Raw genomic sequence first — 72,089 nt, forward strand, 5'->3', positions numbered from 1 at the left:
ACAGATACTCCCAATACAAAACCAAACACACACAAATACCTTCTCCTCCAACAGAACTCCCACTCAAACTCCCCTGTTTACAGCTCTGTTTGCTAGGTCCTGTGCCACTGCAGCTCTCTGTGCCGCTGCCTGACTGGCTGCTACCTTTATAGGACCCCTAGTCAGTGAAGCCGCGCCCCCTAATCAGGGCTCAGCTTCTCTCCCAGCACAAAGCCCCTGCACATACAGACACTACCAATACAAAACCGAACACACACAAATACCTTCTCCTCCAACAGAACTCCCACTCAAACTCCCCTGTTTACAGCTCTGTTTGCTAGCTCCTGTGCCGCTGCTGCTGTCTGTGCCGCTGCCTGACCGGCTCCTACCTTTATAGGACCCCTAGTCAGTGAAGCCCCGCCCCCTGATCAGGGCTCAGGTTCTCTCCAAGCACAAAGCCCCGCCAAACCCCTACACATACATATACTACCAATACAAAACCAAACACACACAAATACCTTCTCCTCCAACAGAACTCCCACTCAAACTCCCCTGTTTACAGCTCTGTTTGCTAGCTCCTTTGCCGCTGCAGCTGTCTGTGCCGCTGCCTGACTGGCTACTACCTTTACAGGACCCCTAGTCAGTGAAGCACCGTCCCCTAATCAGGGCTCAGCTTCTCTCCCAGCACAAAGCCCCTCCAAGCCTCTACACATACAGATACTACCAATACAAAACCAAACACACACAAATACCTTCTCCTCCAACAGAACTCCCACTCAAACTCCCCTGTTTACAGCTCTGTTTGCTAGTTCCTGTGCCGCTGCAGCTGTCTGTGCCGCTGCCTGACTGGCTGCTACGTTTATAGGACCCCTAGTCAGGGAAGCCCCGCCCCCTAATCAGGGCTCTGCTTCTCTCCCAGCACAAAGCCCCTGCACATACAGATACTGACAATACAAAACCAAACGCACACAAATACCTTCTCCTCCAACAGAACTCCCAGTCCAACTCCCCTGCTTAAAGCTCTGTTTCCTAGCTCCTGTGCCGCTGCAGCTGTCTGTGCCGCTGCCTGACTGGCTGCTACCTTTATAGGACGCCTAGTCAGTGGAGCCCCGCCCCCTAATCTGGGCTCAGCTTCTCTCCCAGCACAAAGCCCCTTCAAACCTCTACACATACAGATACTACCAATACAAAAACACACAAAAATACCTTCTCCTCCAACAGAACTCCCACTCAAACTCCCCTGTTTACAGCTCTGTTTGCTAGCTCCTGTGCCACTGCAGCTGTCTGTTCTGCTGCCTGACTGGCTGCTACCTTTATAGGACCCCTAGTCAGTGAAGCCCCGCCCCCTAATCAGGGCTCAGCTTCTCTCCCAGCACAAAGCCCGTACACATACAGATACTACCAATACAAAACCAAACACACACAAATACCTTCTCCTCCAACAGAACTCCCACTCAAACTCCCCTATTTACAGCTCTGTTTGCTAGCTCCTGTGCCGCTGCCTGACTGGCTGCTACCTTTATAGGACCCCTAGTCAATGAAGCCCCGCCCCCTGATCAGGGCTCAGCTTCTCTCCCAGAACAAAGCCCCTCCAAGCCTCTACACATACAGATACTACCAATACAAAAAAACACACAAATACCTTCTCCTCCAAAAGAACTCCCACTCAAAGTCCCCTGCTTACAGCTCTGTTTTCTAGCTCCTGTGCCGCTGCCTGACTGGCTCCTACCTTTATAGGACCCCTAGTCAATGAAGCCCCGCCCCCTGATCAGGGCTCAGCTTCTCTCCCAGCACAGAGACCCTACACATACAGATACTACCAATACAAAACCAAACATACACAAATACCTTCTCCTCCAACAGAACTCCCACTCAAACTCCCCTGTTTACAGGTCTGTTTGCTAGCTCCTGTGCCGCAGTCTGTCTGGCTGCTACCTTTATAGGACTCCTAGTCAGTGAAGCCCCGCCCCCTAATCAGGGCTCAGCCTCTCTCCCAGCACAAAGCCCCTCCAAGCCTCTACACACACAGATAATACCAATACAAAAACACACACAAATACCTTCTCCTCCAACAGAACTCCCACTCAAAGTCCCCTGTTTACAGGTCTGCTTGCTAGCTCCTGTGCCGCTGCCTGACTGGCTCCTAACTTTATAGGACCCCTAGTCAGTGAAGCCCCGCCCCCAATCAGGGCTCAGCTTCTCTCCCAGCACAAAGCCCGTTCACATACAGATACTACCAATACAAAACCGAACACACACAAATACCTTCTCCTCCAACAGAACTCCCACTCAAACTGCCCTGTTTACAGGTCTGTTTGCTAGCTCCTGTGCCGCTGCCTGAGTGGCTGCTACCTTTATAGGACCCTAGTCAGTGAAGCCCCGCCCCCAATCAGGGCTCAGCTTCTCTCCCAGGACAAAGCCCCTTCAAACCTCTATACATACAGGTACTACCAATACAAAAACACACACAAATACCTTCTCCTCCAACAGAACTCCCACTCAAACTCCCCTGTTTACAGGTCTGTTTCCTAGCTCCTGTGCCGCTGCAGCTGTCTGTGCCGCTGCCTGACTGGCTGCTACCTTTATACGACGCCTAGTCAGTGGAGCCCCGCCCCCTAATCTGGGCTCAGCTTCTCTCCCAGCACAAAGCCCCTTCAAACCTCTACACATACAGATACTACCAATACAAAAACACACAAAAATACCTTCTCCTCCAACAGAACTCCCACTCCAACTCCCCTGTTTACAGCTCTGTTTGCTAGCTCCTGTGCCACTGCCTGACTGGCTGCTACCTTTATAGGACCCCTAGTCAGTGAAGCCCCGCCCCCTAATCAGGGCTCAGTTTCTCTCCCAGCACAAAGCCCCTCCAAGCTCTACACATACATATACTACCAATACAAAACCAAACACACACAAATACCATCTCCTCCAACAGAACTCCCACTCCAACTCCCCTGCTTACAGCTCTGTTTGCTAGCTCCTGTGCCCTTGTCTGACTGGCTGCTACCTTTATAGGACCCCTAGTCGTGAAGCCCCGCCCCCTAATCAGGGCTCAGCTTCTCTCCCAGCACAAAGCCCGTACACATACAGACACTACCAATACAAAACCGAGCACACACAAATACCTTTTCCTCCAACAGAACTCCCACTCAAACTCCCCTGTTTACAGCTCTGTTTGCTAGCTCCTGTGCCGCTGCCTGACTGGCTCCTACCTTTATAGGACCCCTAGTCAGTGAAGCCCCGCCCCCTGATCAGGGCTCAGCTTCTCTTCCAGCACAAAGCCCCTCCAAGCCTCTACACATACAGATACTACCCATACAAAAACACACACAAATACCTTCTCCTCCAACAGAACTCCCACTCAAACTCCCCTGTTCACAGCTCTGTTTGCTAGCTCCTGTGCCGCTGCAGCTGTCTGCCGCTGCCTGACTGGCTGCTACCTTTATAGGACCCCTAGTCAGTGAAGCCCCGCCCCCTAATCAGGGCTCAGCTTCTCTCCCAGCACAACGCCCCTTCAAACGTCTACACATACAGATACTACCAATACAAAAACACACACAAATACCTTCTCCTCCAACAGAACTCCCACTCAAACTCCCCTGTTTACAGCTCTGTTTGCTAGCTCCTGTGCCACTGCAGCTGTCTGTTCCGCTGCCTGACTGGCTGCTACCTTTATAGGACCCCTAGTCAGGTAAGCCCCGCCCCCTAATCAGGGCTCAGCTTCTCTCCATGCCCAAAGCCCCTTCAAACCTCTACACATACAGATACTACCAATACAAAAAAACACACAAATACCTTCTCCTCCAACAGAACTCCCACTCAAACTCCCCTGCTTACAGCTCTGCTTGCTAGCTCCTGTGCCGCTGCGTGACTGGCTCCTACCTTTATAGGACCCCTAGTCAGGGAAGCCCCGCCCCCTGATCAGGGCTCAGCTTCTATCCCAGCACAAAGCCCGTTCACATACAGATACTACCAATACAAAACCGAACACACACAAATACCTTCTCCTCCAACAGAACTCCCACTCAAACTCCCCTGCTTACAGCTCTGTTTGCTAGCTCCTGTGCCGCAGTCTGACTGGCTGCTACCTTTATAGGAAGACTAGTCAGTGAAGCCCCGCCCCCTAATCAGGGCTCAGCTTCTCTCCCAGCACAAAGCCCCTTCAAACCTCTACACATACAGATACTACCAATACAAAAACACACACAAATACCATCTCCTCCAACAGAACTCCCACTGAAACTCCCCTGTTTACAGCTCTGTTTGCTAGCTCCTGTGCCGCTGCAGCTGTCTGTGCCGATGACTGACTGGCTGCTACCTTTATAGGACACCTAGTCAGTGAAGCCCCGCCCCATTATCAGGGCTCAGCTTCTCTCCCAGCACAAAGCCCCTCCAAGCCTCTACACATACAGACACTACCAATACAAAAAAAAACACACAAATACCTTCTCCTCCAACAGAACTCCCACTCAAACTCCCCTGTTCACAGCTCTGTTTGCTAGCTCCTGTGCCGCTGCAGCTGTCTGCCGCTGCCTGACTGGCTGCTACCTTTATAGGACCCCAAGTCAGTGAAGCCCCGCCCCCTAATCAGGGCTCACCTTCTCTCCCAGCACAAAGCCCCTTCAAACGTCTACACATACAGATACTACCAATACAAAAACACACACAAATACCTTCTCCTCCAACAGAACTCCCACTCAAACTCCCCTGTTTACAGCTCTGTTTGCTAGCTCCTGTGCCACTGCCCGACTGGCTGCTACCTTTATAGGACCCCTAGTCAGGGAAGCCCCGCCCCCTAATCAGGGCTCAGCTTCTCTCCCAGCACAAGGCCCCTGCACATACAGATACTGACAATACAAAACCAAACACACACAAATACCTTCTCCTCCAACAGAACTCCCACTCAAACTCCCCTGTTAAGAGCTCTGTTTGCTAGCTCCTGTGCCGCTGCCTGAGTGGCTGCTACCTTTATAGGACCCCTAGTCAGTGAAGCCCCGCCCCCAATCAGGGCTCAGCTTCTCTCCCAGGACAAAGCCCCTGCACATACAGATACTGACAATACAAAACCAAACGCACACAAATACCTTCTCCTCCAACAGAACTCCCACTCCAACTCCCCTGTTTACAGCTCTGTTTGCTAGCTCCTGTGCCGCTGCAGCTGTCTGTGCCGCTGCCTGACTGGCTGCTACCTTTATACGACGCCTAGTCAGTGGAGCCCCGCCCCCTAATCTGGGCTCAGCTTCTCTCCCAGCACAAAGCCCCTTCAAACCTCTACACATACAGATACTACCAATACAAAAACACACAAAAATACCTTCTCCTCCAACACAACTCCCACTCAAACTCCCCTGTTTACAGCTCTGTTTGCTAGCTCCTGTGCCACTGCAGCTGTCTGTTCTGCTGCCTGACTGGCTGCTACCTTTATAGGACCCCTAGTCAGTGAAGCCCCGCCCCCTAATCAGGGCTCAGCTTCTCTCCAAGCACAAAGCCCCGCCAAACCCCTACACATACATATACTACCAATACAAAACCAAACACACACAAATACCATCTCCTCCAACAGAACTCCCACTCCAACTCCCCTGTTTACAGCTCTGTTTGCTAGCTCCTGTGCCGCTGCCTGACTGGCTGCTACCTTTATAGGACCCCTAGTCAGTGAAGCCCCGCCCCCTAATCAGGGCTCAGTTTCTCTCCCAGCACAAAGCCCCTCCAAGCTCTACACATACATATACTACCAATACAAAACCAAACACACACAAATACCATCTCCTCCAACAGAACTCCCACTCCAACTCCCCTGCTTACAGCTCTGTTTGCTAGCTCCTGTGCCCTTGTCTGACTGGCTGCTACCTTTATAGGACCCCTAGTCGTGAAGCCCCGCCCCCTAATCAGGGCTCAGCTTCTCTCCCAGCACAAAGCCCGTACACATACAGACACTACCAATACAAAACCGAGCACACACAAATACCTTTTCCTCCAACAGAACTCCCACTCAAACTCCCCTGTTTACAGCTCTGTTTGCTAGCTCCTGTGCCGCTGCCTGACTGGCTCCTACCTTTATAGGACCCCTAGTCAGTGAAGCCCCGCCCCCTGACCAGGGCTCAGCTTCTCTTCCAGCACAAAGCCCCTCCAAGCCTCTACACATACAGATACTACCCATACAAAAACACACACAAATACCTTCTCCTCCAACAGAACTCCCACTCAAACTCCCCTGTTCACAGCTCTGTTTGCTAGCTCCTGTGCCGCTGCAGCTGTCTGCCGCTGCCTGACTGGCTGCTACCTTTATAGGACCCCTAGTCAGTGAAGCCCCGCCCCCTAATCAGGGCTCAGCTTCTCTCCCAGCACAACGCCCCTTCAAACGTCTACACATACAGATACTACCAATACAAAAACACACACAAATACCTTCTCCTCCAACAGAACTCCCACTCAAACTCCCCTGTTTACAGCTCTGTTTGCTAGCTCCTGTGCCACTGCAGCTGTCTGTTCCGCTGCCTGACTGGCTGCTACCTTTATAGGACCCCTAGTCAGGTAAGCCCCGCCCCCTAATCAGGGCTCAGCTTCTCTCCATGCCCAAAGCCCCTTCAAACCTCTACACATACAGATACTACCAATACAAAAACACACACAAATACCTTCTCCTCCAACAGAACTCCGACTCAAACACCCCTGTTTACAGCTCTGTTTGCTAGCTCCTGTGCCGCTGCCTGACTGGCTGCTACCTTTATAGGACCCCGAGTCAGTGAAGCCCCGCCTCCTAATCAGGGCTCAGCTTCTCTCCAAGCACAAAGCCCCGCCAAACCCCTACACATACATATACTACCAATACAAAAAAACACACACAAATACCTTCTCCTCCAACAGAACTCCCACTCAAACTCCCCTGCTTACAGCTCTGTTTGCTAGCTCCTGTGCCGCAGTCTGACTGGCTGCTACCTTTATAGGAAGACTAGTCAGTGAAGCCCCGCCCCCTAATCAGGGCTCAGCTTCTCTCCCAGCACAAAGCCCCTTCAAACCTCTACACATACAGATACTACCAATACAAAAACACACACAAATACCATCTCCTCCAACAGAACTCCCACTGAAACTCCCCTGTTTACAGCTCTGTTTGCTAGCTCCTGTGCCGCTGCAGCTGTCTGTGCCGATGACTGACTGGCTGCTACCTTTATAGGACACCTAGTCAGTGAAGCCCCGCCCCATTATCAGGGCTCAGCTTCTCTCCCAGCACAAAGCCCCTCCAAGCCTCTACACATACAGACACTACCAATACAAAAAAAAACACACAAATACCTTCTCCTCCAACAGAACTCCCACTCAAACTCCCCTGTTCACAGCTCTGTTTGCTAGCTCCTGTGCCGCTGCAGCTGTCTGCCGCTGCCTGACTGGCTGCTACCTTTATAGGACCCCAAGTCAGTGAAGGCCCGCCCCCTAATCAGGGCTCACCTTCTCTCCCAGCACAAAGCCCCTTCAAACGTCTACACATACAGATACTACCAATACAAAAACACACACAAATACCTTCTCCTCCAACAGAACTCCCACTCAAACTCCCCTGTTTACAGCTCTGTTTGCTAGCTCCTGTGCCGCTGCCCGACTGGCTGCTACCTTTATAGGACCCCTAGTCAGGGAAGCCCCGCCCCCTAATCAGGGCTCAGCTTCTCTCCCAGCACAAGGCCCCTGCACATACAGATACTGACAATACAAAACCAAACACACACAAATACCTTCTCCTCCAACAGAACTCCCACTCAAACTCCCCTGTTTACAGCTCTGTTTCCTAGCTCCTGTGCCGCTGCCTGACTTTCTGCTACCTTTATAGGACCCCTAGTCAGTGAAGCCCCGCCCCCTAATCAGGGCTCAGCTTCTCTCCCAGCACAAAGCCCCTACACATACAGATACTACCAATACAAAACCAAACACACACAAATACCTTCTCCTCCAACAGAACTCCCACTCAAACTCCCCTGTTAAGAGCTCTGTTTGCTAGCTCCTGTGCCGCTGCCTGAGTGGCTGCTACCTTTATAGGACCCCTAGTCAGTGAAGCCCCGCCCCCAATCAGGGCTCAGCTTCTCTCCCAGGACAAAGCCCCTTCAAACCTCTACACATACATATACTACCAATACAAAAACACACACAAATACCATCTCCTCCAACAGAACTCCCACTCCAACTCCCCTGCTTAAAGCTCTGTTTCCTAGCTCCTGTGCCGCTGCAGCTGTCTGTGCCGCTGCCTGACTGGCTGCTACCTTTATAGGACGCCTAGTCAGTGGAGCCCCGCCCCCTAATCTGGGCTCAGCTTCTCTCCCAGCACAAAGCCCCTTCAAACCTCTACACATACAGATACTACCAACACACAAAAATACCTTCTCCTCCAACAGAACTCCCACTCAAACTCCCCTGTTTACAGCTCTGTTTGCTAGCTCCTGTGCCACTGCAGCTGTCTGTTCTGCTGCCTGACTGGCTGCTACCTTTATAGGACCCCTAGTCAGTGAAGCCCCGCCCCCTAATCAGGGCTCAGCTTCTCTCCAAGCACAAAGCCCCGCCAAACCCCTACACATACATATACTACCAATACAAAACCAAACACACACAAATACCATCTCCTCCAACAGAACTCCCACTCCAACTCCCCTGTTTACAGCTCTGTTTGCTAGCTCCTGTGCCGCTGCCTGACTGGCTGCTACCTTTATAGGACCCCTAGTCAGTGAAGCCCCGCCCCCTAATCAGGGCTCAGCTTCTCTCCCAGCACAAAGCCCCTACACATACAGATACTACCAATACAAAACCAAACACACACAAATACCTTCTCCTCCAACAGAACTCCCACTAAAACTCCCCTGTTTACAGCTCTGTTTGCTAGCTCCTGTGCCACTGCAGCTGTCTGTTCCGCTGCCTGACTGGCTGCTACCTTTATAGGACCCCTAGTCAGTGAAGCCCCGCCCCCTGATCAGGGCTCAGCTTCTCTCCCAGCACAAAGCCCCTCCAAGCCTCTACACATACAGATACTACCAATACAAAAAAACACACAAATACCTTCTCCTCCAAAAGAACTCCCACTCAAAGTCCCCTGCTTACAGCTCTGTTTTCTAGCTCCTGTGCCGCTGCCTGACTGGCTCCTACCTTTATAGGACCCCTAGTCAATGAAGCCCCGCCCCCTGATCAGGGCTCAGCTTCTCTCCCAGCACAGAGACCCTACACATACAGATACTACCAATACAAAACCAAACATACACAAATACCTTCTCCTCCAACAGAACTCCCACTCAAACTCCCCTGTTTACAGGTCTGTTTGCTAGCTCCTGTGCCGCAGTCTGACTGGCTGCTACCTTTATAGGACTCCTAGTCAGTGAAGCCCCGCCCCCTAATCAGGGCTCAGCCTCTCTCCCAGCACAAAGCCCCTCCAAGCCTCTACACATACAGATAATACCAATACAAAAACACACACAAATACCTTCTCCTCCAACAGAACTCCCACTCAAAGTCCCCTGTTTACAGGTCTGCTTGCTAGCTCCTGTGCCGCTGCCTGACTGGCTCCTACCTTTATAGGACCCCTAGTCAGTGAAGCCCCGCCCCCAATCAGGGCTCAGCTTCTCTCCCAGCACAAAGCCCGTTCACATACAGATACTACCAATACAAAACCGAACACACACAAATACCTTCTCCTCCAACAGAACTCCCACTCAAACTGCCCTGTTTACAGGTCTGTTTGCTAGCTCCTGTGCCGCTGCCTGAGTGGCTGCTACCTTTATAGGACCCCTAGTCAGTGAAGCCCCGCCCCCAATCAGGGCTCAGCTTCTCTCCCAGGACAAAGCCCCTTCAAACCTCTACACATACAGGTACTACCAATACAAAAACACACACAAATACCTTCTCCTCCAACAGAACTCCCACTCAAACTCCCCTGTTTACAGCTCTGTTTGCTAGCTCCTTTGCCGCTGCAGCTGTCTGTGCCGCTGCCTGACTGGCTGCTACCTTTACAGGACCCCTAGTCAGTGAAGCACCGTCCCCTAATCAGGGCTCAGCTTCTCTCCCAGCACAAAGCCCCTCCAAGCCTCTACACATACAGATACTACCAATACAAAACCAAACACACACAAATACCTTCTCCTCCAACAGAACTCCCACTCAAACTCCCCTGTTTACAGCTCTGTTTCCTAGCTCCTGTGCCGCTGCCTGACTGGCTGCTACCTTTATAGGACCCCTAGTCAGTGAAGCCCCGCCCCCTAATCAGGGTTCAGCTTCTCTCCAAGCACAAATCCCCGCCAAACCCCTACACATACATATCCTACCAATACAAAACCAAACACACACAAATACCATCTCCTCCAACAGAACTCCCACTCAAACTCCCCTGTTTACAGCTCTGTTTCCTAGCTCCTGTGCCACTGCCTGACTGGCTGCTACCTTTATAGGACCCCTAGTCAGGGAAGCCCCGCCCCCTAATCAGGGCTCTGCTTCTCTCCCAGCACAAAGCCCCTGCACATACAGATACTGACAATACAAAACCAAACGCACAAAAATACCTTCTCCTCCAACAGAACTCCCACTCAAACTCCCCTGTTTACAGCTCTGTTTGCTAGCTCCTGTGCCACTGCAGCTGTCTGTTCTGCTGCCTGACTGGCTGCTACCTTTATAGGACCCCTAGTCAGTGAAGCCCCGCCCCCTAATCAGGGCTCAGCTTCTCTCCCAGCACAAAGCCCCTCCAAGCTCTACACATACAGATACTACCAATACAAAACCAAACACACACAAATACCTTCTCCTCCAACAGAACTCCCACTCAAACTCCCCTGCTTACAGCTCTCTTTGCTAGCTCCTGTGCCCTTGTCTGACTGGCTGCTACCTTTATAGGACCCCTAGTCGTGAAGCCCCGCCCCCTAATCAGGGCTCAGCTTCTCTCCCAGCACAAAGCCCGTACACATACAGACACTACCAATACAAAACCGAGCACACACAAATACCTTTTCCTCCAACAGAACTCCCACTCAAACTCCCCTGTTTACAGCTCTGTTTGCTAGCTCCTGTGCCGCTGCCTGACTGGCTCCTACCTTTATAGGACCCCTAGTCAGTGAAGCCCCGCCCCCTGATCAGGGCTCAGCTTCTCTTCCAGCACAAAGCCCCTCCAAGCCTCTACACATACAGATACTACCAATACAAAAATACACACAAATACCTTCTCCTCCAACAGAACTCCCACTCAAACTCCCCTGTTTAGAGCTCTGTTTGCTAGCTCCTGTGCCGCTGCAGCTGTCTGTGCCGCTGCCTGACTGGCTGCTACCTTTATAGGACCCCTAGTCAGTGAAGCCCCGCCCCCTAATCAGGGCTCAGCTTCTCTCCCAGCACAAAGCCCCTTCAAACCTTTACACATACAGGTACTACCAATACAAAAACACACACAAATACCTTCTCCTCCAACAGAACTCACACTCAAACTCCCCTGCTTACACCTCTGTTTGCTAGCTCCTGTGCCGCTGTCTGACTGGCTGCTACCTTTATAGGACCCCTAGTCAGTGAAGCCCCGCCCCCTAATCAGGGCTCAGCTTCTCTCCCAGCACAAAGCCCCTGCATATACAGATACTACCAATACAAAACCAAACACACACAAATACCTTCTCCTCCAACAGAACTCCCACTCCAACTCCCCTGTTTCCAGCTCTGTTTGCTAGCTCCTGTGCCGCTGCAGCTGTCTGAGCCGCTGCCTGACTGGCTGCTACCTTTATAGGACCCCTAGTCAGTGAAGCCCCGCCCCCTAATCAGGGCTCAGCTTCTCTCCCAGCACAAAGCCCCTCCAAGCCTCTACACATACAGATACTACCAATACAAAAAAACAAACACCTTCTCCTCCAACAGAACTCCCACTCAAACTCCCCTGCTTACAGCTCTGTTTACTAGCTCCTGTGCCGCTGTCTGACTGGCTGCTACCTTTATAGGACCCCTAGTCAGTGAAGCCCCGCCACCTAATCAGGGCTCAGCTTCTCTCCCAGCACAAAGCCCCTACACATACAGATACTACCAATGCAAAACCAAACACACACAAATACCTTCTCCTCCAACAGAACTCCCACTCAAACTCCCCTGTTTAAAGCTCTGTTTGCTACCTCCTGTGCCGCTGCCTGACTGGCTGCTACTTTTATAGGACCCCTAGTCAGTGAAGCCCCGCCCCCTAATCAGGTCTCAGCTTCTCTTCCAGCACAAAGCCCCTCCAAGCCTCTACACATACAGATACTACCAATACAAAAACACACACAAATACCTTCTCCTCCAACAGAACTCCCACTCAAACTCCCCTGTTCACAGCTCTGTTTGCTAGCACCTGTGCCGCTGTCTGACTGGCTGCTACCTTTATAGGACCCCGAGTCAGTGAAGCCCCGCCCCCTAATCAGGGCTCAGCTTCTCTCCCAGCACAAAGCCCCTCCAAGCCTCTACACATACAGATACTACCAATACAAAACCAAACACACACAAATACCTTCTCCTCCAACAGAACTCCAACTCAAACTCCCCTGTTTACAGCTCTGTTTGCTAGCTCCTGTGCCGCTGCCTGATTGGCTGCTACCTTTATAGGACCCCTAGTCAGGGAAGCCCCGCCCCCTAATCAGGGCTCAGCTTCTCTCCCAGCACAAAGCCCCTGCACATACAGATACTGACAATACAAAACCAAACACAAACAAATACCTCCTCCTCCAACAGAACTCCCTCTCCAACTCCCCTGTTTACAGCTCTGTTTGCTAGCTCCTGTGCCGCTGCAGCTGTCTGAGACGCTGCCTGACTGGCTGCTACCTTTATAGGAACCCTAGTCAGTCAAGCCCCGCCCCCTAATCAGGGCTCAGCTTCTCTCCCAGCACAAAGCCCCTACAAGCCTCCACACATACATATAGTACCAATACAAAACCAAACACACACAAATACCATCTTCTCCAACAGAACTCCCACTCAAACTCCCCTGTTCACAGCTCTGTTTGCTAGCTCCTGTGCCGCTGCCTGACTGGCTGCTACATTTATAGGACCCCTAGTCAGTGAAGCCCCGCCCCCTAATCAGGGCTCAGCTTCTCTCCCAGCACAAAGCCCCTCCACATACAGATACTACCAATACAAAACCAAACACACACAAATACCTTCTCCTCCAACAGAACTCCCACACAAACTCCCCTGTTTACAGCTCTGTTTGCTAGCTCCTGTGCCGCTTCAGCTGTCTGTGCCGTTGCCTGACTGGCTGCTACCTTTATAGGACCCCTAGTCAGTGAAGCCCCGCCCCCTAATCAGGGCTCAGCTTCTCTCCCAGCACAAAGCCCCTCCACATACAGATACTACAAATACAAAACCAAACACACACAAATACCTTCTCCTCCAACAGATCTCCCACACAAACTCCCCTGTTTACAGCTCTGTTTGCTAGCTCCTGTGCCGCTGTCTGACTGGCTGGTACCTTTATAGGACCCCTAGTCAGTGAAGCCCCGCCCCCTAATCAGGGCTCAGCTTCTCTCCCAGCACAAAGCCCCTTCAAGCCTCTACACATACATATACTACCAATACAAAACCAAACACACACAAATACCATCTCCTCCAACAGAACTCCCACTCCAACTCCCCTGTTTACAGCTCTGTTTGCTAGCTCCTGTGCCGCTGCCTGACTGGCTGCTACCTTTATAGGACCCCTAGTCAGTGAAGCCCCGCCCCCTAATCAGGGCTCAGCTTCTCTCCCAGCACAAAGCCCCTCCAAGCTCTACACATACAGATACTACCAATACAAAACCAAACACACACAAATACCTTTTCCTCCAACAGAACTCCCACTCAAACTCCCCTGCTTACAGCTCTCTTTGCTAGCTCCTGTGCCCTTGTCTGACTGGCTCCTACCTTTATAGGACCCCTAGTCGTGAAGCCCCGCCCCCTAATCAGGGCTCAGCTTCTCTCCCAGCACAAAGCCCGTACACATACAGACACTACCAATACAAAACCGAGCACACACAAATACCTTTTCCTCCAACAGAACTCCCACTCAAACTCCCCTGTTTACAGCTCTGTTTGCTAGCTCCTGTGCCGCTGCCTGACTGGCTCCTACCTTTATAGGACCCCTAGTCAGTGAAGCCCCGCCCCCTGATCAGGGCTCAGCTTCTCTTCCAGCACAAAGCCCCTCCAAGCCTCTACACACACAGATACTACCAATACAAAAATACACACAAATACCTTCTCCTCCAACAGAACTCCCACTCAAACTCCCCTGTTTAGAGCTCTGTTTGCTAGCTCCTGTGCCGCTGCAGCTGTCTGTGCCGCTGCCTGACTGGCTGCTACCTTTATAGGACCCCTAGTCAGTGAAGCCCCGCCCCCTCATCAGGGCTCAGCTTCTCTCCCAGCACAAAGCCCCTTCAAACCTTTACACATACAGGTACTACCAATACAAAAACACACACAAATACCTTCTCCTCCAACAGAACTCCCACTCAAACTCCCCTGTTTACAGCTCTGTTTGCTAGCTCCTTTCCCGCTGCATCTGTCTGTGCCGCTGCCTGACTGGCTGCTACATTTAGAGGACCCCTAGTCAGTGAAGCCCCGCCCCCTAATCAGGGCTCAGCTTCTCTCCCAGCACAAAGCCCCTTCAAACCTTTACACATACAGGTACTACCAATACAAAAATACACACAAATACCTTCTCCTCCAACAGAACTCCCACTCAAACTCCCCTGCTTACAGCTCTGTTTGCTAGCTCCTGTGCCGCTGCCTGACTGGCTGCTACCTTTATAGGACCCCTAGTCAGTGAAGCCCCGCCCCCTAGTCAGGGCTCAGCTTCTCTCCCAGCACCTAGCCCCTCCAAGCCTCTACACATACAGATACTACCAATACAAAAACACACACAAATACCTTCTCCTCCAACAGAACTCCCACTCAAACTCCCCTGCTTACAGCTCTGTTTGCTAGCTCCTGTGCCGCTGTCTGACTGGCTGCTACCTTTATAGGACCCCTAGTCAGTGAAGCCCCGCCCCCTAATCAGGGCTCAGCTTCTCTTCCAGCACAAAGCCCCTCCAAGCCTCTACACATACAGATACTACAAATACAATACCAAACACACACAAATACCTTCTCCTCCAACAGAACTCCAACTCAAACTCCCCTGTTTACAGCTCTGTTTGCTAGCTCCTGTGCCGCTGCCTGATTGGCTGCTACCTTTATAGGACCCCTAGTCAGGGAAGCCCCGCCCCCTAATCAGGGCTCAGCTTCTCTCCCAGCACAAAGCCCCTGCACATACAGATACTGACAATACAAAACCAAACACAAAAAAATACCTCCTCCTCCAACAGAACTCCCTCTCCAACTCCCCTGTTTACAGCTCTGTTTGCTAGCTCCTGTGCCGCTGCAGCTGTCTGAGACGCTGCCTGACTGGCTGCTACGTTTATAGGAACCCTAGTCAGTCAAGCCCCGCCCCCTAATCAGGGCTCAGCTTCTCTCCCAGCACAAAGCCCCTACAAGCCTCCACACATACATATAGTACCAATACAAAACCAAACACACACAAATACCATCTTCTCCAACAGAACTCCCACACAAACTCCCCTGTTTACAGCTCTGTTTGCTAGCTCCTGTGCCGCTGTCTGACTGGCTGCTACCTTTATAGGACCCCTAGTCAGTGAAGCCCCGCCCCCTAATCAGGGCTCAGCTTCTCTCCCAGCACAAAGCCCCTTCAAGCCTCTACACATACGTATACTACCAATACAAAACCAAACAAAAATACCTTCTCCTCCAACAGAACTCCCACTCAAACCCCCCTGTTCACAGCTCTGTTTGCTAGCTCCTGTGCCGCTGCCAGACTGGCTGCTACCTTTATGGGACCCCTAGTCAGTGAAGACCCGCCCCCTAATCAGGGCTCAGCTTCTCTCCCAGCACAAAGCCCATCCACATACAGATACTACAAATACAAAACCAAACACACACAAATACCTTCTCCTCCAACAGAACTCCCACACAAACTCCCCTGTTTACAGCTCTGTTTGCTAGCTCCTGTGCCGCTGCCTGACTGGCTGCTACCTTTATAGGACCCCTAGTCAGGGAAGCACCGCCCCCTAATCAGGGCTCAGCTTCTCTCCCAGCACGAAGCCCCTGCACATACAGATACTGACAATACAAAAACAAACACACACAAATACCTTCTCCTCCAACAGAACTCCCACACAAACTCCCCTGTTTACAGCTCTGTTTGCTAGCTCCTGTGCCGCTGCAGCTGTCTGAGCCGCTGCCTGACTGGCTGGTACCTTTATAGGACCCCTAGTCAGTGAAGCCCCGCCCCCTAATCAGGGCTCAGCTTCTCTCCCACCACAAAGCCCCTTCAAGCCTCTACACATACGTATACTACCAATACAAAACCAAACACAAATACCTTCTCCTCCAACAGAACTCCCACTCCAACTCCCCTGTTTACAGCTCTGTTTGCTAGCTCCTGTGCCGCTGCAGCTGTCTGTGCTGCTGCCTGACTGGCTGCTCCCTTTATTGGACCCCTAGTCAGTCAAGCCCCGCCCCCTAATCAGGGCTCTGCTTCTCTCCCAGCACCTAGCCCCTCCAAGCCTCTACACATACAGAAACTACCAATACAAAACCAAACACACAAATACCTTCTCCTCCAACAGAACTCCCACTCCAACTCCCCTGTTTACAGCTCTGTTTGATAGCTCCTGTGCCGCTTCAGCTGTCTGTGCCGCTGCCTGACTGGCTGCTACCTTTATAAGACCCCTAGTCAGTGAAGCCCCGCCCCCTAATCAGGGCTCAGCTTCTCTCCAAGCACAAAGCCCCGCCATACCCCTACACATACAGATACTACCAATACAAAACCAAACACACACAAATACCATCTCCTCCAACAGAACTCCCACTCAAACTCCCCTGTTTACAGCTCTGTTTGCTAGCTCCTGTGCCGCTGCAGCTGTCTGTGCCGATGCCTGACTGGCTGCGACCTTTATAGGACACCTAGTCAGTGAAGTCCCGCCCCCTGATCAGGGCTCAGCTTCTCTCCCAGCACAAAGCCCCTTCACATACAGATACTACCAATACAAAACCAAACACACACAAATACCTTCTCCTCCAACAGAACTCCCACTCAAACTCCCCTGTTTACAGCTCTGTTTGCTAGCTCCTGTGCCGCTGCCTGACTGGCTGCTACCTTTATAGAACCCCTAGTCAGGGAAGCCCCGCCCCCTAAAAAGGGCTCAGCTTCTCTCCCAGCACAAAGCCCCGCCAAACCCCTACACATACAGGTACTACCAATTAAAAAACCAAACACACACAAATACCTTCTCCTCCAACAGAACTCCCACTCAAACTCCCCTGTTCACAGCTCTGTTTGCTAGCTCCGGTGCCGCTGCCTGACTGGCTGCTATCTTTATAGGACACCTAGTCAGTGAAGCCCCGCCCCCTAATCAGGGCTCAGCTTCTCTCCCAGCACAAAGCCCCTCCAAGCCTCTACACATACAGATACTACCAATACAAAACCAAACACACACAAATACCTTCTCGTCCAACAGAACTCCCACTCCAACTCCCCTTTTTACAGCTCTGTTTGCTAGCTCCTGTGCCGCTTCAGCTGTCTGTGCCGCTGCCTGACTGGCTGCTCCCTTTATTGGACCCCTAGTCAGTCAAGCCCCGCCCCCTAATCAGGGCTCTGCTTCTCTCCCAGCACCTAGCCCCTCCAAGCCTCTACACATACAGAAACTACCAATACAAAACCAAACACACACAAATACCTTCTCCTCCAACAGAATTCCCACTCAAACTCCCCTGTTCACAGCTCTGTTTGCAAGCTCCTGTGCCGCTTCAGCTGTCTGTGCCGCTGCCTGACTGGCTGCTACCTTTATAGGACCCCTAGTCAGTCAAGCCCCGCCCCCTAATCAGGGCTCAGCTTCTCTCCCAGCACAAAGCCCCTCCACATACAGATACTACAAATACAAAACCAAACACACACAAATACCTTCTCCTCCAACAGAACTCCCACACAAACTCCCCTGTTTACAGCTCTGTTTGCTAGCTCCTGTGCCACTGCAGCTGTCTGCCGCTGCCTGACTGGCTGCTACCTTTATAGGACCCCTAGTCAGTGAAGCCCCGCCCCCTAATCAGGGCTCAGCTTCTCTCCCAGCACAAAGCCCCTCCAAGCCTCTACACATACGTATACTACCAATACAAAAAAACACACAAATACCTTCTCCTCCAACAGAACTCCCACTCAAACTCCCCTGCTTACAGCTCTGTTTGCTAGCTCCTGTGCCGCTGCCTGACTGGCTCCTACCTTTATAGGACCCCTAGTCAGTGAAGCCCCGCCCCCTGATCAGGGCTCAGCTTCTCTCCCAGCACAAAGCCCCTCCAAGCCTCTACACATAAAGATACTACCAATACAAAACCAAACACACACAAATACCTTCTCCTCCAACAGAACTCCCACTCCAACTCCCCTGTTTACAGCTCTGTTTGATAGCTCCTGTGCCGCTTCAGCTGTCTGTGCCGCTGCCTGACTGGCTGCTACCTTTATAAGACCCCTAGTCAGTGAAGCCCCGCCCCCTAATCAGGGCTCAGCTTCTCTCCAAGCACAAAGCCCCGCCATACCCCTACACATACAGATACTACCAATACAAAACCAAACACACACAAATACCATCTCCTCCAACAGAACTCCCACTCAAACTCCCCTGTTTACAGCTCTGTTTGCTAGCTCCTGTGCCGCTGCAGCTGTCTGAGCCGCTGCCTGACTGGCTGCTACCTTTATAGGACCCCTAGTCAGTGAAGCCCCGCCCCCTAATCAGGGCTCAGCTTCTCTCCCAGCACAAAGCCCCTGCACATACAGATACTACCAATACAAAACCAAACACACACAAATACCTTCTCCTCCAACAGAACTCCCACTCCAACTCCCCTGTTTACAGCTCTGTTTGCTAGCTCCTGTGCCGCTGCCTGACTGGCTGCTACCTTTATAGGACCCCTAGTCAGTGAAGCCCCGGCTCCTAATCAGGGCTCAGCTTCTCTCCCAGCACAAAGCCCCTGCACATACAGATACTGACAATACAAAACCAAACACACACAAATACCTTCTCCTCCAACAGAACTCCCACTCCAACTCCCCTGTTTCCAGCTCTGTTTGCTAGCTCCTGTGCCGCTGCAGCTGTCTGAGCCGCTGCCTGACTGGCTGCTACCTTTATAGGACCCCTAGTCAGTGAAGCCCCGCCCCCTAATCAGGGCTCAGCTTCTCTCCCAGCACAAAGCCCCTTCAAACCTCTACACATACAGGTACTACCAATACAAAAACACACACAAATACCTTCTCCTCCAACAGAACTCCCACTCAAACTCCCCTGTTTACAGCTCTGTTTGCCAGCTCCTGTGCCGCTGCCTGACTGGCTGCTACCTTTATAGGACCCCTAGTCAGGGAAGCCCCGCCCCCTAAAAAGGGCTCAGCTTCTCTCCCAGCACAAAGCCCCGCCAAACCCCTACACATACAGGTACTACCAATTAAAAAACCAAACACACACAAATACCTTCTCCTCCAACAGAACTCCCACTCAAACTCCCCTGTTCACAGCTCTGTTTGCTAGCTCCGGTGCCGCTGCCTGACTGGCTGCTATCTTTATAGGACACCTAGTCAGTGAAGCCCCGCCCCCTAATCAGGGCTCAGCTTCTCTCCCAGCACAAAGCCCCTCCAAGCCTCTACACATACAGATACTACCAATACAAAACCAAACACACACAAATACCTTCTCGTCCAACAGAACTCCCACTCCAACTCCCCTTTTTACAGCTCTGTTTGCTAGCTCCTGTGCCGCTTCAGCTGTCTGTGCCGCTGCCTGACTGGCTGCTACCTTTATAGGACCCCTAGTCAGTGAAGCCCCGCCCCCTAATCAGGGCTCAGCTTCTCTCGAAGCACAAAGCCCCGCCAAACCCCTACACATACAGATACTACCAATACAAAACCAAACACACACAAATACCATCTCCTTCAACAGAACTCCCACTCCAACTCCCCTGTTTACAGCTCTGTTTGCTAGCTCCTGTGCCGCTGCCTGACTGGCTGCTACCTTTATGGGACCCCTAGTCAGTGAAGACCCGCCCCCTAATCAGGCCTCAGCTTCTCTCCCAGCACAAAGCCCCTGCACATACAGATACTACCAATACAAAACCAAACACACACAAATACCTTCTCCTCCAACAGAACTCCCACTCCAACTCCCCTGTTTACAGCTCTGTTTCCTAGCTCCTGTGCCGCTGCCTGACTGGCTGCTACCTTTATAGGACCCCTAGTCAGTGAAGCCCCGCCCCCTAATCAGGGCTCAGCTTCTCTCCCAGCACAAAGCCCCTTCAAACCTCTACACATACAGGTACTACCAATACAAAAACACACACAAATACCTTCTCCTCCAACAGAACTCCCACTCAAACTCCCCTGTTTACAGCTCTGTTTGCTAGCTCCTGTGCCGCTGCCTGACTGGCTGCTACCTTTATAGGACCCCTAGTCAGGGAAGCACCGCCCCCTAATCAGGGCTCAGCTTCTCTCCCAGCACAAAGCCCCTGCACATACAGATACTGACAATACAAAAACAAACACACACAAATACCTTCTCCTCCAACAGAACTCCCACTCAAACTCCCCTGTTTACAGCTCTGTTTGCTAGCTCCTGTGCCGCTGCCTGACTGGCTGCTACCTTTATAGGACCCCTAGTCAATGAAGCACCGCCCCCTAATCAGGGCTCAGCTTCTCTCCCAGCACAAAGCCCCGCCAAACCCCTACACATACAGATACTACCAATACAAAACCAAACACACACAAATACCATCTCCTTCAACAGAACTCCCACTCAAACTCCCCTGTTTACAGCTCTGTTTGCTAGCTCCTGTGCCACTGCCTGACTGGCTGCTACCTTCATAGGACCCCTAGTCAGTGAAGCCCCGCCACCTAATCAGGGCTCAGCTTCTCTCCCAGCACGAAGCCCCTACACATACAGATACTACCAATACAAAACCAAGCACACACAAATACCTTCTCCTCCAACAGAACTCCCACTCCAACTCCCCTGTTTACAGCTCTGTTTGCTAGCTCCTGTGCCTCTGCAGCTGTCTGAGCCGCTGCGTGACTGGCTGCTACCTTTATAGGACCCCTAGTCAGTGAAGCCCCGCCCCCTAATCAGGGCTCAGCTTCTCTCCCAGCACGAAGCCCCTACACATACAGATACTACCAATACAAAACCAAACACACACAAATACCATCTCCTTCAACAGAACTCCCACTCAAACTCCCCTTTTTACAGCTCTGTTTGCTAGCTCCTGTGCCGCTGCCTGACTGGCTGCTACCTTTATAGGACCCCTAGTCAGGGAAGCACTGCCCCCTAATCAGGGCTCAGCTTCTCTCCCAGCACAAAGCCCCTGCACATACAGATACTGACAATACAAAAACAAACACACACAAATACCTTCTCCTCCAACAGAACTCCCACTCCAACTCCTCTGTTTACAGCTCTGTTTGCTAGCTCCTGTGCCGCTTCAGCTGTCTGTGCCGCTGCCTGACTGGCTGCTCCCTTTATTGGACCCCTAGTCAGTCAAGCCCCGCCCCCTAATCAGGGCTCAGCTTCTCTCCCATCACCTAGCCCCTCCAAGCCTCTACACATACAGAAACTACCAATACAAAACCAAACACACACAAATACCTTCTCCTCCAACAGAATTCCCACACAAACTCCCCTGTTCACAGCTCTGTTTGCTAGCTCCTGTGCCGCTGCCTGACTGGCTGCTACCTTTATAGGACCCCTAGTCAGGGAAGCCCCGCCCCCTAATCAGGGCTCAGCTTCTCTCCCAGCACAAAGCCCCTACACATACAGATACTACCAATACAAAACCAAACACACACAAATACCTTCTCCTCCAACAGAACTCCCACTCAAACTCCCCTGTTTACAGCTCTGTTTGCTAGCTCCTGTGCCGCTTCAGCTGTCTGTGCCGCTGCCTGACTGGCTGCTACCTTTATAGGACCCCTAGTCAGTCAAGCCCCGCCCCCTAATCAGGGCTCAGCTTCTCTCCCAGCACAAAGCCCCTCCAAGCCTCTACACATACAGATACTACAAATACAAAACCAAACACACACGAATACCTTCTCCTCCAACAGAACTCCCACACAAACTCCCCTGTTTACAGCTCTGTTTGCTAGCTCCTGTGCCGCTGCAGCTGTCTGCCGCTGCCTGACTCGCTGCTACCTTTATAGGACCCCTAGTCAGTGAAGCCCCGCCCCCTAATCAGGGCTCAGCTTCTCTCCCAGCACAAAGCCCCTCCAAGCCTCTACAGATACGTATACTACCAATACAAAAAAACACACAAATACCTTCTCCTCCAACAGAACTCCCACTCAAACTCCCCTGCTTACAGCTCTGTTTGCTAGCTCCTGTGCCGCTGTCTGACTGGCTGCTACCGTTATAGGACCCCTAGTCAGTGAAGCCCCGCCCCCTAATCAGGGCTCAGCTTCTCTCCCAGCACAAAGCCCCTACACATACAGATACTACCAATACAAAACCAAACACACACAAATACCTTCTCCTCCAAAAGAATTCCCACTCAAACTCCCCTGTTCACAGCTCTGTTTGCTAGCTCCTGTGCCGCTGCCTGACTGGCTGCTACCTTTATAGGACCCCTAGTCAGTGAAGCCCCGCCCCCTAATCAGGGCTCAGCTTCTCTATCAGCACAAAGCCCCTGCACATACAGATACTGACAATACAAAACAAAACACACACAAACACCTTCTCCTCCAACAGAACTCCCACTCCAACTCCCCTGTTCACAGCTCTGTTTGCTGGCTCCTGTGCCGCTGCAGCTGTCTGTTACGCTGCCTGACTGGATGCTACCTTTATAGGAGCCTAGTCAGTGTTCCCCGCCCCCTAATCAGGGCTCAGCTTCTCTCCCAGCACAAAGCCCTTTCAAACCTCTACACATACAGATACTACCAATACAAAAACACACACAAATACCTTCTCCTCCAACAGAACTCCCACTCAAACTCCACTGTTTACAGCTCTGTTTGCTAGCTCCTGTGCCGCTGCCTGACTGGCTGCTACCTTTATAGGACCCCTAGTCAGTGAAGCCCCGAACCCTGATCAGGGCTCAGCTTCTCTCCCAGCACAAAGACCCTACACATACAGATACTATCAATACAAAACCAAACACACACAAATACCTTCTCCTCCAACAGAACTCCCACTCAAACTCCCCTGTTTACAGCTCTGTTTCCTAGCTCCTGTGCCGCTGCCTGACTGGCTGCTACCTTTATAGGACCCCTAGTCAGTGAAGCCCCGCCCCCTAATCAGGGTTCAGCTTCTCTCCAAGCACAAAGCCCCGCCAAACCCCTACACATACATATCCTACCAATACAAAACCAAACACACACAAATACCATCTCCTCCAACAGAACTCCCACTCAAACTCCCCTGTTTACAGCTCTGTTTCCTAGCTCCTGTGCCACTGCCTGACTGGCTGCTACCTTTATAGGACCCCTAGTCAGGGAAGCCCCGCCCCCTAATCAGGGCTCTGCTTCTCTCCCAGCACAAAGCCCCTGCACATACAGATACTGACAATACAAAACCAAACGCACAAAAATACCTTCTCCTCCAACAGAACTCCCACTCAAACTCCCCTGTTTACAGCTCTGTTTGCTAGCTCCTGTGCCACTGCAGCTGTCTGTTCTGCTGCCTGACTGGCTGCTACCTTTATAGGACCCCTAGTCAGTGAAGCCCCGCCCCCTAATCAGGGCTCAGCTTCTCTCCAAGCACAAAGCCCCGCCAAACCCCTACACATACATATACTACCAATACAAAACCAAACACACACAAATACCATCTCCTCCAACAGAACTCCCACTCCAACTCCCCTGTTTACAGCTCTGTTTGCTAGCTCCTGTGCCGCTGCCTGACTGGCTGCTACCTTTATAGGACCCCTAGTCAGTGAAGCCCCGCCCCCTAATCAGGGCTCAGCTTCTCTCCCAGCACAAAGCCCCTCCAAGCTCTACACATACAGATACTACCAATACAAAACCAAACACACACAAATACCTTCTCCTCCAACAGAACTCCCACTCAAACTCCCCTGCTTACAGCTCTCTTTGCTAGCTCCTGTGCCCTTGTCTGACTGGCTGCTACCTTTATAGGACCCCTAGTCGTGAAGCCCCGCCCCCTAATCAGGGCTCAGCTTCTCTCCCAGCACAAAGCCCGTACACATACAGACACTACCAATACAAAACCGAGCACACACAAATACCTTTTCCTCCAACAGAACTCCCACTCAAACTCCCCTGTTTACAGCTCTGTTTGCTAGCTCCTGTGCCGCTGCCTGACTGGCTCCTACCTTTATAGGACCCCTAGTCAGTGAAGCCCCGCCCCCTGATCAGGGCTCAGCTTCTCTCCCAGCACAAAGCCCCTTCAAACCTTTACACATACAGGTACTACCAATACAAAAACACACACAAATACCTTCTCCTCCAACAGAACTCCCACTCAAACTCCCCTGTTTAGAGCTCTGTTTGCTAGCTCCTGTGCCGCTGCAGCTGTCTGTGCCGCTGCCTGACTGGCTGCTACCTTTATAGGACCCCTAGTCAGTGAAGCCCCGCCCCCTAATCAGGGCTCAGCTTCTCTCCCAGCACAAAGCCCCTTCAAACCTTTACACATACAGGTACTACCAATACAAAAACACACACAAATACCTTCTCCTCCAACAGAACTCCCACTCAAACTCCCCTGCTTACAGCTCTGTTTGCTAGCTCCTGTGCCGCTGTCTGACTGGCTGCTACCTTTATAGGACCCCTAGTCAGTGAAGCCCCGCCCCCTAATCAGGGCTCAGCTTCTCTCCCAGCACAAAGCCCCTGCATATACAGATACTACCAATACAAAACCAAACACACACAAATACCTTCTCCTCCAACAGAACTCCCACTCCAACTCCCCTGTTTCCAGCTCTGTTTGCTAGCTCCTGTGCCGCTGCAGCTGTCTGAGCCGCTGCCTGACTGGCTGCTACCTTTATAGGACCCCTAGTCAGTGAAGCCCCGCCCCCTAATCAGGGCTCAGCTTCTCTCCCAGCACAAAGCCCCTCCAAGCCTCTACACATACAGATACTACCAATACAAAAAAACACACAAATACCTTCTCCTCCAACAGAACTCCCACTCAAACTCCCCTGCTTACAGCTCTGTTTACTAGCTCCTGTGCCGCTGTCTGACTGGCTGCTACCTTGATAGGACCCCTAGTCAGTGAAGCCCCGCCACCTAATCAGGGCTCAGCTTCTCTCCCAGCACAAAGCCCCTACACATACAGATACTACCAATACAAAACCAAACACACACAAATACCTTCTCCTCCAACAGAACTCCCACTCAAACTCCCCTGTTTACAGCTCTGTTTGCTACCTCCTGTGCCGCTGCCTGACTGGCTGCTACTTTTATAGGACCCCTAGTCAGTGAAGCCCCGCCCCCTAATCAGGGCTCAGCTTCTCTTCCAGCACAAAGCCCCTCCAAGCCTCTACACATACAGATACTACCAATACAATACCAAACACACACAAATACCTTCTCCTCCAACAGAACTCCCACTCAAACTCCCCTGTTTACAGCTCTGTTTGCTAGCTCCTGTGCCGCTGCAGCTGTCTGTTCCGCTGCCTGACTGGCTGCTACCTTTATAGGACCCCTAGTCAGTGAAGCCCGGCCCCCTAATCAGGGCTCAGCTTCTCCCCCAGCAGAAAGCCCCTCAAAGCCTCTACACATACAGATACTACCAATACAAAAACACACACAAATACCTTCTCCTCCAACAGAACTCCCACTCAAACTCCCCTGTTTACAGCTCTGTTTGCTAGCTCCTGTGCCGCTGCAGCTGTCTGAGACGCTGCCTGACTGGCTGCTACCTTTATAGGAACCCTAGTCAGTCAAGCCCCGCCCCCTAATCAGGGCTCAGCTTCTCTCCCAGCACAAAGCCCCTACAAGCCTCCACACATACATATAGTACCAATACAAAACCAAACACACACAAATACCATCTTCTCCAACAGAACTCCCACTCAAACTCCCCTGTTCACAGCTCTGTTTGCTAGCTCCTGTGCCGCTGCCTGACTGGCTGCTACATTTATAGGACCCCTAGTCAGTGAAGCCCCGCCCCCTAATCAGGGCTCAGCTTCTCTCCCAGCACAAAGCCCCTCCACATACAGATACTACCAATACAAAACCAAACACACACAAATACCTTCTCCTCCAACAGAACTCCCACACAAACTCCCCTGTTTACAGCTCTGTTTGCTAGCTCCTGTGCCGCTTCAGCTGTCTGTGCCGCTGCCTGACTGGCTGCTACCTTTATAGGACCCCTAGTCAGTCAAGCCCCGCCCCCTAATCAGGGCTCAGCTTCTCTCCCAGCACAAAGCCCCTCCACATACAGATACTACAAATACAAAACCAAACACACACAAATACCTTCTCCTCCAACAGAACTCCCACACAAACTCCCCTGTTTACAGCTCTGTTTGCTAGCTCCTGTGCCGCTGTCTGACTGGCTGCTACCTTTATAGGACCCCTAGTCAGTGAAGCCCCGCCCCCTAATCAGGGCTCAGCTTCTCTCCCAGCACAAAGCCCCTTCAAGCCTCTACACATACATATACTACCAATACAAAACCAAACACACACAAATACCATCTCCTCCAACAGAACTCCCACTCCAACTCCCCTGTTTACAGCTCTGTTTGCTAGCTCCTGTGCCGCTGCCTGACTGGCTGCTACCTTTATAGGACCCCTAGTCAGTGAAGCCCCGCCCCCTAATCAGGGCTCAGCTTCTCTCCCAGCACAAAGCCCCTCCAAGCTCTACACATACAGATACTACCAATACAAAACCAAACACACACAAATACCTTTTCCTCCAACAGAACTCCCACTCAAACTCCCCTGCTTACAGCTCTCTTTGCTAGCTCCTGTGCCCTTGTCTGACTGGCTGCTACCTTTATAGGACCCCTAGTCGTGAAGCCCCGCCCCCTAATCAGGGCTCAGCTTCTCTCCCAGCACAAAGCCCGTACACATACAGATACTACCAATACAAAACCAAACACACACAAATACCATCTCCTCCAACAGAACTCCCACTCCAACTCCCCTGTTTACAGCTCTGTTTGCTAGCTCCTGTGCCGCTGCCTGACTGGCTGCTACCTTTATAGGACCCCTAGTCAGTGAAGCCCCGCCCCCTAATCAGGGCTCAGCTTCTCTCCCAGCACAAAGCCCCTCGAAGCCTCTACACATGCAGATACTACCAATATAAACCAAACACACACAAATACCTTCTCCTCCAACAGAACTCCCACTCAAACTCCCCTGCTTACAGCTCTGTTTGCTAGCTCCTGTGCCGCTGCCTGACTGGCTGCTACCTTTATAGGACCCCTAGTCAGTGAAGCCCCGCCCCCTAGTCAGGGCTCAGCTTCTCTCCCAGCACCTAGCCCCTCCAAGCCTCTACACATACAGATACTACCAATACAAAAACACACACAAATACCTTCTCCTCCAACAGAACTCCCACTCAAACTCCCCTGCTTACAGCTCTGTTTGCTAGCTCCTGTGCCGCTGTCTGACTGGCTGCTACCTTTATAGGACCCCTAGTCAGTGAAGCCCCGCCCCCTAATCAGGGCTCAGCTTCTCTCCCAGCACAAAGCCCCTGCATATACAGATACTACCAATACAAAACCAAACACACACAAATACCTTCTCATCCAACAGAACTCCCACTCCAACTCCCCTGTTTCCAGCTCTGTTTGCTAGCTCCTGTGCCGCTGCAGCTGTCTGAGCCGATGCCTGACTGGCTGCTACCTTTATAGGACCCCTAGTCAGTCAAGCCCCGCCCCCTAATCAGGGCTCAGCTTCTCTCCCAGCACAAAGCCCCTCCAAGCCTCTACACATACAGATACTACCAATACAAAAAAACACACAAATACCTTCTCCTCCAACAGAACTCCCACTCAAACTCCCCTGCTTACAGCTCTGTTTACTAGCTCCTGTGCCGCTGTCTGACTGGCTGCTACCTTTATAGGACCCCTAGTCAGTGAAGCCCCGCCACCTAATCAGGGCTCAGCTTCTCTCCCAGCACAAAGCCCCTACACATACAGATACTACCAATACAAAACCAAACACACACAAATACCTTCTCCTCCAACAGAACTCCCACTCAAACTCCCCTGTTTACAGCTCTGTTTGCTACCTCCTGTGCCGCTGCCTGACTGGCTGCTACTTTTATAGGACCCCTAGTCAGTGAAGCCCCGCCCCCTAATCAGGGCTCAGCTTCTCTTCCAGCACAAAGCCCCTCCAAGCCTCTACACATACAGATACTACAAATACAATACCAAACACACACAAATACCTTCTCCTCCAACAGAACTCCCACTCAAACTCCCCTGTTTACAGCTCTGTTTGCTAGCTCCTGTGCCGCTGCAGCTGTCTGTTCCGCTGCCTGACTGGCTGCTACCTTTATAGGACCCCTAGTCAGTGAAGCCCGGCCCCCTAATCAGGGCTCAGCTTCTCCCCCAGCAGAAAGCCCCTCAAAGCCTCTACACATACAGATACTACCAATACAAAAACACACACAAATACCTTCTCCTCCAACAGAACTCCCACTCAAACTCCCCTGTTCACAGCTCTGTTTGCTAGCACCTGTGCCGCTGTCTGACTGGCTGCTACCTTTATAGGACCCCGAGTCAGTGAAGCCCCGCCCCCTAATCAGGGCTCAGCTTCTCTCCCAGCACAAAGCCCCTGCACATACAGATACTGACAATACAAAACCAAACACAAAAAAATACCTCCTCCTCCAACAGAACTCCCTCTCCAACTCCCCTGTTTACAGCTCTGTCTGCTAGCTCCTGTGCCGCTGCAGCTGTCTGAGCCGCTGCCTGACTGCCTGCTACCTTTATAGGAACCCTAGTCAGTCAAGCCCCGCCCCCTAATCAGGGCTCAGCTTCTCTCCCACCACAAAGCCCCTTCAAGCCTCTACACATACGTATACTACCAATACAAAACCAAACACAAATACCTCCTCCTCCAGCAGAACTCCCACTCAAACTCCCCTGTTTACAGCTCTGTTTGCTAGCTCCTGTGCCGCTGCAGCTGTCTGTTCCGCTGCCTGACTGGCTGCTACCTTTATAGGACCCCTAGTCAGTGAAGCCCCGCCCCCTGTTCAGGGCTCAGCTTCTCTCCCAGCACAAAGCCCCTGCACATACAGATACTGACAATACAAAACCAAACACACACAAATACCTTCTCCTCCAACAGAACTCCCACTCAAACTCCCCTGCTTACAGCTCTGTTTGCTCTCTCCTGTGCCGCTGTCTGACTGGCTGCTACCTTTATAGGACCCCTAGTCAGTGAAGCCCCGCCCCCTAATCAGGGCTCAGCTTCTCTCGCAGCACAAAGCCCCTGCACATACAGATACTGACAATACAAAACCAAACACACACAAATACCTTCCCCTCCAACAGAACTCCCACTCAAACTCCCCTGTTTACAGGTCTGTTTGCTAGCTCCTGTGCCGCTGCCTGACTGGCTGCTACCTTTATAGGACCCCTAGTCAGTGAAGCCCCGCCCCCTAATTAGGGCTCAGCTTCTCTCCCAGCACAAAGCCCCTCCAAGCCTCTACACATACAGATACTACCAATACAAAAAAACACACAAATACCTTCTCCTCCAAAAGAACTCCCACTCAAACTCCCCTGCTTACAGCTCTGCTTGCTAGCTCCTGTGCCGCTGCCAGACTGGCTCCTACCTTTATAGGACCCCTAGTCAGTGAAGCCCCGCCCCCTGATCAGGGCTCAGCTTCTCTCCCAGCACAAAGTCCGTACACATACAGATACTACCAATACAAAACCGAACACACACAAATACCTTCTCCTCCAACAGAACTCCCACTCAAACTGCCCTGTTTACAGGTCTGTTTGATAGCTCCTGTGCCGCTGCCTGACTGGCTGCTACCTTTATAGGACCCCTAGTCAGTGAAGCCCCGCCCCCTAATCAGGGCTCAGCTTCTCTCCCAGCACAAAGCCCCTCCAAGCCTCTACACATACAGATACTACCAATACAAAAAAACACACAAATACCTTCTCCTCCAACAGAACTCCCACTCCAACTCCCCTGTTTACAGCTCTGTTTGCTCGCTCCTGTGCCGCTGCCTGACTGGCTGCTACCTTTATAGGACCCCTAGTCAGTGAAGCCCCGCCCCCTAATCAGGGCTCAGCTTCTCTCCCAGCACAAAGCCCCTGCACATACAGATACTGACAATACAAAACCAAACACACACAAATACCTTCCCCTCCAACAGAACTCCCACTCAGCTCCCCTGTTCACAGCTCTGTTTGCTAGCTCCTGTGCCGCTGCCTGACTGGCTGCTACCTTTATAGGACCCCTAGTCAGTGAAGCCCCGCCCCCTAATCAGGCCTCAGCTTCTCTCCCAGCACAAAGCCCCTCCAAGCCTCTACACCTACAGATACTACGAATACAAAACCAAACACACACAAATACCTTCTCCTCCAACAGAACTCCCACTCAAACTGCCCTGTTTACAGGTCTGTTTGCTAGCTCCTGTGCCGCTGCCTGACTGGCTGCTACCTTTATAGGACCCCTAGTCAGTGAAGCCCCGCCCCCTAATCAGGGCTCAGCTTCTCTCCCAGCACAAAGCCCCTTCAAACCTCTACACATACAGATACTACCAATACAAAACCGAACACACACAAACACCTTCTCCTCCAACAGAACTCCCACTCAAACTCCCCTGTTTAGAGCTCTGTTTGCTAGCTCCTGTGCCGCTGCAGCTGTCTGTGCCGCTGCCTGACTGGCTGCTACCTTTACAGAACCCCTAGTCAGTGAAGCCCCGCCCCCTAATCAGGGCTCAGCTTCTTTCCCAGCACAAAGCCCCTTCAAACCTCTACACATACAGGTACTACCAATACAAAAACACACATAAATACCTTCTCCTCCAACAGAACTCCTACTCAAACTCCCCTGTTTACAGCTCTGTTTGCTAGCTCCTGTGCTGCTGCCTGACTGGCTGCTACCTTTATAGGACCCCTAGTCAGGGAAGCCCCGCCCCCTAATCAGGGCTCAGCTTCTCTCCCAGCACAAAGCCCCTGCACATACAGATACTGACAATACAAAACCAAACACACACAAATACCTTCTCCTCCAACAGAACTCCCACTCAAACTCCCCTGTTTACAGCTCTGTTTGCTAGCTCCTGTGCCGCTGCAGCTGTCTGTGCCGCTGCCTGACTGGCTGCTCCCTTTATAGGACGCCTAGTCAGTGAAGCCCCGCCCCCTAATCAGGGCTCAGCTTCTCTCCCACCACAAAGCCCCTTCAAACCACTACACATACAGATACTACCAATACAAAACCAAACACACAAATACTTTCTCCTCCAACAGAACTTCCACTCAAACTCCCCTGTTTACAGGTCTGTTTGCTAGCTCCTGTGCCGCTGCCTGACTGGCTGCTACCTTTATAGGACCCCTAGTCAGTGAAGCCCCGCCCCCTAATCAGGGCTCAGCTTCTCTCCCAGCACAAAGCCCCTCCAAGCCTCTACACATACAGATACTACCAATACAAAAAAACACACAAATACCTTCTCCTCCAAAAGAACTCCCACTCAAACTCCCCTGCTTACAGCTCTGCTTGCTAGCTCCTGTGCCGCTGCCTGACTGGCTCCTACCTTTATAGGACCCCTAGTCAGTGAAGCCCCGCCCCCGGATCAGGGCTCAGCTTCTCTCCCAGCACAAAGTCCGTACACATACAGATACTACCAATACAAAACCGAACACACACAAATACCTTCTCCTCCAACAGAACTCCCACTCAAACTGCCCTGTTTACAGGTCTGTTTGATAGCTCCTGTGCCGCTGCCTGACTGGCTGCTACCTTTATAGGACCCCTAGTCAGTGAAGCCCCGCCCCCTAATCAGGGCTCAGCTTCTCTCCCAGCACAAAGCCCCTGCACATACAGATACTGACAATACAAAACCAAACACACACAAATACCTTCTCCTCCAACAGAACTCCCACTCAAACTCCCCTGTTTATAGCTCTGTTTGCTAGCTCCTGTGCCGCTGCAGCTGTCTGTGCCGCTGCCTGACTGGCTGCTCCCTTTATAGGACGCCTAGTCAGTGAAGCCCCGCCCCCTAATCAGGGCTCAGCTTCTCTCCCACCACAAAGCCCCTTCAAACCTCTACACATACAGATACTACCAATAAAAAACCAAACACACACAAACACCTCCTCCTCCAGCAGAACTCCCACTCAAACTCCCCTGTTTACAGCTCTGTTTGCTAGCTCCTGTGCCGCTGCAGCTGTCTGTTCCGCTGCCTGACTGGCTGCTACCTTTATAGGACCCCTAGTCAGTGAAGCCCCGCCCCCTGTTCAGGGCTCAGCTTCTCTCCCAGCACAAAGCCCCTCCAAGCCTCTACACATACAGATACTACCAATACAAACCAAACACACACAAATACCTTCTCATCCAACAGAACTCCCACTCAAACTCCCCTGCTTACAGCTCTGTTTGCTCTCTCCTGTGCCGCTGTCTGACTGGCTGCTACCTTTATAGGACCCCTAGTCAGTGAAGCCCCGCCCCCTAATCAGGGCTCAGCTTCTCTCCCAGCACAAAGCCCCTGCACATACAGATACTGACAATACAAAACCAAACACACACAAATACCTTTCCCTCCAACAGAACTCCCACTCAAACTCCCCTGTTCACAGCTCTGTTTGCTAGCTCCTGTGCCGCTGCCTGACTGGCTGCTACCTTTATAGGACCCCTAGTCAGTGAAGCCCCGCCCCCTAATCAGGGCTCAGCTTCTCTCCCAGCACAAAGCCCCTTCAAACCTCTACACATACAGATACTACCAATACAAAACCGAACACACACAAACACCTTCTCCTCCAACAGAACTCCCACTCAAACTCCCCTGTTTAGAGCTCTGTTTGCTAGCTCCTGTGCCGCTGCAGCTGTCTGTGCCGCTGCCTGACTGGCTGCTACCTTTATAGGACCCCTTGTCAGTGAAGCCCCGCCCCCTAATCAGGGCTCAGCTTCTCTCGCAGCACAAAGGCCCTGCACATACAGATACTGACAATACAAAACCAAACACACACAAATACCTTCTCCTCCAACAGAACTCCCACTCAAACTCCCCTGCTTACAGCTCTGTTTGCTCTCTCCTGTGCCGCTGTCTGACTGGCTGCTACCTTTATAGGACCCCTAGTCAGTGAAGCCCCGCCCCCTAATCAGGGCTCAGCTTCTCTCCCAGCACAAAGCCCCTGCACATACAGATACTGACAATACAAAACCAAACACACACAAATACCTTCCCCTCCAACAGAACTCCCACTCAAACTCCCCTATTTACAGGTCTGTTTGCTAGCTCCTGTGCCGCTGCCTGACTGGCTGCTACCTTTATAGGACCCCTAGTCAGTGAAGCCCCGCGCCCTAATCAGGGCTCAGCTTCTCTCCCAGCACAAAGCCCCTCCAAGCCTCTACACATACAGATACTACCAATACAAAAAAACACACAAATACCTTCTCCTCCAACAGAACTCCCACTCCAACTCCCCTGTTTACAGCTCTGTTTGCTCGCTCCTGTGCCGTTGCCTGACTGGCTGCTACCTTTATAGGACCCCTAGTCAGGGAAGCCCCGTCCCCTAATCAGGGCTCAGCTTCTCTCCCAGCACAAAGCCCCTGCACATACAGATACTGACAATACAAAACCAAACACACACAAATACCTTCTCCTCCAACAGAACTCCCACTCAAACTCCCCTGTTTACAGCGCTGTTTCCTAGCTCCTGTGCCGCTGCAGCTGTCTGTGCCGCTGCCTGACTGGCTGCTACCTTTATAGGACGCCTAGTCAGTGAAGCCCCGCCCCCTAATCAGGGCTCAGCTTCTCTCCCAGCACAATGCCCCTGAAAGCGTCTACACATACAGATACCACCAATACAAAAACACAAACAAATACCTTCTCCTCCAACAGAACTCCCACTCAAACTCCCCTGTTTACAGCTCTGTTTGCTAGCTCCTGTGCCGCTGCCTGACTGGCTGCTACCTTTATAGGACCCCTAGTCAGTGAAGCCCCGCCCCCTAATCAGGGCTCAGCTTCTCTCCCAGCACAAAGCCCCTCCAAGCCTCTACACATACAGATACTACCAATACAAAAAAACACACAAATACCTTCTCCTCCAACAGAACTCCCACTCAAACTCCCCTGCTTACAGCTCTGCTTGCTAGCTCCTGTGCCGCTGCCTGACTGGCTCCTACCTTTATAGGACCCCTAGTCAGTGAAGCCCCGCCCCAATCAGGGCTCAGCTTCTCTCCCAGCACAAAGCCCGTTCAAATACAGATACTACCAATACAAAACCGAACACAGACAAATACCTTCTCCTCCAACAGAACTCCCACTCAAACTGCCCTGTTTACAGGTCTGTTTGCTAGCTCCTGTGCCGCTGCCTGACTGGCTGCTACCTTTATAGGACCCCTAGTCAGTGGAGCCCCGCCCCCTAATCAGGGCTCAGCTTCTCTCCCAGCACGAAGCCCCTTCAAACCTCTACACATACAGGTGCTACCAATACAAAAAGACACACAAATACCTTCTCCTCCAACAGAACTCCCACTCCAACTCCCCTGTTTACAGCTCTGTTTGCTAGCTCCTGTGCCGCTTCAGCTGTTTGTGTCGCTGCCTGACTGGCTGCTACCTTTACAGGACCCCTAGTCAAGGAAGCCCCGCCCACTAATCAGGGCTCAGCTTCTCTCCCAGCACAAAGCCCCTTCAAACCTCTACACATACAGATACTACCAATACAAAACCAAACACACAAATACCTCCTCCTCCAACAGAACTTCCACTCAAACTCCCCTGTTTACAGCTCTGTTTGCTAGCTCCTGTGCCGCTGCAGCTGTCTGTTCCGCTGCCTGACTGGCTGCTACCTTTATAGGACCCCTAGTCAGTGAAGCCCCGCCCCCTGTTCAGGGCTCAGCTTCTCTCCCAGCACAAAGCCCCTCCAAGCCTCTACACATACAGATACTACCATTACAAAACCAAACACACACAAATACCTTCTCCTCCAACAGAACTCCCACTCAAACTCCCCTGTTTACAGCTCTGTTTGCTAGCTCCTGTGCCGCTGCCTGACTGGCTGCTACCTTTATAGTACCCCAAGTCAGTGAAGCCCCGCCCCCTAATCAGGGCTCAGCTTCTCTCCCAGCACAAAGCCCCTGCACATACAGATACTGACAATACAAAACCAAACACACACAAATACCTTCCCCTCCAACAGAACTCCCACTCAAACTCCCCTGTTCACAGCTCTGTTTGCTAGCTCCTGTGCCGCTGCCTGACTGGCTGCTACCTTTATAGGACCCCTAGTCAGTGAAGCCCCGCCCCCTAATCAGGGCTCAGCTTCTCTCCCAGCACAAAGCCCCTTGAAAGCTCTACACATACAGATACTACCAATAGAAAAACACACACAAATACTTTCTCCTCCAACAGAACTCCCACTCAAACTCCCCTGTTTACAGGTCTGTTTGCTAGCTCCTGTGCCGCTGCCTGACTGGCTGCTACCTTTATAGGACCCCTAGTCAGTGAAGCCCCGCCCCCTAATCAGAGCTCAGCTTCTCTCCCAGCACAAAGCCCCTCCAAGCCTCTACACATACAGATACTACCAATACAAAAAAACACACAAATACCTTCTCCTCCAAAAGAACTCCCACTCAAACTCCCCTGCTTACAGCTCTGCTTGCTAGCTCCTGTGCCGCTGCCTGACTGGCTCCTACCTTTATAGGACCCCTAGTCAGTGAAGCCCCGCCCCCGGATCAGGGCTCAGCTTCTCTCCCAGCACAAAGTCCGTACACATACAGATACTACCAATACAAAACCGAACACACACAAATACCTTCTCCTCCAACAGAACTCCCACTCAAACTGCCCTGTTTACAGGTCTGTTTGATAGCTCCTGTGCCGCTGCCTGACTGGCTGCTACCTTTATAGGACCCCTAGTCAGTGAAGCCCCGCCCCCTAATCAGGGCTCAGCTTCTCTCCCAGCACAAAGCCCCTCCAAGCCTCTACACATACAGATACTACCAATACAAAAAAACACACAAATACCTTCTCCTCCAACAGAACTCCCACTCCAACTTCCCTGTTTACAGCTCTGTTTGCTCGCTCCTGTGCCGCTGCCTGACTGGCTGCTACCTTTATAGGACCCCTAGTCAGGGAAGCCCCGCCCCCTAATCAGGGCTCAGCTTCTCTCCCAGCACAAACCCCCTGCACATACAGATACTGACAATACAAAACCAAACACACACAAATACCTTCTCCTCCAACAGAACTCCCACTCAAACTCCCCTGTTTACAGCTCTGTTTCCTAGCTCCTGTGCCGCTGCAGCTGTCTGTGCCGCTGCCTGACTGGCTGCTACCTTTATAGGACCCCTAGTCAGTGAAGCCCCGCCCCCTAATCAGGGCTCAGCTTCTTTCCCAGCACAAAGCCCCTTCAAACCTCTGCACATACAGGTACTGCCAATACAAAAACACACACAAATGCCTTCTCCTCCAACAGAACTCCCACTCAAACTCCCCTGTTTACAGCTCTGTTTGCTAGCTCCTGTGCCGCTGCCTGACTGGCTGCTACCTTTATAGGACCCCTAGTCAGGGAAGCCCCGCCCCCTAATCAGGGCTCAGCTTCTCTCCCAGCACAAAGCCCCTGCACATACAGATACTGACAATACAAAACCAAACACACACAAATACCTTCTCCTCCAACAGAACTCCCACTCAAACTCCCCTGTTTACAGCTCTGTTTGCTAGCTCCTGTGCCGCTGCAGCTGTCTGTGCCGCTGCCTGACTGGCTGCTCCCTTTATAGGACGCCTAGTCAGTGAAGCCCCGCCCCCTAATCAGGGCTCAGCTTCTCTCCCACCACAAAGCCCCTTCAAACCTCTACACATACAGATACTACCAATACAAAACCAAACACACACAAATACCTCCTCCTCCAGCAGAACTCCCACTCAAACTCCCCTGTTTACAGCTCTGTTTGCTAGCTCCTGTGCCGCTGCAGCTGTCTGTTCCGCTGCCTGACTGGCTGCTACCTTCATAGGACCCCTAGTCAGTGAAGCCCCGCCCCCTGTTCAGGGCTCAGCTTCTCTCCCAGCACAAAGCCCCTCCAAGCCTCTACAGATACAGATACTACCAATACAAACCAAACACACACAAATACCTTCTCATCCAACAGAACTCCCACTCAAACTCCCCTGCTTACAGCTCTGTTTGCTCTCTCCTGTGCCGCTGTCTGACTGGCTGCTACCTTTATAGGACCCCTAGTCAGTGAAGCCCCGCCCCCTAATCAGGGCTCAGCTTCTCTCCCAGCACAAAGCCCCTGCACATACAGATACTGACAAAACAAAACCAAACACACACAAATACCTTTCCCTCCAACAGAACTCCCACTCAAACTCCCCTGTTCACAGCTCTGTTTGCTAGCTCCTGTGCCGCTGCCTGACTGGCTGCTACCTTTATAGGACCCCTAGTCAGTGAAGCCCCGCCCCCTAATCAGGGCTCAGCTTCTCTCCCAGCACAAAGCCCCTTCAAACCTCTACACATACAGATACTACCAATACAAAACCGAACACACACAAACACCTTCTCCTCCAACAGAACTCCCACTCAAACTCCCCTGTTTAGAGCTCTGTTTGCTAGCTCCTGTGCCGCTGCAGCTGTCTGTGCCGCTGCCTGACTGGCTGCTACCTTTATAGGACCCCTTGTCAGTGAAGCCCCGCCCCCTAATCAGGGCTCAGCTTCTCTCGCAGCACAAAGGCCCTGCACATACAGATACTGACAATACAAAACCAAACACACACAAATACCTTCTCCTCCAACAGAACTCCCACTCAAACTCCCCTGCTTACAGCTCTGTTTGCTCTCTCCTGTGCCGCTGTCTGACTGGCTGCTACCTTTATAGGACCCCTAGTCAGTGAAGCCCCGCCCCCTAATCAGGGCTCAGCTTCTCTCCCAGCACAAAGCCCCTGCACATACAGATACTGACAATACAAAACCAAACACACACAAATACCTTCTCCTCCAACAGAACTCCCACTCAAACTCCCCTGTTTACAGCGCTGTTTCCTAGCTCCTGTGCCGCTGCCTGACTGGCTGCTACCTTTATAGGACGCCTAGTCAGTGAAGCCCCGCCCCCTAATCAGGGCTCAGCTTCTCTCCCAGCACAATGCCCCTGAAAGCGTCTACACATACAGATACCACCAATACAAAAACACAAACAAATACCTTCTCCTCCAACAGAACTCCCACTCAAACTCCCCTGTTTACAGCTCTGTTTGCTAGCTCCTGTGCCGCTGCCTGACTGGCTGCTACCTTTATAGGACCCCTAGTCAGTGAAGCCCCGCCCCCTAATCAGGGCTCAGCTTCTCTCCCAGCACAAAGCCCCTCCAAGCCTCTACACATACAGATACTACCAATACAAAAAAACACACAAATACCTTCTCCTCCAACAGAACTCCCACTCAAACTCCCCTGCTTACAGCTCTGCTTGCTAGCTCCTGTGCCGCTGCCTGACTGGCTCCTACCTTTATAGGACCCCTAGTCAGTGAAGCCCCGCCCCAATCAGGGCTCAGCTTCTCTCCCAGCACAAAGCCCTTTCACATACAGATACTACCAATACAAAACCGAACACAGACAAATACCTTCTCCTCCAACAGAACTCCCACTCAAACTGCCCTGTTTACAGGTCTGTTTGCTAGCTCCTGTGCCGCTGCCTGACTGGCTGCTACCTTTATAGGACCCCTAGTCAGTGAAGCCCCGCCCCCTAATCAGGGCTCAGCTTCTCTCCCAGCACGAAGCCCCTTCAAACCTCTACACATACAGGTGCTACCAATACAAAAAGACACACAAATACCTTCTCCTCCAACAGAACTCCCACTCCAACTCCCCTGTTTACAGCTCTGTTTGCTAGCTCCTGTGCCGCTTCAGCTGTTTGTGTCGCTGCCTGACTGGCTGCTACCTTTACAGGACCCCTAGTCAAGGAAGCCCCGCCCCCTAATCAGGGCTCAGCTTCTCTCCCAGCAAAAAGCCCCTCCAAGCCTCTACACATACAGATACTACCAATACAAAAAAACACACAAATACCTTCTCCTCCAACAGAACTCCCACTCAAACTGCCCTGTTTACAGGTCTGTCTGCTAGCTCCTGTGCCGCTGCCTGACTGGCTGCTACCTTTATAGGACCCCTAGTCAGTGAAGCCCCGCCCCCTAATCAGGGCTCAGCTTCTCTCCCAGCACAAAGCCCCTTCAAACCTCTACACATACAGGTACTACAAATACAAAAACACACACAAATACCTTCTCCTCCAACAGAACTCCCACTCCAACTCCCCTGTTTACAGCTCTGTTTGCTAGCTCCTGTGCCACTGCAGCTGTCTGTGCCGCTGCCTGACTGGCTGCTACCTTTATAGGACGCCTAGTCAGTGAAGCCGCGCCCCCTAATCAGGGCTCAGCTTCTCTCCAACACAAAGCCCCGCCAAAACCCTACACATACAGATACTACCAATACAAAACCAAACACACACAAATACCATCTTCTCCAACAGAACTCCCACTCAAACTCCCCTGTTTACAGCTCTGTTTGCTAGCTCCTGTGCCGCTGCCTGACTGGCTGCTACCTTTATAGGACCCCTAGTCAGTGAAGCCCCGCCCCCTAATCAGGGCTCAGCTTCTCTCCCAGCACAAAGCCCCTCCAAGCCTCTACACATACAGATACTAACAATACAAAAAAACACACAAATACCTTCTCTTCCAAAAGAACTCCCACTCCAACTCCCCTGTTTACAGCTCTGTTTGCTCGCTCCTGTGCCGCTGCCTGACTGGCTGCTACCTTTATAGGACTCCTAGTCAGGGAAGCCCCGCCCCCTAATCAGGGCTCAGCTTCTCTCCCAGCACAAAGCCCCTCCAAGCCTCTACACATACAGATACTACCAATACAAAAAAACACACAAATACATTCTCCTCCAAAAGAACTCCCACTCAAACTCCCCTCCTTACAGCTCTGTTTGCTAGCTCCTGTGCCGCTGCCTGACTGGCTCCTACCTTTATAGGACCCCTAGTCAGTGAAGCCCCTCCCCCTGATCAGGGCTCAGCTTCTCTCCCAGCACAAAGCCCCTCCAAGCCTCTACACATGCAGATACTACCAATACAAAAATACACACAAATACATTCTCCTCCAACAGAACTCCCACTCAAACTCCCCTGTTTACAGCTCTGTTTGCTCGCTCCTGTTCCGCTGCCTGACTGGCTGCTACCTTTATAGGACCCCTAGTCAGGGAAGCCCCGCCCCCTAATCAGGGCTCAGCTTCTCTCCCAGCACAAAGCCCCTGCACATACAGATACTGACAATACAAAACCAAACACACACGAATACCTTCTCCTCCAACAGAACTCCCACTCAAACTCCCTGGTTTACAGCTCTGTTTGCTAGCTCCTGTGCCGCTGCAGCTGTCTGTGCCGCTGCCTGACTGGCTGCTACCTTTATAGGACGCCTAGTCAGTGAAGCCCCGCCCCCTGATCAGGGCTCAGCTTCCCTCCCAGCACAAAGCCCCTTCAAACCTCTACAGATACAGATACTACCAATACAAAACCAAACACACACAAATACCTCCTCCTCCAACAGAACTCCCACTCAAACTCCCCTGTTTACAACTCTGTTTGCTAGCTCCTGTGCCGCTGCAGCTGTCTGTGCCGCTGCCTGACTGGCTCCTATCTTTATAGGACCCCTAGTCAGGGAAGCCCCGCCCCCTAATCAGGGCTCAGCTTCTATCCCAGCACAAAGACCCTGCACATACAGAAACTGACAATACAAAACCAAACACACAGAAATAGCCTCCCCTCCAACAGAACTCCCACTCAAACTCCCCTGTTTACAGCTCTGTTTGCTAGCTCCTGTGCCGCTGCCTGAGTGGCTGCTACCTTTATAGGACCCCTAGTCAGTGAAGCCCCGCCCCAAAAAGGGCTCAGCTTCTCTCCCAGCACAAAGCCCGTTCACATACAGATACTACCAATACAAAACCGAACACACACAAATACCTTCTCCTCCAACAGAACTCCCACTCAAATTGCCCTGTTTACAGGTCTGTTTGCTAGCTCCTGTGCCGCTGCCTGAGTGGCTGCTACCTTTATAGGACCCCTAGTCAGTGAAGCCCCGCCCCCTAATCAGGGCTCAGCTTCTCTCCCAGCACAAAGCCCCTTCAAACCTCTACAGATACAGGTACTACCAATACAAAAACACACACAAATACCTTCTCCTCCAACAGAACTCCCACTCAAACTCCCCTGTTTACAGGTCTGTTTGCTAGCTCCTGTGCCGCTGTCTGACTGGCTGCTACCTTTATAGGACCCCTAGTCAGTGAAGCCCCGCTCTCTGATCAGGGCTCAGCTTCTCTCCCAGCACAAAGCCCCTCCAAGCCTCTACACATACAGATACTACCAATACAAAAATACACACAAATACCTTCTCCTCCAACAGAACTCCCACTCAAACTCCCCTGTTTACAGCTCTGTTTGCTAGCTCCTGTGCCGCTGCCTGACTGGCTGCTACCTTTATAGGACCCCTAGTCAGTGAAGCCCCGCCCCCTGATCAGGGCTCAGCTTCTCTCCCAGCACAATGCCCCTCAAAGCGTCTACACATACAGAAACCACCAATACAAAAATACACACAAATACCTTCTCCTCCAACAGAACTCCCACTCAAACTCCCCTGTTCACAGCTCTGTTTGCTAGCTCCTGTGCCGCTGCAGCTGTCTCTGCCGCTGCCTGACTGGCTCCTACCTTTATAGGACCCCTAGTCAGTGAAGCCCCGCCCCCTGATCAGGGCTCAGCTTCTCTCCCAGCACAAAGCCCCTCCAAGCCTCTACACATACAGATACTACCAATACATAAACAAACACAAATACCTTCTCCTCCAAAAGAACTCCCACTCAAACTCCCCTGCTTACAGCTCTGTTTGCTAGCTCCTGTGCCGCTGCCTGACTGGCTCCTACCTTTATAGGACCCCTAGTCAGTGAAGCCCCGCCCCCTGATCAGGGCTCAGCTTCTCTAACAGCACAAAGCCCCTCCAAGCCTCTACACATACAGATACTACCAATACAAAACCAAACACACACAAATACCTTCTCCTCCAACAGAACTCCCACTCCAACTCCCCTGTTTACAGCTCTGTTTGCGAGCTCCTGTGCCGCTTCAGCTGTCTGTGCCGCTGCCTGACTGGCTGCTACCTCTATAGGACCCCTAGTCAGTGAAGCCCCGCCCCCTAATCAGGGCTCAGCTTCTCTCCAGCACAAAGCCCCGCCAAACCCCTACACATACAGATACTACCAATACAAAACCAAACACACACAAATACCATCTCCTCCAACAGAACTCCCACTCAAACTCCCCTGTTTACAGCTCTGTTTGCTAGCTCCTGTGCCGCAGTCTGACTGGCTGCTACCTTTATAGGACCCCTAGTCAGTGAAGCCCCGACCCCTAATCAGGGCTCAGCTTCTCTCCCAGCACAAAGCCCCTACACATACAGATACTACCAATACAAAACCAAACACACACAAATACCTTCTCCTCCAACAGAACTCCCACTCAAACTCCCCTGTTTACAGCTCTGTTTGCTAGCCCCTGTGCCGCTGCCTGACTGGCTCCTACCTTTATAGGTCCCCTAGTCAGTGAAGCCCCGCCCCCTGATCAGGGCTCAGCTTCTCTCCCAGCACAAAGACCGTACACATACAGATACTACCAATACAAAACCGAACACACACAAATACCTTCTCCTCCAACAGAACTCCCATCAAACTGCCCTGTTTACAGGTCTGTTTGCTAGCTCCTGTGCCGCTGCCTGACTGGCTGCTCCCTTTATAGGACCCCTAGTCAGTGAAGCCCCGTCCCCTAATCAGGGCTCAGCTTCTCTCCCAGCACAAAGCCCCTCCAAGCCTCTACACATACAGACACTAACAATTCAAAAAAACACACAAAAATACCTTCTCCTCCAACAGAACTCCCACTCAAACTCCCCTGCTTACAGCTCTGTTTGCTAGCTCCTGTGCCGCAGTCTGACTGGCTGCTACCTTTATAGGAACCCTAGTCAGTGAAGCCCCGCCCCCTAATCAGGGCTCAGCTTCTCTCCCAGCACAAAGCCCCTACACATACAGATACTACCAATACAAAACCAAACACACACAAATACCTTCTCCTCCAACAGAACTCCCACTCAAACTCCCCTGTTTACAGCTCTGTTTGCTAGCTCCTGTGCCGCTGCCTGACTGGCTCCTACCTTTATAGGTCCCCTAGTCAGTGAAGCCCCGCCCCCTGATCAGGGCTCAGCTTCTCTCCCAGCACAAAGCCCGTACACATACAGATACTACCAATACAAAACCGAACACACACAAATACCTTCTCCTCCAACAGAACTCCCACTCAAACTCCCCTGTTTAGAGCTCTGTTTGCTAGCTCCTGTGCCGCTGCCTGACTGGCTGCTACCTTTATAGGACCCCTAGTCAGTGAAGCCCCGCCCCCTAATCAGGGCACAGCTTCTCTCCCAGCACAAAGCCCCTCCAAGCCTCTACACATACAGATACTACCAATACAAAAAAACACACAAATACCTTCTCCTCCAAAAGAACTCCCACTCAAACTCCCCTGCTTACAGCTCTGCTTGCTAGCTCCTGTGCCGCTGCCTGACTTTCTCCTACCTTTATAGGACCCCTAGTCTGTGAAGCCCCGCCCCCTGATCAGGGCTCAGCTTCTCTCCCAGCACAAAGCCCGTACACATACAGATACTACCAATACAAAACCAAACACACACAAATACCTTCTCCTCCAACAGAACTCCCACTCAAACTCCCCTGTTTAGAGCTCTGTTTGCTAGCTTCTGTGCCGCTGCAGCTGTCTGCCGCTGCCTGACTGGCTGCTACCTTCATAGGACCCCTAGTCAGTGAAGCCCCGCCCCCTAATCAGGGCTCAGCTTCTCTCCCAGCACAAAGCCCCTGCACATACAGATACTGACAATACAAAACCAAACACACACAAATACCTTCTCCTCCAACAGAACTCCCACTCAAACTCCCCTGTTTACAGCTCTGTTTGCTAGCTCCTGTGCCGCTGCCTGACTGGCTGCTACCTTTATAGGACCCCAAGTGAGTGAAGCCCCGCCCCCTAATCAGGGCTCAGCTTCTCTCGCAGCACCTAGCCCCTCCAAGCCTCTACACATACAGATACTACCAATACAAAAACAAACACAAATACCTTCTCCTCCAACAGAACTCCCACTCAAACTGCCCTGTTTACAGGTCTGCTTGCTAGCTCCTGTGCTGCTGCCTGACTGGCTGCTACCTTTATAGGACCCCTAGTCAGTGAAGCCCCGCCCCCAATCAGGGCTCAGCTTCTCTCCCAGCACAAAGCCCCTCCAAGCCTCTACACATACAGATTCTACCAATACAAAAAAACACACAAATACATTCTCCTCCAAAAGAACTCCCACTCAAACTCCCCTCCTTACAGCTCTGTTTGCTAGCTCCTGTGCCGCTGCCTGACTGGCTCCTACCTTTATAGGACCCCTAGTCAGTGAAGCCCCGCCCCCTGATCAGGGCTCAGCTTCTCTCCCAGCACAAAGCCCCTAGAAGCCTCTACACATACAGATACTACCAATACAAAAATACACACAAATACCTTCTCCTCCAACAGAACTCCCACTCAAACTCCCCTGTTTACAGCTCTGTTTGCTCGCTCCTGTGCCGCTGCCTGACTGGCTGCTACCTTTATAGGACGCCTAGTCAGTGAAGCCCCGCCCCCTAATCAGGGCTCAGCTTCCCTCCCAGCACAAAGCCCCTTCAAACCTCTACAGATACAGATACTACCAATACAAAAACACACACAAATACCTTCTCCTCCAACAGAACTCCCACTCAAAGTCCCCTGTTTACAGGTCTGCTTGCTAGCTCCTGTGCCGCTGCCTGACTGGCTCGTACCTTTATAGCACCCCTAGTCAGTGAAGCCCCGCCCCCAATCAGGGCTCAGCTTCTCTCCCAGCACAAAGCCCGTTCACATACAGATACTACCAATACAAAACCGAACACACACAAATACCTTCTCCTCCAACAGAACTCCCACTCAAACTGCCCTGTTTACAGGTCTGTTTGCTAGCTCCTGTGCCGCTGCCTGACTGGCTGCTACCTTTACAGGACCCCTAGTCAGTGAAGCCCCGCCCCCTGATCAGGGCTCAGCTTCTCTCCCAGCACAAAGCCCCTCCAAGCCTCTACACATACAGATACTACCAATACAAAACCAAACACACACAAATACCTTCTCCTCCAACAGAACTCCCACTCCAACTCCCCTGTTTACAGCTCTGTTTGCGAGCTCCTGTGCCGCTTCAGCTGTCTGTGCCGCTGCCTGACTGGCTGCTACCTCTATAGGACCCCTAGTCAGTGAAGCCCCGCCCCCTAATCAGGGCTCAGCTTCTCTCCAGCACAAAGCCCCGCCAAACCCCTACACATACAGATACTACCAATACAAAACCAAACACACACAAATACCATCTCCTCCAACAGAACTCCCACTCAAACTCCCCTGTTTACAGCTCTGTTTGCTAGCTCCTGTGCCGCTGCAGCTGTCTGTGCCGATGCCTGACTGGCTGCTACCTTTATAGGACACCTAGTCAGTGAAGCCCCGCCCCCTGATCAGGGCTCAGCTTCTCTCCTAGCACAAAGCCCCTCCAAGCCTCTACACATACAGACACTAACAATTCAAAAAAACACACACAAATACCTTCTCCTCCAACAGAACTCCCACTCAAACTCCCCTGCTTATAGCTCTGTTTGCTAGCTCCTGTGCCGCTGCCTGACTGGCTCCTACCTTTATAGGTCCCCTAGTCAGTGAAGCCCCGCCCCCTGATCAGGGCTCAGCTTCTCTCCCAGCACAAAGCCCGTACACATACAGATACTACCAATACAAAACCGAACACACACAAATACCTTCTCCTCCAACAGAACTCCCACTCAAACTGCCCTTTTTACAGGTCTGTTTGCTAGCTCCTGTGCCGCTGCCTGACTGGCTGCTCCCTTTATAGGACCCCTAGTCAGTGAAGCCCCGCCCCCTAATCAGGGCCCAGCTTCTCTCCCAGCACAAAGCCCCTCCAAGCCTCTACACATACAGATACTACCAATACAAAAAAACACACAAATACCTTCTCCTCCACAAGAACTCCCACTCAAACTCCCCTGCTTACAGCTCTGCTTGCTAGCTCCTGTGCCGCTGCCTGACTTTCTCCTACCTTTATAGGACCCCTAGTCTGTGAAGCCCCGCCCCCTGATCAGGGCTCAGCTTCTCTCCCAGCACAAAGCCCGTACACATACAGATACTACCAATACAAAACCAAACACACACAAATACCTTCTCCTCCAACAGAACTCCCACTCAAACTCCCCTGTTTAGAGCTCTGTTTGCTAGCTTCTGTGCCGCTGCAGCTGTCTGCCGCTGCCTGACTGGCTGCTACCTTCATAGGACCCCTAGTCAGTGAAGCCCCGCCCCCTAATCAGGGCTCAGCTTCTCTCCCAGCACAAAGCCCCTGCACATACAGATACTGACAATACAAAACCAAACACAAACAAATACCTTCTCCTCCAACAGAACTCCCACTCAAACTCCCCTGTTTACAGCTCTGTTTGCTAGCTCCTGTGCCGCTGCCTGACTAGCTGCTACCTTTATAGGACCCCTAGTGAGTGAAGCCCCGCCCCCTAATCAGGGCTCAGCTTCTCTCGCAGCACCTAGCCCCTCCAAGCCTCTACACATACAGATACTACCAACACAAAAACAAACACAAATACCTTCTCCTCCAACAGAACTCCCACTCAAACTCCCCTGTTAACAGGTCTGCTTGCTAGCTCCTGTGCTGCTGCCTGACTGGCTGCTACCTTTATAGGACCCCTAGTCAGTGAAGCCCCGCCCCCAATCAGGGCACAGCTTCTCTCCCAGCACAAAGCCCCTCCAAGCCTCTACACATACAGATACTACCAATACAAAAAAACACACAAATACATTCTCCTCCAACAGAACTCCCACTCAAACTCCCCTGTTTACAGCTCTGTTTGCTCGCTCCTGTGCCGCTGCCTGACTGGCTCCTACCTTTATAGGACCCCTAGTCAGTGAAGCCCCGCCCCCTGATCAGGGCTCAGCTTCTCTCCCAGCACAAAGCCCCTAGAAGCCTCTACACATACAGATTCTACCAATACAAAAATACACACAAATACCTTCTCCTCCAACAGAACTCCCACTCAAACTCCCCTGTTTACAGCTCTGTTTGCTCGCTCCTGTGCCGCTGCCTGACTGGCTGCTACCTTTATAGGACCCCTAGTCAGGGAAGCCCCGCCCCCTAATCAGGGCTCAGCTTCTCTCCCAGCACAAAGCCCCTGCACATACAGATACTGACAATACAAAACCAAACACACACAAATACCTTCTCCTCCAACAGAACTCCCACTCAAACTCCCCTGTTTACAGCTCTGTTTGCTAGCTCCTGTGCCACTGCAGCTGTCTGTTCCGCTGCCTGACTGGCTGCTACCTTTATAGGACCCCTAGTCAGTGAAGCCCCGCCCCCTAATCAGGGCTCAGCTTCTCTCCCAGCACAAAGCCCCTCCAAGCCTCTACACATACAGATAATACCAATACAAAAACACACACAAATACCTTCTCCTCCAACAGAACTCCCACTCAAAGTCCCCTGTTTACAGGTCTGCTTGCTAGCTCCTGTGCCGCTGCCTGACTGGCTCGTACCTTTATAGGACCCCTAGTCAGTGAAGCCCCGCCCCCAATCAGGGCTCAGCTTCTCTCCCAGCACAATGCCCCTCAAAGCGTCTACACATACAGAAACCACCAATACAAAAATACACACAAATACCTTCTCCTCCAACAGAACTCCCACTCAAACTCCCCTGTTCACAGCTCTGTTTGCTAGCTCCTGTGCCGCTGCAGCTGTCTCTGCCGCTGCCTGACTGGCTCCTACCTTTATAGGACCCCTAGTCAGTGAAGCCCCGCCCCCTGATCAGGGCTCAGCTTCTCTCCCAGCACAAAGCCCCTCCAAGCCTCTACACATACAGATACTACCAATACATAAACAAACACAAATACCTTCTCCTCCAAAAGAACTCCCACTCAAACTCCCCTGCTTACAGCTCTGTTTGCTAGCTCCTGTGCCGCTGCCTGACTGGCTCCTACCTTTATAGGACCCCTAGTCAGTGAAGCCCCGCCCCCTGATCAGGGCTCAGCTTCTCTAACAGCACAAAGCCCCTCCAAGCCTCTACACATACAGATACTACCAATACAAAACCAAACACACACAAATACCTTCTCCTCCAACAGAACTCCCACTCCAACTCCCCTGTTTACAGCTCTGTTTGCGAGCTCCTGTGCCGCTTCAGCTGTCTGTGCCGCTGCCTGACTGGCTGCTACCTCTATAGGACCCCTAGTCAGTGAAGCCCCGCCCCCTAATCAGGGCTCAGCTTCTCTCCAGCACAAAGCCCCGCCAAACCCCTACACATACAGATACTACCAATACAAAACCAAACACACACAAATACCATCTCCTCCAACAGAACTCCCACTCAAACTCCCCTGTTTACAGCTCTGTTTGCTAGCTCCTGTGCCGCAGTCTGACTGGCTGCTACCTTTATAGGACCCCTAGTCAGTGAAGCCCCGACCCCTAATCAGGGCTCAGCTTCTCTCCCAGCACAAAGCCCCTACACATACAGATACTACCAATACAAAACCAAACACACACAAATACCTTCTCCTCCAACAGAACTCCCACTCAAACTCCCCTGTTTACAGCTCTGTTTGCTAGCCCCTGTGCCGCTGCCTGACTGGCTCCTACCTTTATAGGTCCCCTAGTCAGTGAAGCCCCGCCCCCTGATCAGGGCTCAGCTTCTCTCCCAGCACAAAGACCGTACACATACAGATACTACCAATACAAAACCGAACACACACAAATACCTTCTCCTCCAACAGAACTCCCATCAAACTGCCCTGTTTACAGGTCTGTTTGCTAGCTCCTGTGCCGCTGCCTGACTGGCTGCTCCCTTTATAGGACCCCTAGTCAGTGAAGCCCCGTCCCCTAATCAGGGCTCAGCTTCTCTCCCAGCACAAAGCCCCTCCAAGCCTCTACACATACAGACACTAACAATTCAAAAAAACACACAAAAATACCTTCTCCTCCAACAGAACTCCCACTCAAACTCCCCTGCTTACAGCTCTGTTTGCTAGCTCCTGTGCCGCAGTCTGACTGGCTGCTACCTTTATAGGAACCCTAGTCAGTGAAGCCCCGCCCCCTAATCAGGGCTCAGCTTCTCTCCCAGCACAAAGCCCCTACACATACAGATACTACCAATACAAAACCAAACACACACAAATACCTTCTCCTCCAACAGAACTCCCACTCAAACTCCCCTGTTTACAGCTCTGTTTGCTAGCTCCTGTGCCGCTGCCTGACTGGCTCCTACCTTTATAGGTCCCCTAGTCAGTGAAGCCCCGCCCCCTGATCAGGGCTCAGCTTCTCTCCCAGCACAAAGCCCGTACACATACAGATACTACCAATACAAAACCGAACACACACAAATACCTTCTCCTCCAACAGAACTCCCACTCAAACTCCCCTGTTTAGAGCTCTGTTTGCTAGCTCCTGTGCCGCTGCCTGACTGGCTGCTACCTTTATAGGACCCCTAGTCAGTGAAGCCCCGCCCCCTAATCAGGGCACAGCTTCTCTCCCAGCACAAAGCCCCTCCAAGCCTCTACACATACAGATACTACCAATACAAAAAAACACACAAATACCTTCTCCTCCAAAAGAACTCCCACTCAAACTCCCCTGCTTACAGCTCTGCTTGCTAGCTCCTGTGCCGCTGCCTGACTTTCTCCTACCTTTATAGGACCCCTAGTCTGTGAAGCCCCGCCCCCTGATCAGGGCTCAGCTTCTCTCCCAGCACAAAGCCCGTACACATACAGATACTACCAATACAAAACCAAACACACACAAATACCTTCTCCTCCAACAGAACTCCCACTCAAACTCCCCTGTTTAGAGCTCTGTTTGCTAGCTTCTGTGCCGCTGCAGCTGTCTGCCGCTGCCTGACTGGCTGCTACCTTCATAGGACCCCTAGTCAGTGAAGCCCCGCCCCCTAATCAGGGCTCAGCTTCTCTCCCAGCACAAAGCCCCTGCACATACAGATACTGACAATACAAAACCAAACACACACAAATACCTTCTCCTCCAACAGAACTCCCACTCAAACTCCCCTGTTTACAGCTCTGTTTGCTAGCTCCTGTGCCGCTGCCTGACTGGCTGCTACCTTTATAGGACCCCAAGTGAGTGAAGCCCCGCCCCCTAATCAGGGCTCAGCTTCTCTCGCAGCACCTAGCCCCTCCAAGCCTCTACACATACAGATACTACCAATACAAAAACAAACACAAATACCTTCTCCTCCAACAGAACTCCCACTCAAACTGCCCTGTTTACAGGTCTGCTTGCTAGCTCCTGTGCTGCTGCCTGACTGGCTGCTACCTTTATAGGACCCCTAGTCAGTGAAGCCCCGCCCCCAATCAGGGCTCAGCTTCTCTCCCAGCACAAAGCCCCTCCAAGCCTCTACACATACAGATTCTACCAATACAAAAAAACACACAAATACATTCTCCTCCAAAAGAACTCCCACTCAAACTCCCCTCCTTACAGCTCTGTTTGCTAGCTCCTGTGCCGCTGCCTGACTGGCTCCTACCTTTATAGGACCCCTAGTCAGTGAAGCCCCGCCCCCTGATCAGGGCTCAGCTTCTCTCCCAGCACAAAGCCCCTAGAAGCCTCTACACATACAGATACTACCAATACAAAAATACACACAAATACCTTCTCCTCCAACAGAACTCCCACTCAAACTCCCCTGTTTACAGCTCTGTTTGCTCGCTCCTGTGCCGCTGCCTGACTGGCTGCTACCTTTATAGGACGCCTAGTCAGTGAAGCCCCGCCCCCTAATCAGGGCTCAGCTTCCCTCCCAGCACAAAGCCCCTTCAAACCTCTACAGATACAGATACTACCAATACAAAAACACACACAAATACCTTCTCCTCCAACAGAACTCCCACTCAAAGTCCCCTGTTTACAGGTCTGCTTGCTAGCTCCTGTGCCGCTGCCTGACTGGCTCGTACCTTTATAGCACCCCTAGTCAGTGAAGCCCCGCCCCCAATCAGGGCTCAGCTTCTCTCCCAGCACAAAGCCCGTTCACATACAGATACTACCAATACAAAACCGAACACACACAAATACCTTCTCCTCCAACAGAACTCCCACTCAAACTGCCCTGTTTACAGGTCTGTTTGCTAGCTCCTGTGCCGCTGCCTGACTGGCTGCTACCTTTACAGGACCCCTAGTCAGTGAAGCCCCGCCCCCTGATCAGGGCTCAGCTTCTCTCCCAGCACAAAGCCCCTCCAAGCCTCTACACATACAGATACTACCAATACAAAACCAAACACACACAAATACCTTCTCCTCCAACAGAACTCCCACTCCAACTCCCCTGTTTACAGCTCTGTTTGCGAGCTCCTGTGCCGCTTCAGCTGTCTGTGCCGCTGCCTGACTGGCTGCTACCTCTATAGGACCCCTAGTCAGTGAAGCCCCGCCCCCTAATCAGGGCTCAGCTTCTCTCCAGCACAAAGCCCCGCCAAACCCCTACACATACAGATACTACCAATACAAAACCAAACACACACAAATACCATCTCCTCCAACAGAACTCCCACTCAAACTCCCCTGTTTACAGCTCTGTTTGCTAGCTCCTGTGCCGCTGCAGCTGTCTGTGCCGATGCCTGACTGGCTGCTACCTTTATAGGACACCTAGTCAGTGAAGCCCCGCCCCCTGATCAGGGCTCAGCTTCTCTCCTAGCACAAAGCCCCTCCAAGCCTCTACACATACAGACACTAACAATTCAAAAAAACACACACAAATACCTTCTCCTCCAACAGAACTCCCACTCAAACTCCCCTGCTTATAGCTCTGTTTGCTAGCTCCTGTGCCGCTGCCTGACTGGCTCCTACCTTTATAGGTCCCCTAGTCAGTGAAGCCCCGCCCCCTGATCAGGGCTCAGCTTCTCTCCCAGCACAAAGCCCGTACACATACAGATACTACCAATACAAAACCGAACACACACAAATACCTTCTCCTCCAACAGAACTCCCACTCAAACTGCCCTTTTTACAGGTCTGTTTGCTAGCTCCTGTGCCGCTGCCTGACTGGCTGCTCCCTTTATAGGACCCCTAGTCAGTGAAGCCCCGCCCCCTAATCAGGGCCCAGCTTCTCTCCCAGCACAAAGCCCCTCCAAGCCTCTACACATACAGATACTACCAATACAAAAAAACACACAAATACCTTCTCCTCCACAAGAACTCCCACTCAAACTCCCCTGCTTACAGCTCTGCTTGCTAGCTCCTGTGCCGCTGCCTGACTTTCTCCTACCTTTATAGGACCCCTAGTCTGTGAAGCCCCGCCCCCTGATCAGGGCTCAGCTTCTCTCCCAGCACAAAGCCCGTACACATACAGATACTACCAATACAAAACCAAACACACACAAATACCTTCTCCTCCAACAGAACTCCCACTCAAACTCCCCTGTTTAGAGCTCTGTTTGCTAGCTTCTGTGCCGCTGCAGCTGTCTGCCGCTGCCTGACTGGCTGCTACCTTCATAGGACCCCTAGTCAGTGAAGCCCCGCCCCCTAATCAGGGCTCAGCTTCTCTCCCAGCACAAAGCCCCTGCACATACAGATACTGACAATACAAAACCAAACACAAACAAATACCTTCTCCTCCAACAGAACTCCCACTCAAACTCCCCTGTTTACAGCTCTGTTTGCTAGCTCCTGTGCCGCTGCCTGACTAGCTGCTACCTTTATAGGACCCCTAGTGAGTGAAGCCCCGCCCCCTAATCAGGGCTCAGCTTCTCTCGCAGCACCTAGCCCCTCCAAGCCTCTACACATACAGATACTACCAACACAAAAACAAACACAAATACCTTCTCCTCCAACAGAACTCCCACTCAAACTCCCCTGTTAACAGGTCTGCTTGCTAGCTCCTGTGCTGCTGCCTGACTGGCTGCTACCTTTATAGGACCCCTAGTCAGTGAAGCCCCGCCCCCAATCAGGGCACAGCTTCTCTCCCAGCACAAAGCCCCTCCAAGCCTCTACACATACAGATACTACCAATACAAAAAAACACACAAATACATTCTCCTCCAACAGAACTCCCACTCAAACTCCCCTGTTTACAGCTCTGTTTGCTCGCTCCTGTGCCGCTGCCTGACTGGCTCCTACCTTTATAGGACCCCTAGTCAGTGAAGCCCCGCCCCCTGATCAGGGCTCAGCTTCTCTCCCAGCACAAAGCCCCTAGAAGCCTCTACACATACAGATTCTACCAATACAAAAATACACACAAATACCTTCTCCTCCAACAGAACTCCCACTCAAACTCCCCTGTTTACAGCTCTGTTTGCTCGCTCCTGTGCCGCTGCCTGACTGGCTGCTACCTTTATAGGACCCCTAGTCAGGGAAGCCCCGCCCCCTAATCAGGGCTCAGCTTCTCTCCCAGCACAAAGCCCCTGCACATACAGATACTGACAATACAAAACCAAACACACACAAATACCTTCTCCTCCAACAGAACTCCCACTCAAACTCCCCTGTTTACAGCTCTGTTTGCTAGCTCCTGTGCCACTGCAGCTGTCTGTTCCGCTGCCTGACTGGCTGCTACCTTTATAGGACCCCTAGTCAGTGAAGCCCCGCCCCCTAATCAGGGCTCAGCTTCTCTCCCAGCACAAAGCCCCTCCAAGCCTCTACACATACAGATAATACCAATACAAAAACACACACAAATACCTTCTCCTCCAACAGAACTCCCACTCAAAGTCCCCTGTTTACAGGTCTGCTTGCTAGCTCCTGTGCCGCTGCCTGACTGGCTCGTACCTTTATAGGACCCCTAGTCAGTGAAGCCCCGCCCCCAATCAGGGCTCAGCTTCTCTCCCAGCACAAAGCCCGTTCACATACAGATACTACCAATACAAAACCGAACACACACAAATACCTTCTCCTCCAACAGAACTCCCACTCAAACTGCGCTGTTTACAACTCTGTTTGCTAGCTCCTGTGCCGCTGCAGCTGTCTGTGCCGCTGCCTGACTGGCTGCTACCTTTATAGGACCCCTAGTCAGGGAAGCCCCGCCCCCTAATCAGGGCTCAGCTTCTATCCCAGCACAAAGACCCTGCACATACAGAAACTGACAATACAAAACCAAACACACAGAAATAGCCTCCCCTCCAACAGAACTCCCACTCAAACTCCCCTGTTTACAGCTCTGTTTGCTAGCTCCTGTGCCGCTGCCTGAGTGGCTGCTACCTTTATAGGACCCCTAGTCAGTGAAGCCCCGCCCCAAAAAGGGCTCAGCTTCTCTCCCAGCACAAAGCCCGTTCACATACAGATACTACCAATACAAAACCGAACACACACAAATACCTTCTCCTCCAACAGAACTCCCACTCAAATTGCCCTGTTTACAGGTCTGTTTGCTAGCTCCTGTGCCGCTGCCTGAGTGGCTGCTACCTTTATAGGACCCCTAGTCAGTGAAGCCCCGCCCCCTAATCAGGGCTCAGCTTCTCTCCCAGCACAAAGCCCCTTCAAACCTCTACAGATACAGGTACTACCAATACAAAAACACACACAAATACCTTCTCCTCCAACAGAACTCCCACTCAAACTCCCCTGTTTACAGGTCTGTTTGCTAGCTCCTGTGCCGCTGTCTGACTGGCTGCTACCTTTATAGGACCCCTAGTCAGTGAAGCCCCGCTCTCTGATCAGGGCTCAGCTTCTCTCCCAGCACAAAGCCCCTCCAAGCCTCTACACATACAGATACTACCAATACAAAAATACACACAAATACCTTCTCCTCCAACAGAACTCCCACTCAAACTCCCCTGTTTACAGCTCTGTTTGCTAGCTCCTGTGCCGCTGCCTGACTGGCTGCTACCTTTATAGGACCCCTAGTCAGTGAAGCCCCGCCCCCTGATCAGGGCTCAGCTTCTCTCCCAGCACAATGCCCCTCAAAGCGTCTACACATACAGAAACCACCAATACAAAAATACACACAAATACCTTCTCCTCCAACAGAACTCCCACTCAAACTCCCCTGTTCACAGCTCTGTTTGCTAGCTCCTGTGCCGCTGCAGCTGTCTCTGCCGCTGCCTGACTGGCTCCTACCTTTATAGGACCCCTAGTCAGTGAAGCCCCGCCCCCTGATCAGGGCTCAGCTTCTCTCCCAGCACAAAGCCCCTCCAAGCCTCTACACATACAGATACTACCAATACATAAACAAACACAAATACCTTCTCCTCCAAAAGAACTCCCACTCAAACTCCCCTGCTTACAGCTCTGTTTGCTAGCTCCTGTGCCGCTGCCTGACTGGCTCCTACCTTTATAGGACCCCTAGTCAGTGAAGCCCCGCCCCCTGATCAGGGCTCAGCTTCTCTAACAGCACAAAGCCCCTCCAAGCCTCTACACATACAGATACTACCAATACAAAACCAAACACACACAAATACCTTCTCCTCCAACAGAACTCCCACTCCAACTCCCCTGTTTACAGCTCTGTTTGCGAGCTCCTGTGCCGCTTCAGCTGTCTGTGCCGCTGCCTGACTGGCTGCTACCTCTATAGGACCCCTAGTCAGTGAAGCCCCGCCCCCTAATCAGGGCTCAGCTTCTCTCCAGCACAAAGCCCCGCCAAACCCCTACACATACAGATACTACCAATACAAAACCAAACACACACAAATACCATCTCCTCCAACAGAACTCCCACTCAAACTCCCCTGTTTACAGCTCTGTTTGCTAGCTCCTGTGCCGCAGTCTGACTGGCTGCTACCTTTATAGGACCCCTAGTCAGTGAAGCCCCGACCCCTAATCAGGGCTCAGCTTCTCTCCCAGCACAAAGCCCCTACACATACAGATACTACCAATACAAAACCAAACACACACAAATACCTTCTCCTCCAACAGAACTCCCACTCAAACTCCCCTGTTTACAGCTCTGTTTGCTAGCCCCTGTGCCGCTGCCTGACTGGCTCCTACCTTTATAGGTCCCCTAGTCAGTGAAGCCCCGCCCCCTGATCAGGGCTCAGCTTCTCTCCCAGCACAAAGACCGTACACATACAGATACTACCAATACAAAACCGAACACACACAAATACCTTCTCCTCCAACAGAACTCCCATCAAACTGCCCTGTTTACAGGTCTGTTTGCTAGCTCCTGTGCCGCTGCCTGACTGGCTGCTCCCTTTATAGGACCCCTAGTCAGTGAAGCCCCGTCCCCTAATCAGGGCTCAGCTTCTCTCCCAGCACAAAGCCCCTCCAAGCCTCTACACATACAGACACTAACAATTCAAAAAAACACACAAAAATACCTTCTCCTCCAACAGAACTCCCACTCAAACTCCCCTGCTTACAGCTCTGTTTGCTAGCTCCTGTGCCGCAGTCTGACTGGCTGCTACCTTTATAGGACCCCTAGTCAGTGAAGCCCCGCCCCCTAATCAGGGCTCAGCTTCTCTCCCAGCACAAAGCCCCTACACATACAGATACTACCAATACAAAACCAAACACACACAAATACCTTCTCCTCCAACAGAACTCCCACTCAAACTCCCCTGTTTACAGCTCTGTTTGCTAGCTCCTGTGCCGCTGCCTGACTGGCTGCTACCTTTATAGGTCCCCTAGTCAGTGAAGCCCCGCCCCCTGATCAGGGCTCAGCTTCTCTCCCAGCACAAAGCCCGTACACATACAGATACTACCAATACAAAACCGAACACACACAAATACCTTCTCCTCCAACAGAACTCCCACTCAAACTCCCCTGTTTAGAGCTCTGTTTGCTAGCTCCTGTGCCGCTGCCTGACTGGCTGCTACCTTTATAGGACCCCTAGTCAGTGAAGCCCCGCCCCCAATCAGGGCTCAGCTTCTCTCCCAGCACAAAGCCCCTCCAAGCCTCTACACATACAGATTCTACCAATACAAAAAAACACACAAATACATTCTCCTCCAAAAGAACTCCCACTCAAACTCCCCTCCTTACAGCTCTGTTTGCTAGCTCCTGTGCCGCTGCCTGACTGGCTCCTACCTTTATAGGACCCCTAGTCAGTGAAGCCCCGCCCCCTGATCAGGGCTCAGCTTCTCTCCCAGCACAAAGCCCCTAGAAGCCTCTACACATACAGATACTACCAATACAAAAATACACACAAATACCTTCTCCTCCAACAGAACTCCCACTCAAACTCCCCTGTTTACAGCTCTGTTTGCTCGCTCCTGTGCCGCTGCCTGACTGGCTGCTACCTTTATAGGACGCCTAGTCAGTGAAGCCCCGCCCCCTAATCAGGGCTCAGCTTCCCTCCCAGCACAAAGCCCCTTCAAACCTCTACAGATACAGATACTACCAATACAAAAACACACACAAATACCTTCTCCTCCAACAGAACTCCCACTCAAAGTCCCCTGTTTACAGGTCTGCTTGCTAGCTCCTGTGCCGCTGCCTGACTGGCTCGTACCTTTATAGCACCCCTAGTCAGTGAAGCCCCGCCCCCAATCAGGGCTCAGCTTCTCTCCCAGCACAAAGCCCGTTCACATACAGATACTACCAATACAAAACCGAACACACACAAATACCTTCTCCTCCAACAGAACTCCCACTCAAACTGCCCTGTTTACAGGTCTGTTTGCTAGCTCCTGTGCCGCTGCCTGACTGGCTGCTACCTTTACAGGACCCCTAGTCAGTGAAGCCCCGCCCCCTGATCAGGGCTCAGCTTCTCTCCCAGCACAAAGCCCCTCCAAGCCTCTACACATACAGATACTACCAATACAAAACCAAACACACACAAATACCTTCTCCTCCAACAGAACTCCCACTCCAACTCCCCTGTTTACAGCTCTGTTTGCGAGCTCCTGTGCCGCTTCAGCTGTCTGTGCCGCTGCCTGACTGGCTGCTACCTCTATAGGACCCCTAGTCAGTGAAGCCCCGCCCCCTAATCAGGGCTCAGCTTCTCTCCAGCACAAAGCCCCGCCAAACCCCTACACATACAGATACTACCAATACAAAACCAAACACACACAAATACCATCTCCTCCAACAGAACTCCCACTCAAACTCCCCTGTTTACAGCTCTGTTTGCTAGCTCCTGTGCCGCTGCAGCTGTCTGTGCCGATGCCTGACTGGCTGCTACCTTTATAGGACACCTAGTCAGTGAAGCCCCGCCCCCTGATCAGGGCTCAGCTTCTCTCCTAGCACAAAGCCCCTCCAAGCCTCTACACATACAGACACTAACAATTCAAAAAAACACACACAAATACCTTCTCCTCCAACAGAACTCCCACTCAAACTCCCCTGCTTATAGCTCTGTTTGCTAGCTCCTGTGCCGCTGCCTGACTGGCTCCTACCTTTATAGGTCCCCTAGTCAGTGAAGCCCCGCCCCCTGATCAGGGCTCAGCTTCTCTCCCAGCACAAAGCCCGTACACATACAGATACTACCAATACAAAACCGAACACACACAAATACCTTCTCCTCCAACAGAACTCCCACTCAAACTGCCCTTTTTACAGGTCTGTTTGCTAGCTCCTGTGCCGCTGCCTGACTGGCTGCTCCCTTTATAGGACCCCTAGTCAGTGAAGCCCCGCCCCCTAATCAGGGCCCAGCTTCTCTCCCAGCACAAAGCCCCTCCAAGCCTCTACACATACAGATACTACCAATACAAAAAAACACACAAATACCTTCTCCTCCACAAGAACTCCCACTCAAACTCCCCTGCTTACAGCTCTGCTTGCTAGCTCCTGTGCCGCTGCCTGACTTTCTCCTACCTTTATAGGACCCCTAGTCTGTGAAGCCCCGCCCCCTGATCAGGGCTCAGCTTCTCTCCCAGCACAAAGCCCGTACACATACAGATACTACCAATACAAAACCAAACACACACAAATACCTTCTCCTCCAACAGAACTCCCACTCAAACTCCCCTGTTTAGAGCTCTGTTTGCTAGCTTCTGTGCCGCTGCAGCTGTCTGCCGCTGCCTGACTGGCTGCTACCTTCATAGGACCCCTAGTCTGTGAAGCCCCGCCCCCTGATCAGGGCTCAGCTTCTCTCCCAGCACAAAGCCCGTACACATACAGATACTACCAATACAAAACCAAACACAAACAAATACCTTCTCCTCCAACAGAACTCCCACTCAAACTCCCCTGTTTACAGCTCTGTTTGCTAGCTCCTGTGCCGCTGCCTGACTAGCTGCTACCTTTATAGGACCCCTAGTGAGTGAAGCCCCGCCCCCTAATCAGGGCTCAGCTTCTCTCGCAGCACCTAGCCCCTCCAAGCCTCTACACATACAGATACTACCAACACAAAAACAAACACAAATACCTTCTCCTCCAACAGAACTCCCACTCAAACTCCCCTGTTAACAGGTCTGCTTGCTAGCTCCTGTGCTGCTGCCTGACTGGCTGCTACCTTTATAGGACCCCTAGTCAGTGAAGCCCCGCCCCCAATCAGGGCACAGCTTCTCTCCCAGCACAAAGCCCCTCCAAGCCTCTACACATACAGATACTACCAATACAAAAAAACACACAAATACATTCTCCTCCAACAGAACTCCCACTCAAACTCCCCTGTTTACAGCTCTGTTTGCTCGCTCCTGTGCCGCTGCCTGACTGGCTCCTACCTTTATAGGACCCCTAGTCAGTGAAGCCCCGCCCCCTGATCAGGGCTCAGCTTCTCTCCCAGCACAAAGCCCCTAGAAGCCTCTACACATACAGATTCTACCAATACAAAAATACACACAAATACCTTCTCCTCCAACAGAACTCCCACTCAAACTCCCCTGTTTACAGCTCTGTTTGCTCGCTCCTGTGCCGCTGCCTGACTGGCTGCTACCTTTATAGGACCCCTAGTCAGGGAAGCCCCGCCCCCTAATCAGGGCTCAGCTTCTCTCCCAGCACAAAGCCCCTGCACATACAGATACTGACAATACAAAACCAAACACACACAAATACCTTCTCCTCCAACAGAACTCCCACTCAAACTCCCCTGTTTACAGCTCTGTTTGCTAGCTCCTGTGCCACTGCAGCTGTCTGTTCCGCTGCCTGACTGGCTGCTACCTTTATAGGACCCCTAGTCAGTGAAGCCCCGCCCCCTAATCAGGGCTCAGCTTCTATCCCAGCACAAAGACCCTGCACATACAGAAACTGACAATACAAAACCAAACACACAGAAATAGCCTCCCCTCCAACAGAACTCCCACTCAAACTCCCCTGTTTACAGCTCTGTTTGCTAGCTCCTGTGCCGCTGCCTGAGTGGCTGCTACCTTTATAGGACCCCTAGTCAGTGAAGCCCCGCCCCAAAAAGGGCTCAGCTTCTCTCCCAGCACAAAGCCCGTTCACATACAGATACTACCAATACAAAACCGAACACACACAAATACCTTCTCCTCCAACAGAACTCCCACTCAAATTGCCCTGTTTACAGGTCTGTTTGCTAGCTCCTGTGCCGCTGCCTGAGTGGCTGCTACCTTTATAGGACCCCTAGTCAGTGAAGCCCCGCCCCCTAATCAGGGCTCAGCTTCTCTCCCAGCACAAAGCCCCTTCAAACCTCTACAGATACAGGTACTACCAATACAAAAACACACACAAATACCTTCTCCTCCAACAGAACTCCCACTCAAACTCCCCTGTTTACAGGTCTGTTTGCTAGCTCCTGTGCCGCTGTCTGACTGGCTGCTACCTTTATAGGACCCCTAGTCAGTGAAGCCCCGCTCTCTGATCAGGGCTCAGCTTCTCTCCCAGCACAAAGCCCCTCCAAGCCTCTACACATACAGATACTACCAATACAAAAATACACACAAATACCTTCTCCTCCAACAGAACTCCCACTCAAACTCCCCTGTTTACAGCTCTGTTTGCTAGCTCCTGTGCCGCTGCCTGACTGGCTGCTACCTTTATAGGACCCCTAGTCAGTGAAGCCCCGCCCCCTGATCAGGGCTCAGCTTCTCTCCCAGCACAATGCCCCTCAAAGCGTCTACACATACAGAAACCACCAATACAAAAATACACACAAATACCTTCTCCTCCAACAGAACTCCCACTCAAACTCCCCCGTTTACAGCTCTGTTTGCTAGCTCCTGTGCCGCTGCAGCTGTCTGAGCCGCTGCCTGACTGGCTGCTACCTTTATAGGACCCCTAGTCAGTCAAGCCCCGCCCCCTAATCAGGGCTCAGCTTCTCTCCCAGCACAAAGCCCGTACACATACAGATACTACCAATACAAAACCAAACACACACAAATACCTTCTCCTCCTACAGAACTCCCACTCAAACTCCCCTGCTTACAGCACTGTTTGCTAGCTCCTGTGCTGCTGTCTGACTGGCTGCTACCTTTATAGGACCCCTAGTCAGGGAAGCCCCGCCCCCTAATCAGGGCTCAGCTTCTCTCCCAGCACAAAGCCCGTACACATACAGACACTACCAATACAAAACCGAACACACACAAATACCTTCTCCTCCAACAGAACTCCCACTCAAACTCCCCTGTTCACAGCTCTGTTTGCTAGCTCCGGTGCCGCTGCCTGACTGGCTGCTACCTTTATAGGACCCCTAGTCAGTGAAGCCCCGCCCCCTAATCAGGGCTCAGCTTCTCTCCCAGCACAAAGCCCCTCAAAGCGTCTACACATACAGATACTACCAATACAAAACCGAACACACACAAATACCCTCTCCTCCAACAGAACTCCCACTCAAACTCCCCTGTTTACAGCTCTGTTTGCTAGCTCCTGTGCCGCTGCAGCTGTCTGAGCCGCTGCCTGACTGGCTGCTACCTTTATAGGACCCCTAGTCAGTCAAGCCCCGCCCCCTAATCAGGGCTCAGCTTCTCTCCCAGCACAAAGCCCCTCCAAGCCTCTACACATACATATACTACCAATACAAAACCAAACACACACAAATACCATCTCCTCCAACAGAACTCCCACTCAAACTCCCCTGTTTACAGCTCTGTTTGCTCGCTCCTGTGCCACTGCCTGACTGGCTGCTACCTTTATAGGACCCCTAGTCAGGGAAGCCCCGTCCCCTAATCAGGGCGCAGCTTCTCTCCCAGCACAAAGCCCCTGCACATACAGATACTGACAATACAAAACCAAACACACACAAATACCTTCTCCTACAACAGAATTCCCACTCCAACTCCCCTGTTTACAGCTCTGTTTGCTAGCTCCTGTGCCGCTGCAGCTGTCTGTGCCGCTTCCTGACTGGCTCCTACCTTTATAGGACCCCTAGTCAGTGAAGCCCCGCCCCCTGATCAGGGCTCAGCTTCTCTCCCAGCACAAAGCCCCTCCAAGCCTCTACACATACAGATACTACCAATACAAAAACACACACAAATACCTTCTCCTCCAACAGAACTCCCACTCAAACTGCGCTGTTTACAGGTCTGTTTGCTAGCTCCTGTGCCGCTGCCTGAGTGGCTGCTACCTTTATAGGACCCCTAGTCAGTGAAGCCCCGCCCCCTAATCAGGGCTCAGCTTCTCTCCCAGCACAAAGCCCCTTCAAACCTCTACACATACAGGTACTACCAATACAAAAACACACACAAATACCTTCTCCTCCAACAGAACTCCCACTCAAACTCCCCTGTTTACAGCTCTGTTTGCTAGCTCCTTTGCCGCTGCAGCTGTCTGTGCCGCTGCCTGACTGGCTGCTACCTTTACAGGACCCCTAGTCAGTGAAGCCCCGCCCCCTGATCAGGGCTCAGCTTCTCTCCCAGCACAAAGCCCCTCCAAGCCTCTACACATACAGATACTACCAATACAAAACCAAACACACACAAATACCTTCTCCTCCAACAGAACTCCCACTCCAACTCCCCTGTTTACAGCTCTGTTTGCGAGCTCCTGTGCCGCTTCAGCTGTCTGTGCCGCTGCCTGACTGGCTGCTACCTCTATAGGACCCCTAGTCAGTGAAGCCCCGCCCCCTAATCAGGGCTCAGCTTCTCTCCAGCACAAAGCCCCGCCAAACCCCTACACATACAGATACTACCAATACAAAAACACACACAAATACCTTCTCCTCCAACAGAACTCCCACTCAAACTCCCCTGTTCACAGCTCTGTTTGCTAGCTCCGGTGCCGCTGCCTGACTGGCTGCTACCTTTATAGGACCCCTAGTCAGTGAAGCCCCGCCCCCTAATCAGGGCTCAGCTTCTCTCCCAGCACAAAGCCCCTCAAAGCGTCTACACATACAGTTACTACCAATACAAAACCAAACACACACAAATACCATCTCCTCCAACAGAACTCCCACTCCAACTCCCCTGTTTACAGCTCTGTTTGCTCGCTCCTGTGCCGCTTCAGCTGTCTGTGCCGCTGCCTGACTGGCTGCTACCTTTATAGGACCCCTAGTCAGTGAAGCCCCGCCCCCTAATCAGGGCTCAGCTTCTCTCCAAGCACAAAGCCCCGCCAAACCCCTACACATACGGATACTACCAATACAAAACCAAACACACACAAATACCATCTCCTCCAACAAAACTCCCACTCAAACTCCCCTGTTTACAGCTCTGTTTGCTAGCTCCTGTGCCGCTGCCTGACTGACTGCTACCTTTATAGGACGCCTAGTCAGTGAAGCCCCGCCCCCTAATCAGGGCTCAGCTTCTCTCCCAGCACAAAGCCCCTCCAAGCCTCTACACATACAGATACTACCAATACAAAACCAAACACACACAAATACCTTCTCCTCCAACAGAACTCCCACTCAAACTCCCCCGTTTACAGCTCTGTTTGCTAGCTCCTGTGCCGCTGCAGCTGTCTGAGCCGCTGCCTGACTGGCTGCTACCTTTATAGGACCCCTAGTCAGTCAAGCCCCGCCCCCTAATCAGGGCTCAGCTTCTCTCCCAGCACAAAGCCCGTACACATACAGATACTACCAATACAAAACCAAACACACACAAATACCTTCTCCTCCTACAGAACTCCCACTCAAACTCCCCTGCTTACAGCACTGTTTGCTAGCTCCTGTGCTGCTGTCTGACTGGCTGCTACCTTTATAGGACCCCTAGTCAGGGAAGCCCCGCCCCCTAATCAGGGCTCAGCTTCTCTCCCAGCACAAAGCCCGTACACATACAGACACTACCAATACAAAACCGAACACACACAAATACCTTCTCCTCCAACAGAACTCCCACTCAAACTCCCCTGTTCACAGCTCTGTTTGCTAGCTCCGGTGCCGCTGCCTGACTGGCTGCTACCTTTATAGGACCCCTAGTCAGTGAAGCCCCGCCCCCTAATCAGGGCTCAGCTTCTCTCCCAGCACAAAGCCCCTCAAAGCGTCTACACATACAGATACTACCAATACAAAACCGAACACACACAAATACCCTCTCCTCCAACAGAACTCCCACTCAAACTCCCCTGTTTACAGCTCTGTTTGCTAGCTCCTGTGCCGCTGCAGCTGTCTGAGCCGCTGCCTGACTGGCTGCTACCTTTATAGGACCCCTAGTCAGTCAAGCCCCGCCCCCTAATCAGGGCTCAGCTTCTCTCCCAGCACAAAGCCCCTCCAAGCCTCTACACATACATATACTACCAATACAAAACCAAACACACACAAATACCATCTCCTCCAACAGAACTCCCACTCAAACTCCCCTGTTTACAGCTCTGTTTGCTCGCTCCTGTGCCACTGCCTGACTGGCTGCTACCTTTATAGGACCCCTAGTCAGGGAAGCCCCGTCCCCTAATCAGGGCGCAGCTTCTCTCCCAGCACAAAGCCCCTGCACATACAGATACTGACAATACAAAACCAAACACACACAAATACCTTCTCCTACAACAGAATTCCCACTCCAACTCCCCTGTTTACAGCTCTGTTTGCTAGCTCCTGTGCCGCTGCAGCTGTCTGTGCCGCTTCCTGACTGGCTCCTACCTTTATAGGACCCCTAGTCAGTGAAGCCCCGCCCCCTGATCAGGGCTCAGCTTCTCTCCCAGCACAAAGCCCCTCCAAGCCTCTACACATACAGATACTACCAATACAAAAACACACACAAATACCTTCTCCTCCAACAGAACTCCCACTCCAACTCCCCTGTTCACAGCCTTGTTTGCTAGCTCCTGTGCCGCTGCAGCTGTCTGAGCCGCTGCCTGACTGGCTGCTACCTTTATAGGACCCCTAGTCAGTGAAGCCCCGCCCCCTGATCAGGGCTCAGCTTCTCTCCCAGCACAAAGCCCCTCCAAGCCTCTACACATACAGATACTACCAATACAAAACCAAACACACACAAATACCATCTCCTCCAACAGAACTCCCACTCCAACTCCCCTGTTTACAGCTCTGTTTGCTAGCTCCTGTGCCGCTTCAGCTGTCTGTGCCGCTGCCTGACTGGCTGCTACCTTTATAGGACCCCTAGTCAGTGAAGCCCCGCCCCCTAATCAGGGCTCAGCTTCTCTCCAAGCACAAAGCCCCGCCAAACCCCTACACATACAGATACTACCAATACAAAACCAAACACACACAAATACCATCTCCTCCAACAAAACTCCCACTCAAACTCCCCTGTTTACAGCTCTGTTTGCTAGCTCCTGTGCCGCTGCAGCTGTCTGAGCCGCTGCCTGACTGGCTGCTACCTTTATAGGACCCCTAGTCAGTCAAGCCCCGCCCCCTAATCAGGGCTCAGCTTCTCTCCCAGCACAAAGCCCATACACATACAGACACTACCAATACAAAACCGAACACACACAAATACCTTCTCCTCCAACAGAACTCCCACTCAAACTCCCCTGCTTACAGCACTGTTTGCTAGCTCCTGTGCTGCTGTCTGACTGGCTGCTACCTTTATAGGACCCCTAGTCAGTGAAGCCCCGCCCCCTGATCAGGGCTCAGCTTCTCTCCCAGCACAAAGCCCCTCCAAGCCTCTACACATACAGATACTACCAATACAAAAACACACACAAATACCTTCTCCTCCAACAGAACTCCCACTCAAACTCCCCTGTTCACAGCTCTGTTTGCTAGCTCCGGTCCCGCTGCCTGACTGGCTGCTACCTTTATAGGACCCCTAGTCAGTGAAGCCCCGCCCCCTAATCAGGGCTCAGCTTCTCTCCCAGCACAAAGCCCCTCAAAGCGTCTACACATACAGATACTACCAATACAAAACCGAACACACACAAATACCTTCTCCTCCAACAGAACTCCCACTCAAACTCCCCTGTTTACAGCTCTGTTTGCTAGCTCCTGTGCCGCTGCAGCTGTCTGAGCCGCTGCCTGACTGGCTGCTACCTTTATAGGACCCCTAGTCAGTCAAGCCCCGCCCCCTGATCAGGGCTCAGCTTCTCTCCCAGCACAAAGCCCCTCCAAGCCTCAAACATACAGATACTACCAATACAAAAACACTCACAAATACCATCTCCTCCAACAGAACTCCCACTCAAACTCCCCTGTTCACAGCTCTGTTTGCTAGCTCCGGTGCCGCTGCAGCTGTCTGTGCCGCTGCCTGACTGGCTCCTACCTTTATAGGACCCCTAGTCAGTGAAGCCCCGCCCCCTGATCAGGGCTCAGCTTCTCTCCCAGCACAAAGCCCCTCCAAGCGTCTACACATACAGATACTACCAATACAAAAACACACACAAATACCTTCTCCTCCAACAGAACTCCCACTCAAACTCCCCTGTTCACAGCTCTGTTTGCTAGCTCCGGTGCCGCTGCCTGACTGGCTGCTACCTTTATAGGACCCCTAGTCAGTGAAGCCCCGCCCCCTAATCAGGGCTCAGCTTCTCTCCCAGCACAAAGCCCCTCAAAGCGTCTACACATACAGATACTACCAATACAAAACCAAACACACACAAATACCATCTCCTCCAACAGAACTCCCACTCCAACTCCCCTGTTTACAGCTCTGTTTGCTCACTCCTGTGCCGCTTCAGCTGTCTGTGCCGCTGCCTGACTGGCTGCTACCTTTATAGGACCCCTAGTCAGTGAAGCCCCGCCCCCTAATCAGGGCTCAGCTTCTCTCCAAGCACAAAGCCCCGCCAAACCCCTACACATACGGATACTACCAATACAAAACCAAACACACACAAATACCATCTCCTCCAACAAAACTCCCACTCAAACTCCCCTGTTTACAGCTCTGTTTGCTAGCTCCTGTGCCGCTGCCTGACTGACTGCTACCTTTATAGGACGCCTAGTCAGTGAAGCCCCGCCCCCTAATCAGGGCTCAGCTTCTCTCCCAGCACAAAGCCCCTCCAAGCCTCTACACATACAGATACTACCAATACAAAACCAAACACACACAAATACCTTCTCCTCCAACAGAACTCCCACTCAAACTCCCCTGTTTACAGCTCTGTTTGCTAGCTCCTGTGCCGCTGCAGCTGTCTGAGCCGCTGCCTGACTGGCTGCTACCTTTATAGGACCCCTAGTCAGTCAAGCCCCGCCCCCTAATCAGGGCTCAGCTTCTCTCCCAGCACAAAGCCCGTACACATACATATACTACCAATACAAAACCAAACACACACAAATACCATCTCCTCCAACAGAACTCCCACTCAAACTCCCCTGTTTACAGCTCTGTTTGCTCGCTCCTGTGCCACTGCCTGACTGGCTGCTACCTTTATAGGACCCCTAGTCAGGGAAGCCCCGTCCCCTAATCAGGGCGCAGCTTCTCTCCCAGCACAAAGCCCCTGCACATACAGATACTGACAATACAAAACCAAACACACACAAATACCTTCTCCTCCAACAGAACTCCCACTCCAACTCCCCTGTTCACAGCCTTGTTTGCTAGCTCCTGTGCCGCTGCAGCTGCCTGAGCCGCTGCCTGACTGGCTGCTACCTTTATAGGACCCCTAGTCAGTGAAGCCCCGCCCCCTGATCAGGGCTCAGCTTCTCTCCCAGCACAAAGCCCCTCCAAGCCTCTACACATACAGATACTACCAATACAAAACCAAACACACACAAATACCATCTCCTCCAACAGAACTCCCACTCCAACTCCCCTGTTTACAGCTCTGTTTGCTAGCTCCTGTGCCGCTTCAGCTGTCTGTGCCGCTGCCTGACTGGCTGCTACCTTTATAGGACCCCTAGTCAGTGAAGCCCCGCCCCCTAATCAGGGCTCAGCTTCTCTCCAAGCACAAAGCCCCGCCAAACCCCTACACATACAGATACTACCAATACAAAACCAAACACACACAAATACCATCTCCTCCAACAAAACTCCCACTCAAACTCCCCTGTTTACAGCTCTGTTTGCTAGCTCCTGTGCCGCTGCAGCTGTCTGAGCCGCTGCCTGACTGGCTGCTACCTTTATAGGACCCCTAGTCAGTCAAGCCCCACCCCCTAATCAGGGCTCAGCTTCTCTCCCAGCACAAAGCCCGTACACATACATATACTACCAATACAAAACCAAACACACACAAATACCATCTCCTCCAACAGAACTCCCACTCAAACTCCCCTGTTTGCAGCTCTGTTTGCTATCTCCTGTGCCGCTGCAGCTGTCTGTGCCGATGCCTCACTGGCTCCTACCTTTATAGGACCCCTAGTCAGTGAAGCCCCGCCCCCTGATCAGGGCTCAGCTTCTCTCCCAGCACAAAGCCCCTGCACATACAGATACTGACAATACAAATCCAAAAACACACAAATACCTTCTCCTCCAACAGAACTCCCACTCAAACTCCCCTGTTTACAGCTCTGTTTGCTAGCTCCTGTGCCACTGCAGCTGTCTGAGCCGCTGCCTGACTGGCTGCTACCTTTATAGGACCCCTAGTCAGTCAAGCCCCGCCCCCTAATCAGGGCTCAGCTTCTCTCGCAGCACCTCTCCTCTCCAAGCCTCTACACATACAGATACTTCCAATACAAAAAAACACACAAATACCTTCTCCTCCAACAGAACTCCCACTCAAACTCCCCTGTTTACAGCTCTGTTTGCTCGCTCCTGTGCCGCTGCCTGACTGGCTGCTACCTTTATAGGACCCCTAGTCAGGGAAGCCCCGTCCCCTAATCAGGGCGCAACTTCTCTCCCAGCACAAAGCCCGTGCACATACAGATACTGACAATACAAAACCAAACACACACAAATACCTTCTCCTACAACGTAACTCCCACTCCAACTCCCCTGTTTACAGCTCTGTTTCCTAGCTCCTGTGCCGCTGCAGCTGTCTTAGCCGCTGCGTGACTGGCTGCTACCTTTATAGGACCCCTAGTCAGTCAAGCCCCGCCCCCTAATCAGGGCTCAGCTTCTCTCCCAGCACGAAGCCCGTACACATACAGATACTACCAATACAAAACCGAACACACAAATACCTTCTCCTCCAACAGAACTCCCACTCAAACTCCCCTGTTTAGAGCTCTGTTTGCTAGCTCCTGTGCCGCTGCCTGACTGCCTGCTACCTTTATAGGACCCCTAGTCAGTGAAGCCCCGCCCCCTAATCAGGGCTCAGCTTCTCTCCCAGCACAAAGCCCCTCCAAGCCTCTACACATACAGATACTACCAATACAAAACCAAACACACACAAATACCATCTCCTCCAACAGAACTCCCACTCCAACTCCCCTGTTTACAGCTCTGTTTGCTAGCTCCTGTGCCGCTCCAGCTGTCTGAGCTGCTGCCTGACTGGCTGCTACCTTTATAGGACCCCTAGTCAGTGAAGCCCCGCCCCCTAATCAGGGCTCAGCTTCTCTCCCAGCACAAAGCCCCTCAAAGCGTCTACACATACAGATACCACCAATACAAAAACACACACAAATACCTTCTCCTCCAACAGAACTCCCACTCCAACTCCCCTCTTCACAGCTCTGTTTGCTAGCTCCTGTGCCGCTGCAGCTGTCTGTGCCGCTTCCTGACTGGCTCCTACCTTTATAGGACCCCTAGTTAGTGAAGCCCCGCCCCCTGATCAGGGCTCAGCTTCTCTCCCAGCACAAAGCCCCTCCAAGCCTGTACACATACAGATACTACCAATACAAAAACACACACAAATACCTTCTCCTCCAACAGAACTCCCACTCCAACTCCCCTGTTTACAGCTCTGTTTGCTAGCTCCTGTGCCGCTTCAGCTGTCTGTGCCGCTGCCTGACTGGCTGCTACCTTTATAGGACCCCTAGTCAGTGAAGCCCCGCCCCCTAATCAGGGCTCAGCTTCTCTCCAAGCACGAAGCCCCGCCAAACTCCTACACATAGAGATACTAGCAATACAAAACCAAACACACACAAATACCATCTCCTCCAACAGAACTCCCACTCCAACTCCCCTGTTTACAGCTCTGTTTGCTAGCTCCTGTGCCGCTTCAGCTGTCTGTGCCGCTGCCTGACTGGCTGCTACCTTTATAGGACCCCTAGTCAGTGAAGCCCCGCCCCCTAATCAGGGCTCAGCTTCTCTCCAAGCACGAAGCCCCGCCAAACTCCTACACATACAGATACTAGCAATACAAAACCAAACACGCACAAATACCATCTCCTCCAACAAAACTCCCACTCAAACTCCCCTGTTTACAGCTCTGTTTGCTGGCTCCTGTGCCGCTGCCTGACTGGCGGCTACCTTTATAGGACGCCTAGTCAGTGAAGCCCCGCCCCCTAATCAGGTCTCAGCTTCTCTCCCAGCACAAAGCCCCTCCAAGCCTCTACACATACAGATACTACCAATACAAAACCAAACACACACAAATACCTTCTCCTCCAACAGAACTCCCACTCAAACTCCCCTGTTTACAGCTCTGTTTGCTAGCTCCTGTGCCGCTGCAGCTGTCTGAGCCGCTGCCTGACTGGCTGCTACCTTTATAGGACCCCTAGTCAGTGAAGCCCCGCCCCCTAATCAGGGCTCAGCTTCTCTCCCAGCACAAAGCCCGTACACATACAGACACTACCAATACAAAACCGAACACACACAAATACCATCTCCTCCAACAGAACTCCCACTCAAACTCCCCTGTTTACAGCTCTGTTTGCTAGCTCCTGTGCCGCTGCAGCTGTCTGTGCCGATGCCTGACTGGCTCCTACCTTTATAGGACCCCTAGTCAGTGAAGCCCCGCCCCCTAATCAGGGCTCAGCTTCTCTCCAAGCACAAAGCCCCGCCAAACCCCTACACATACAGATATTACCAATACAAAACCAAACACACACAAATACCTTCTCCTCCAACAGAACTCCCACTCAAACTCCCCTGCTTACAGCTCTGTTTTCTAGCTCCTGTGCCGGTGTCTGACTGGCTGCTACCTTTATAGGACCCCTAGTCAGTGAAGCCCCGCCCCCTGATCAGGGCTCAGCTTCTCTCCCAGCACAAAGCCCGTACACATACAGATACTACCAATACAAAACCAAACACACACAAATACCTTCTCCTCCAACAGAACTCCCACTCAAACTGCCCTGTTTACAGGTCTGTTTGCTAGCTCCTGTGCCGCTGCCTGACTGGCTGCTACCTTTATAGGACCCCTAGTCAGTGAAGCCCCGCCCCCTAATCAGGGCTCAGCTTCTCTCCAAGCACAAAGCCCCGCCAAACCCCTACACATACAGATACTACCAATACAAAACCAAACACACACAAATACCTTCTCCTCCAACAGAACTCCCACTCGAACTCCCCTGTTCACAGCTCTGTTTGCTAGCTCCTGTGCCGCTGCAGCTGTCTGAGCTGCTGCCTGACTGGCTGCTACCTTTATAGGACCCCTAGTCAGTGAAGCCCCGCCCCCTAATCAGGGCTCAGCCTCTCTCCCAGCACAAAGCCCCTGCACATACAGATACTGACAATACAAAACCAAACACACACAAATACCTTCTCCTCCAACAGAACTCCCACTCAAACTCCCCTGTTTAAAGCTCTGTTTGCTAGCTCCTGTGCCGCTTCAGCTGTCTGTGCCGCTGCCTGACTGGCTGCTACCTTTATAGGACCCCTAGTCAGTGAAGCCCCGCCCCCTAATCAGGGCTCAGCTTCTCTCGCAGCATCTAGCCCCTCCAAGCCTC

The sequence above is a fragment of the Lepidochelys olivacea genome, assembly GCF_965140295.1.
Source record: "Lepidochelys olivacea isolate rLepOli2 genome assembly, chromosome: 27".
NCBI lineage: Eukaryota > Metazoa > Chordata > Testudines > Cheloniidae > Lepidochelys > Lepidochelys olivacea.